Below are 72,089 nucleotides of genomic sequence, written 5' to 3'. Positions count from 1 at the left end.
CCCACAGCTCCAGCCACGATGAAAACTACCAACTTATTGAGCCTCGTATCAGCACACACGAGGGAGAGCAGGGGGGACATGTCACAGAAAAAATGATTGATGACATTAGGACCACAGAAAGGGAGACGGAATGCATTTGTTGTATGAGTCATGGTGTTCATGAACCCAATGACATAGGGACCCACCACCAGCTGTATGCAGAGTCTCTGGGACATGGCAACTGAGTACAATAACGGGTTACAGATGGCCACATAGCGGTCGTAGGCCATGGATGCCAAGAGAAAACACTCTGCTGCTACAAAGAACCCAAAAAACCACTGCTGCAAAGCACAGCCCAGGAAAGAGATGGCTTTCCTCTTCACAAAGAAGTCAGTGAGCATCTTGGGGCTCACAACTGAGGAGAAGCAAATATCCACAAATGACAGGTGACTGAGGAAGAAGTACATGGGTGTGTGAAGGCGGGAGTCAATCCGGATGAGAATAATCATGCCCAAGTTTCCAGTTAGATTGATGATGTAGAAACTCAGAAAGAGCAGGAAGAGGAAGACATGCAACTGGGGGTTGTAACTCAAGCCTGTGAAAATGAACTCCGTGACTCGTGTGTAGTTTTCATTGGCCATTGACTGGTTCTGGTTTCTACTAGAAGAAGAGCAAAGGATTCACAACAGATGTGGTAGACATGTCTTTAAAAACAAGACACAGCAAAAACATGCCAAGAATTGCATGAGAGTTAAGCATGATATGAGTTAGCTACACCACCCATCCAAGGAACCAAAAGTATGATGACACATCAAGGCAGAAGAGCAGACCTGAAGCTATGACATTTTAAGACACATGGAAATATGTCTGAATATGTCTGTACAGAGATGTGGAAATGGAAGTCTACAAGAGAGTAGCAGATTGTTCAAGGTCCCACAACTAGTTATTGGCAGAGCTGCTTCCAGAATAGATGCCTAGTAATTTCCACTTTAGAGAAGCTTACCTGAGTCCACCAGGTGATATGGGAGAGTGGGAGTGGGGCAAGCTGGAGTCGCTCATTTCTTGACCATATACTGTGCTCTTTATGATTATAACTTAAGGCTACAAGCATGTTCTCCCAATGCATTGAAATCCACCACCTCTGACCCTGGGAAAGTTACTTATCTCAATCTATTAAGTGATAATAATAATAATACCAGTAATACTCATCTTGCAAATGTTGTAAGGATTAAAGGAAATAATGCATTAAAAACAAACATAATAGTAGAAACTTGTTGAACGCCTAGCTAAGTGCTCAAAAATTATATCAATAATTTTATATCATATTTTATATCAATCTCTCTAGAAGACCTGAACACAAATTATTATTATTTATTTTTATATTAGAGGAACATTGACCTCAATTCACATTCATAAGACAAGTAACTGGCGGAGGTGGGCTTTTGAACAGGTGTATCAAATTTCAAACATTGTCTTCATCCAAAAGAATAGGTATACTCCTTCCTTTTCAGCACTGCTGAAGTGATTCCCTGAGTCTTCACAGTTCCTTTGATCTCAGAGAGATGTAAAAGAAAAGAAAAAAATCTGGTGACAAACTCAAATCCCATATCTTCAATCCTATATCCTATATCCTACTGTCACCTATGATAAATAAGAGTGGTCTTGGTCAGGTCAGCTAATCTCTCTGACTCTTACCGGCCTAATTCAGGGAAAAAACTTGTACTTTTCAATCTTGAGAATTGTCATTTACTTAAAATGAGAGGATCAAGTGTTTAGGAAACTCCCCATACTTGACCTTCAAACATTTTTATTAGCCGAAGAACATCGGAGTCCAACATAATACTTAGGCTGGGCACCTTTCCTTCATTTGTCTAACACGAGATTTATTACTTGACTTTAACATGGCCCCCTGTAAGGACAATAATGTACATTTTACATTTTCTCTTTTGTGTCAGAAATTAAAAATACAAATGGGATGAGCAGCATAAGTCTTCACCCATCACACTCACCTCCTGTTTAAACCTCTTCAAGAATCTATTCCAGAATCACTCTATTTCAGTCTTCCATTTGACAGTTGTCCAAGTCTCCTCATCACTTCCTTATCAATCTTGTTTCCACAAGTACTCAAGCCTCCTCTCCTTCTAGAAACATTTTGGTTTCTCAGTTGTTCTGCTTTTCATTTAGCCAGTACGTAGAACAGAATACAATGCACCATATAAATTAAATCACACAGAGTAGGAGACTCAGTTGGTGCTTGTGTTCAGAATACTAGGATACCAGCAACTAACTCATGATACCCTTCTCTTAGCACGGAAATCAGCCAGGCCATCCAGGCATGGATGTGAGCTACATGCAGGACTATCTTTTCCCTTAATTACGCCTTTTTTTATTTTTTCCCTTAATTATTAGTAAAGCATCTCTGTCCAAATCTATAATTACATGATTATAGTTTGATGCTGTTGTAGAACTTTGACTTATGTCCACAAAAATTAACTCTTCCTAGACCTTGCTGAATTATCCAGTCATGACATAAATGATGTTAATCATGGCATGGACAAAATACATAGTCTATTGTAATTCCACTTACTCTACCTTCTCTTGAACTTGTTAAAAAGCAGGTAGAATGAAAATAAGAAAACTATTTAAAATTTCTCAACTTACTTTCTGACAGGCTCCTTCTTCTTTAAAGATGACCAAAAAAAAAAAAAAAACAACTAAAGTAAAACTGAGCCAAGTATCTCCGACTTCATCCCTGCCTTTTCACATGGCTACCCTCATATGGAGAATAGGTCAGAATTTACTATAGTCATTTGATTTTATTCTTTATCTTCATCCAAAAAAATATGTGAAAGACTTCACTAGAAAACACAGTTGGGGTCTTTGACAATTAGACAGAAGTTCCCTAAACTACTTGCATCACTTTTTCTTCCTGTTATCGAAGACACTCTGTCCCCAAAGTGTAACGTATCTTGGGAATGAAGCTGTTAGGGAAAAGTGCAATTAAAGTTGTGTTTCATATCCTAAATAAATCCAATGAGATCTGTTTCTTGATGATTTTATGTTTTGTTTTTAACTGAGCAAGTTGGCTCCCTTCTCTCTAGTTCCAGGATAAACAAGGAAACTCCAAAGTATCTCTTGTGAATTGAAGTTCTGCAGGAGGGAACAAGCACTAGAGCAGCTTAGATAGAAATACTCTTTTTTGCATTAATACCTGAGGAACAAAAACAAAACATGTGGAAAACAAATTTTCCTTAGACATAGTATTTACAACATGTTGCTGAGGAAATTAATTTACCTGAGATGTAAAGAGTTTATAAGCAGGGCTGAATAAGAGCAATTGCTGATGTATTAACTGCTCATTAAACTTCAGCAGATTATATCCGAAATGTTAAAGTATGGTAAAGAAAACACATTTATTTTTACCAAGAAATGAATAAACACTAATTCAACAAAACACTTTAGGATTAAATTTTACATCCAAGACAATCAGAGAGTCAAAATCAAATCCTAAATTTTGTTTCTAGAAGACTGTAAGCCTTCAGCATACAATGCAGTGTCCTCACCCTAGAGGATTGTATTTACTTTGTTTTTAATTTCTTAATATGCTGTGATATTCTTTAAAGCACTTTTGTATTAGTTTTTAACTTTTGGTAATAACTCTATTGACTTTATACATGAAAACTCTTTTATTTCTCCCTTGAAAACCCTTCATGCCTTTTTCCCACTTTTTAATGGGGTTGTTTGATTTTTTTCTTCCTGCTTTGCTTGAGTTCTTTGTAGATTCTAGTTATCAGCCCTTTATTGGATATGTAGCATGCAAATATTTTCCCATTCCATAGGTTATCTATTTACTCTTTTGACTGTGTCCTTGGCTGTGCAGAAACTTTTTAATTTGATCATATCCCATTTGTTTATTTTAGTTGTTGCTGGGATTGCCCTTGGGATCTTCATAAATTCCTTCCCTAGGCTGATATCTGTAAGAGTTTTTCCAACATTTTCTTCTAGAATTATTATATTTTAAATCCTTAGGTTTGAGTCCTTTATCCATAATGTATTAAATTTTGTGGGTGGTAAGAGGTGCAGGTCCTGATTCAATCTTTGGCACGTGGCTACCCAGATTTCCTAGCACTATTTATTGCATAGGAATTATTTTCCCCATTGTATGTTTTTGTCTGCTCTATCAAGATCAAATGAGAGTATGAGAATGGTTTCATTTCTGATTTCTCAATTCTGATTGAGATCCATTGTTCTAGTCTCTGTTTTTGTGCCAGTACAATGCTGTTTTGTTTAGTATAGCCTTGTAGTATAGCTTGAAGTCTGGTAAAGTGATGCCTCCTGATTTATTTTTATTACATAAGGTTGCATTGACTATTCAAGGGCTTTTCTGGTTCTTCGTGACATAGAACTATTTTTTCTAGATCTGCAAAAAATTATACTTGAATTTAAATGGGTATTACACTGAATCTGTAACTCATTTTGAGCAATATAGCCATGTTAACAATGTTGAAAACTACAGAACAAGAAAGAATTTTAGAGACTTGATCATCCCTTCTGGCCTGATTATTTTGACTTATGCCAAAAATTCACATAATGTCTGTTGTTGAATCTCTATTCCATGTTATTCAAATAATTATTTTTCATTTCATATTTTAATGTTGCTTTCCTTTCCCTTTACATTTTACAGGACTTTTTCAAATCTCTACTCTCAAACATGAATCTGATCTTCTAAGTGTCAGTTCTCTTTTTTAAAGATTCCTATCTATGTGGCTTGTAATTCTTCTTTTGCATGATAGTTCTCTTAAAGTTCTGAAACACTCTTCATTTCATTTTTTAAATATGTTCTCTTCTCTTCTGCAAGATTCTGCCTCTTCTTCATGGAGACAGATACACCTGAGATCCTCCTGGAATCTGTCTGTTCCTATTTACTGTCTTCCTAATAGCTGGTTAAAGCTCTTTCCTTTGAAGAACAGACTAATGTTTGCTCCAGGAGCATATTTGTTTTTTCTAATTGTTTTAGAATTTTATTTACTGATTTAAATGGTAATATTTTAAATCTCTTTGTGCTGCTTATCTCATTATTTTTAATTTCTTCCTGTGTGTTTGTTTTGAATAATATTTCAAAGATATATTTCTAAGATTTGGTTCCTAAAATTCACTTTCTGAAGCCACAAAGACCTAATTTCTAGATAATACTTCTAGTCACAATGGGATAATTACTTGTGATTAAAGTTAGAATGTCAAAATCTTAGATAAATCCATTCATTGAATAAAAGAAAAACATTTATGTTTATCCACAATGTATAAGTATGTGCGCTTAGAAACTGTCTTCCTAATTTGTCCCAATGACTTGCTAGTTAAGGAAAAGGGAAAAGTTAGCAAAGGAAAGACAGAAGCACCTATGCCAGGCCTCCCACAAAACATTACTATAATGCTACCACAGATGTACACATTTTTTAGTCAGAAATAAGAAAAAAGTGTTATTTTATGACTTTTGTTGTGATAAAATACTTTTGTTGTTACTTTTATTTTCAGGATGTTTAATACTGAAAACTCTGTTTTGAATTCATGCAATTTTGAATTTTTCAATTCATACAATTAATAGCCATGAGGAATGGCAAAATTCCTCAGATAATTACAGATTTCATATTTTACCAACATTCAGTGTTGTATTTGAGAACAGGCAAAGTGAAACAAACAGAAAATAATATAAGTAGAAAAATGAACCTATATCTAGAAATATGGGGATAATTAAACATTATTGTGTCGAAATGCTTCCTTACAAGTTGAGGAATCAGTAGACATTAGCAACCATGAAGAATTAAGAGTCCTAGGTATTAATTATCTCCAAAGGTCATTACTTGAGAGAATAGCATATTCTGCACTTACGCCCAAAAACAAAGTAATAAGGATGTATTCTCCATAGTGGTGAATGAATATGTGATAAATGTTATCACACTTCACAAGCTGCCTATTACCTCTGTATCACAGCATTACAGAGTATTGCCTTTCTTCTCTCCCTTGGAGGTAGACATGGCCATATAGCTTGTTTTGACCATTTCAGTTTGCACAGAAGTGGCATGTGTCACTCCTAGAAGAAGCAAACAAGAGCCCTTTTTATTCTCTCTCTGCCCAGGTTAAGGAGCACAAGTTCTAGACAGTGGAGTTTCTTTTTTTTTTTTTTTTTTTTCTAAGAACCAAAAGTTTTAATGGACCAATATCATAATTCTAAAATAGATAAAATACAACAGCTAGAAATACAACAGGCAATTCCACAATCTTATTAAAAACCTCCAACATACCTTAATACATTTCTCCTAAAAATAGCCAAATCTAATAAATAAATGTGAAGTAAAACTACAGAGAACTTGAATGATAATTATCAAACAATATGCTACACAAGTAAAACTTAATACTCAACAAATGGAAAATGTATTCTTTTCAAACACCCATAAAACTGACCTTTTATTATGGCACAAGGAAAATGTCAATTGTTTCCAAAGTGAACAGAAAACATGCAATAAAACTAGAAAAATGTCAAGAAAAACTTAGTTCTTAAAATATCAACAAACAAAAAATACTCTTGGAAATTTTGAAAATTCTCTTATAAATAATCTGTGAATTAAAGAATAAATCAAAACTGGAATTTTAATTAGGAAAAATTTGAGAAAATTACGTATCAAAACTTCCAAGAATGAGCCAAATAGTGATGGTAGAAAATGGTTAGCCTTTGTGTTATGTGTCAGGAAATGAGGAAGATTTTTTTTTTAATTAGACAGTGGAGTTTCAACCATCTGAAGTCTTTCAGTATGGAATACACCAACAGGCAACAAGAATACATCTTGGCAAGAAATAAATGTATTTTTTTATTAGTTTCAGGTGCAAAGATTTGAGAGTTTCTGGTCATTATAGCATAACCTAGTTATTACAAAAATATTAAACACTTTGAAAATATTATGGAAACAGTATGTAAATCAGAAACATGTGATTCCATCTCAGGGTGGGCAAGGGACTTGAAGAGAAACTTCTCTAAAGAAGACCGACCCACAATCTACAAACACATGAAAAAAAGCTCATCATCCTTAATCATCAGAGAAATGCAAATCAAAACTACTTTGAGATATCACCTAACCCCAGTAAGAGTAGCCCACATAACAAAATCCCAAAACCAGAGATGTTGGCGTGGATGTGGAGAAAAGGGCACTCTTCTACACTGCTGGTGGGAATGCCCACTAATACGTTCCTTCTGGAAGGATGTTTGGAGAATACTTAGAGATCTAAAAATAGACCTGCCATTCAATCCTATATTTCCTTTACTAGGTTTAAACCCAGAAGACCAAAAATCACAATATAACCAAGACATCTGCACCCGAATGTTTATTGCAGCCCAATTCATAATTGCTAAGTCATGGAAGAAGCCCAAGTGCCCATTGACCCACGAATGGACTAGCAAATTGTGGTACATGTATACCATGGAATACTATGCAGCCTTAAAGAAAGATGGAGACTTTACCTCTTTCATGTTTACATGGATGGAGCTGGAACACGTTCCTCTTAGCAAAGTATCTCAGGAATGGAAGAAAAAGTATCCAATGTACTCAGCTCTACTATAAAGCTAAATTATAGCTTTCACATGAAGACTATAACCCAACTATAGCACAAGACTATGGGGAAAGGGCCAAGGAAAGGGAAGGGAGGGGGCAGATTGGGGTGAAGGGAGGGTAATGAGTGGGGCCACACCTGTGGTGCAAATGTAGACATTTGTATTCTGCTTTTAGTAAGTTTCGCCTATAGAAGAGAATGGGTACAGGCGAAACTTACTAAAGGCGGAATACAAATGTTTACATACAATAACTAAGAAAATGCCATGAAGGCTACACTGAACAGTTTGATGAGAATATTTCAGATTGTATATGAAAACAGCACATTGTACCCTTTGATTGCACTAATAAACACAGCTATGATTTAACAATAAAAAAAAGAAATGTTGTAAAACTACACAAGAGTTCATTCCAAAAATACAGAGATTAAAGAAATCTATTCTTCACATTATGTGAAAATTCTGGTATTTAAAATTTTGTCCATATTTGATAATAGATCTGAACAAAAGTGTAAAGATGATCTAAGATGCTGATTTTGAGAATTCCTCACAGAATGGTCCAGGAAATCACTCTACCATGAAACCCAAAACTTCACTCAAATACTCATTATGTTTTCCAAGTAGCCTTATGGTGTCCCAACATTAAATATGAACTCACAACCCAGAAGCACCATATATCTGGGAAAGCCTCATATAATGAATGACAAGGATAAAAAAACAAACAGTAAAGACAAATGAAGAAAATAATATAGACTATTCATGAACCAGGAAACTAAAAAATGGAAGGAAAAAACTCTTACTGTCATCATAGAGATTTTTTAAAATGTATTTATGAAACAAGAACCAACTGCTGTTCAAGAAAAAGAATTGTTTGAAAATCATCCAGAAAGTAAAATAAGAACAAGATGAAAATCAGAAAATAAAATATAAAAATATTAAATGTTCAATCCAGGTAACCAAACATTTGAATAATAGAAACTCTAGAAGAAAAGGACAGAAAAAATGCGTGGGAGAAAATTATCAACAAGATAATTAAAGAAAATATTCCCAAACTGAAAGAATGTGTCACTTTGCATTAAAATATATTAAAATCACATTAGCACACTGTGAGTTTTTACAAACAATGCAAAGATTTTACTAATCTTAAAAGAGAGGGAATAAGAGAGTCTTATCCAGGATCAAAGATTAGAATGCCTTTAAATGTATCAATAATAACACTGAACTATATAAAACAAGGATTAATCCCTTCACGATTAAAATGAGAAATGATTTAAAGCTCAGAATTCTATGCCCAGTTGGCATATTAATTAAAAATAAAGGTATTAATAGAATAAATATAATTTTACCTATGTAGTTTCTTAAACTCTTTTTAACTTTTTAAAATATTATCAAAACTTTATTTGCTTTCTGAGAGAAGTATTGGAGCATGAGGTCTAATGAAACAAGGGAATAACCAAAAAAGAGAAGGTGTAGGGCATAAGGAAATGAAATTGAACACAGAAAATGGAATCCAACACAATAAAAAGATAAAAGATTGTGTTGAAAGGAGAGCCCAGGATAATCACTTTGCACCAGTGTGGAGGTCAACCAATTTAGCTAGGAATGGGCCAGAGAACTCTGGGAGAAATTTCTTTAAGAAAATGAATTCCCGATTTGCACATCAAAATCACCCTGAGATACCACCTCACCCCAGCGAGAAAGGCCCACATCACAAAGATTCAAAGGTGCAAATGCAGGTGTGGTTGTGGAGAGAAGGGAACACTTTTTCACTGCTGGTGGGACTGCAAACTGATACAACCCTTTTGGAAGGAAGAATGGAGAATCCTCAAAGAACACAAAGTAGACCTCCCATTGGATCCTGCAATCCCATTACTGGACATCCACCCAGAAGGAAAAAAATATCTTTTATTTGCACTAGACCATTTACTGCAGTTCATTTTACAGCTGCCAAATTATGGAAACAACCTAAATGCCCACCAATGCAGGAATGGATTAATAAGCGATGGTATATGTATACCATGGAATACTATTCAGCCACTAAAAAGAACGGTGACTTTACATCTTTTTTATTAATTTGGATGGAGTTGAAATACATTATTCTTAGTTAAGCATCACAAGAATGGAGAAGCAAGAATCCAATGTACTCAGTCTGATATGAGGACAATTGATGCTAGTACGTGGTGGGGGAAGGGGGATGAGGGAGCAGAGAGAGAGGAGGGGGGAGAGGAATAGGGGGCCATAGTGTGTGACACACTTATTGGGGACAGAACACTATTATTAGAGGGACTTTACCCAGCAAATGCAAGCAATGTAACCTGGCTATTTGTACTCTCAATGATTCCCCAACAATGAAAGAAAAATTAATATCTCATCAAGTATAATGAGTATTTGAGTGAAGAAACCATAATTGGTAGAGAATTCAGGATAGAATGAGAAAGTAGTTCATAGGAAAGCAAACGAATTTTAAAAATGGGAGTATTATTAAAAGAAAAAAATTGGGAGGAGGAAGCCATTCATAATATATTACATACCTCAATTTTGAATAGCTTCTGAACAGTGGAAGAAAATGGCATAACTGAAAAATATTCATAATATATTGCACATATATTACCTCAATTAAAAATGGTTTTCACACAGTGAAAAACGATATTGTTGAATACTAAAATAATCTCGTGTTTTGGTGGATGTGGAGAAAGAGAAGGTGTGTTTGGTACATAAAATGAAATGAGATCATAAGGAAAGAAATAAATCTTTCAGTTTGGGTGTCAAGAGTAGATGATTTGGACTTGTGTCCTCGACCATACAGTCACTCAGTAACTGGAAACCTCCTGCGCAGTTTATGTTTCGGCTGTCATCTGTCACTCCTCAAGCTCCTCAGGATTGGGCTCCTCTCCTGGAAGCTTGTGAGATGATGAATCAACATTCACATTGCTCAAGGCTTCAAACCTCTGCAGAAGATACCAACACCTGCATGGCTGCCCTGATTTTCCTCACAGGACAGCCATTAACCTCTTGCTCATGAACACAGACAGTCTCCAAATGTTCAGGTGCTGCTGCAAAATAAACATCCTGGAGTAGCTCTCTCTGGAAGTATAAAGGAGCCCCTCAAAACGTTACCTGAAGCCCCAGACTTGACTTACTGATCCAGACACTCAACACATGTTAACACAGTTTCACCTGTGCGTCTGGTTATTTTCTCCTTGTGACTGTTACGTCAAGGATTTGTTTCTGGTGTAGCCAAAAGAAAATCAAGGAAACTTCAATGCAGGCTGTCAGAGTTTCCTATTGCTCCTGTAACATTAAATTACCACAAATGTGCTAGCTCAAAATAATAGAAATTCATTCTTTCACAGCTATGGAGACCAGAAGTCTGAAATCAATTTATTTATTTTTATTTTTTAATTAAATCATAACTGTGTACATTAATGCATTTATGAGGTACAATGTGCTGATTTTATATACAATTTGTTTCTTATTAAATCATAACTTTGTACGTTGATGCATTTATGGGGTTCAGGGTACTGCTTCGATACACAATGTGAAATGCTTACATTAAACTAAGTAACACATCCATCACAATTATACTCATTTCTTAATAGTTTTGAAATGTACCATTGCATCATGTACATTAGGTACTAATACCCTCCCTCCTCCCATAGCCCTCCTTCCCTGCTTTCTCTCTCCTCTTCTCTTCTACTTTCTGGACTATTACAATTTGGAATGCTTATATCAGACTGGTTAACATAACCTCACCTCACTTACTATTTGTTGTGTTAAGACATTTATACTCTACCCTTAATACCCTTGTATTGTGCACAAGAAATCAATTTATAAGCAGAATCACAGGCCCTTCAAGGACTCCAAGAGATCATTTTTTCCTTGCTTTTCCCAGATCCTGGGAAAGGAAAGCACCTCCCAACATATCTCAACTCCCTGACTCCAAATCTACAAACATACCTGTGTCCTTTCTCTCTGTCCCCTTTTCTGGGTTTCATCTGTCCGTCAGGGCTTGGAGCCCCCATTCTCTTGAGCTTGTTCAGGGCCTTCACACGCGTGATTGGTCATTATTATATTGCCAAATTATTCCTCTTTCTCCATTGATTTTTATAATGTAAACATGTTCAAATATTTCACATTTTAAAATCATTCCTTCACAACTCCCTTTAGTTCTGTGCCTCTCCAGACATTACATTACATAGTTCCTCTCCTTTCAGAATAAAGTGTCCTTAAAGAGTAAGCTCTCAGTGCATCCAAGCAGAGGGGTGAAGGGCATAGACTCGAGAGTCAAGAGCCAGACTTTGAATTTCTGCACTGAACAGCTCTTTCAACTTTGAGGAGATTTCTTATACTCTCCTAGTCCATCCTGCACCCAGAACCAGGTTTACCTGGGGAAAGAGATGGAGACATAAAACGTCTTTTGAGTAAAGAATATGTTCAGAGTTGATCTTCATTCCTTGCTCTTCAAGAGCTTACAAATCTTGACATAAATTACCTTTCTGACATTCCATCCCACCCTAGGCTTTGCCCACAGCAGTTCAACCTTTTGGGGCTACCCATTCCTCCACCCTCAGAATCTTATCTACATTATTACATCTGAGTGTGACCAGTCAAAATGCAACCTAGTCTTCAGAAGACCCTAAACATGACCACCTCTAATTAAGCCTTCTTTCTGGCATGTAGAGTCCAAAGCAATCTCTCTATCTAAATTTCAAAACATGAGATGAAATCACATATAGAACTTAGCAATGCAACATTTTATTATGGTGATTTTGTGCGAGACTTGCTGTTCCTTACAAGACTATGGCCATAAATGATGGAGACCATAACTTAGTTAATTCAACAGATATTTACAGTGTCCAGAGCAGCAGTGATACAGATGTATCAGCAGTTAAATATCAAAATACATCTATGCTTTTTAGAAAATACCTGCCTCTCTTAACCCTTCATGTGCCCATCACTCTCTGGACCCCCCAAGGCCCTCTACTCCATTATCAAACTGCCCTACAATCCAGCTACCAAAGAGATGATGAGGGGTACAACAGGAGGCTCCAGGACCCTGTTTAAGCCAGCATCCTTTCTGATGGGTCAATACCTTTGCCCTCCCTATCATATTTTTGTGTGTGTTTCTTGTTGTTGTTTTTAGACAGGGTCTCCCTCTGTTGTCCAGGCCACAGTGCAACATCACTGCATCATCATACCTCACTGCAACCTCAAACTCCTGGACTCCTCCTGCCTTGGCTTCTCAAGTATGTGGGACTGTAGGCACTGTCCCTGCTAATTTTTTCTACTTTTTGTAGAGACAAAGTCCCACTATGTTATTCAGGCTGGTCTCAAACTCCTGGCTTCAAGCAATCTTCCTGCCTCAGCCTCCCGAAGTGCTAGGATTACAGGCATGAGCCATTGCTTCTGGGCTACCAGTTATATCTTGAATATCATCTCTGATTAAGGCCCATTCTTTCCAAAACTTGTTACATAAAATGAAATATACAGATACGATCCAAAAATGGGAAGAACTTCTCTGATTATCGGAGTAATTCAGTTAATTTTCTGATGTTCTTATAATCTGAAGTACTTCAATGACAAAAAAAAAGTACATTAATTTTTTTTTCAGTAATATTGGGTAAGGAATTGTCAGGGAAAATAAATTACTAATTCAATTAAGTTACTCCAGATGATGGCTTTCCATAGAAATTTTTATTGAGAAATTAACAAATTTTTATAAGGATTAGATTTTTCAAAATTAAATTTTCATTGGAGAAAATACTCTAAATTTATATAAAATATTTCACCAGGAAATACATTTAAAAATACCAAAAGCAATAAGTAGGCATAAAAGACTAGATATGCTAAATAATAAACATTCTATGCAAATTAAGTATTAGCGGAAGGTGCTACTGGCACAAACACAGATGGCTGAAGAAAGTGGATATCATTAATCTATGCATTCCCTAATAAAAATATATATGATAAAGGGGGCAGTTTGATAAAGTAAGGGCAGCTTGAGAATCAAGCATAATTTAATTTGACTTTAGGAAATTTGCTCCACTTTTATAAACCTCTTGAATAAAGATAATTCCTAGTTTACAGAATTGTCTTAAAATAAATAATCTTTAAAGGACTTAACAATATCCCCTGTTCCTAAAGACCTTTCTAACATTACTGTTCTTTAGAGGGTTCCAATAGCTCAATATCATAGAGTTTTATAATTACCACGACTGTTAATATATAAAAATCCGGTAGGAGATTACTTTTTATATATTTTAAAAATTCTGAATAATTTAGAGTAAAATATAAATATGTAAAAACCATAAGAATAAAAAATAGATTTGCCAAAAATTCAAATCTATGATCAATTTTTAAAGCTTAATTAGTAATTTAAAAATAACCATATTTTACTCACTTTTATTTATTTTAAAAGTAGCCAAGGATGTACTAAGAGAAGTATTTGCAGCTAATGTTCCAAAGCTTTTTCATTTATTGCTAGGCTGACGTAAGGAATGTTTGACAGAGTCAAAAGCTCCGAATTCAGTGGTTGTAGAAAAGGTGTGCCGTCACTCTGCTACACGTCATAGGAAAGTCATTTCCTCCCTTTGTACTTTCATTTCATAATCCAACAGATATGTGTGTTACAGCAGATTGCTGATACTAAATTTCATGAACTTAAGAAAATCTCAAGAAAGCTCCAGTCCTTTCCTGTGGAACCAATGTGCATAGGCACAAACTAAATTTGTATATGATTTCATAGGCCTCGCCTAGAAAATTCATTCTTAGATTTTGAGCGCTTTTTCCCAAGCCTACCATCTTAGCAACGCTTTCAAATACCAAGAAAACATTAGCGGACAAATTTATTGTATTAGCTGATAAGGAGATGCTGCCATCTAGTGGCAATGTTTATCAACATCCTAAAACGATGTTACAAGTTAACTTTTGCTAGGAATGTTGTCTACCCTTTATTTGAACACATCCTATGTTCCCTGAGACTGTGTTAATAGGAGATGACTTAATAGTCAAAGAAAAGGAAAACAAAAAACATCCTTTAAAATAATATGAAATTTTACATGTCATGTGTACTGTAAAAACAAAGTTTGACCCTCATGTTGTAAAATATTAAAATTCAGGGTATAAGGTCATTTTGAGGGAAGATTTATTAACTGAAAAATTAGAGAAGGACTAATAAGCTAATCAATATTTAGTGTTAATTAAATACTCTGTGCAAGACACTGTACTAAACTCTGATGATACAGAAGCAGCATCTCTTTCCAACATATGGTAAAGGAAAATTTCTCTATTACTAAGATAATAAAATTGCATAAACTTTAATCACAAGAAGATGATGTCCTATGGCTTTCTAATATCCATAAAGATGACCAAACTCATGGAATTTTCACCAAACTAAAAAATATGAATAATAATAAAAATGGAAACATTAGCCCAGCATCTTCTGAGCTTAATTACAAATGTCAACACATTTGATTTCCACCCAAACCTGGGCAAGAAACATTTAGTTGCCCCCACTTTACAGAGCAAGCAATTGATGCTCTAAAGGTGAAAGGTGGGACCCAAAGTGCAGACCTGGCATTTCAGCAATACCACTCTCCCAGGAAGGAACCTTAGGTCTTGATCTAGTATTCTCATCCGATCTTGCATGCTCTTTGTGAAATAGAGAATCCATCAATGCCAAATGCACATTTAACATTGAAAGGACTATTGATAACAAAAATGCAATGAGCGCCCAAAGAAATCCTAGAGCTTCAAATAGAGTACAAATATGCTTACATACAAGGATTCTCAACCACTTGCAAATTATGCTCTCCTTCCTTCATAAGTAATGCCGAGGAAGAAGTCAAATCAAGCATCTTGATACTGCTGCCGGTTCCAGCAGAGGGACATTCCTGTCCCTCTTACCCTCTACAGCTCATGTTTAATGTTATGCTCATAATCCCATGTGATATTCCACACAAATAGCACCACACCTACAATGAGTGGCCCAACCTCTGTGCCACTCAGGGCACAATAATTCTATAATTGTGGACTATGGATAAGAATAAAGTTCTCTGGACTTGAAGATGGATTTAACTTGATCAGAACCTCTTTGCACATTCTACAAGATTCCACTTTACTTTTTGCTAGATTTTAATGAAATACTCTAAATAGTTATGATCTGACAATGGATATCCTTCTAGGTCACATTTTTAAATGCCAATCATTTCATTTTTCCATAAGTCTATTTAATTCATCTTAAACTTCTTGAAGAGTAAACCGAGAGACAGCAGTGAACTTAAAAATTGACCTAAACCTATGTTCTGATGAGTTCTTTTTCTCTTTGGAGGTGACAAAAGTAATTAAAATTAAAACAGAGTAAAAATTTTATTTCTTTCAATATAAATTCCATCCTTCATCCTCACCTGGGCCTCTGCACAAAAGAAGATGTCAAATTTTGTAGGAGTTACTTGGTATTATTTATTTTTAATTTCATTCCCAAGACTCGAGAAAGGTTCTACTTTTCACTTGCATTGAATATTTTCAGAAGCAGTTACATCACTTCTTTTGTCCTGGGAGAGCTGATACCTCGAAAGTATGCCATTCTTGAGGGATTTTATTGTCAAGAAAAAATAAATTAAAATGTTCTAGCTATCTTTAAACTCTGCAAAAAAAAAAAAAAATCCACTGGGATCAACTTACTTGTTTTATGCCCTTAAAGAATAAACCCCTTTTTTCCCCACTTCTTTCCTAGATAAATACATACTTAAAGAGTAAGATTTTGTACAATAATGTCACAACTGCTACATTTTCCTCACAAGAAATATCACAAAATTTCTGCAACTGCTCTGAAAAAGTATATTACAGCAATGGCTATGAGAATTCCTTTGAGCCCAGTTCCCTTAAAGCTCTGCTTCACAGAACTCTGAAACCAAAGGAAATGGTTGTAAATAGAGACATTCGCACAAGTTGTAACATAGTAATACCCAAGAAGAAGTCAAATCAAGCATCGCCATACTGCTGCTGTTTCCAGCCTTTACCTTCAAAATCCTTATCATTCAGTCCATGGCTGCTCAATCATCTGACTCTGTTCCAATACCAGTGTCCTTGGGAAGACGTTATGTCAATTGCCTGGGGGTCCTCCTCATAAAAAAATTCTCCCAGGCCAATTTCTTCACGTGTTTTCCCTGCACTCTCTTCTAGTATTTTTCTAGTTTCATGTCTTAAGTTTAAATCTTTTGTCCAGTGAGAATCAATTTTTGTTAATGGTGAAAGGTGAGGGTCCAGTTTCAGTCTTCTACAGGTCGCCAGCCGGTTCACCCAGCACCATTTGTTAAATAGGGAATCTTCCCCCCAGTGAATGCTGTTGATAGTCTTATCAAAGATCAAATGATAGTAAATGGCTGGTTATGTTAACAATTTTGATGTAAGCCTTCCACATTGTATATCCCATCAGCACATTGTACCCAATAAATGCATTAATGTACACAGTTATGACTTAATAAAAAAACAAGTTCCCTCAACTTAATCATCCTCACAAATACATGTACACTGTTAAGGACTACTGGATTTTCATCCATCCCCACCTCCTCTTTTGCTTCAGTGGAAAAAACAAATGAACACACACACACAAAAAAAAAAAAAAATTAGGGAATTGCGAATTAAAACCACACAGCTGTATCATCACCTCAGCCCTGTTAAAATGGCTACTACCAAAAACACAAAAGATAAGTGTGTTCTAGGATGTGGAAAAATGGAATTCTTGCACACTGTTGGTGAGGATGTAAATTAGCACAGCCTTAATGGAAAAGAGTTTGGGAGTTCCTCAAAAAATTAAAAATGGAATGAACTGGTGACCCAGCAGGCCCACTGCTGGATAGACGCCCAGAGAAAATGGAATCGGTAGGCAGGAAGAGAGCCACACTTCCGTGTTTACTGCAGCAGTATCCACAATAGCCAAGATGTGGAACAAAGTAAGTGTCCACCAACAAATGAAGGGATAAAGAAAACGTAGCAGGTATACAAAATAGAATACTTTTCAGCCATAAAAAAGAATAAAATCCCATCATTTGTGAAAACCGAAGATGAGCTTGAAGGGAGTTAAGTGAAATAATCCAGGCACAGAAAGAGAAATACCACATGATTTCACTCATCTGTGGAATCTAAAAAAGTTTATCTCAAAGAAATAGAGAGTAGAATGGTAGTTTCCAAGGGCCGGAATGTTGGGGGGTGGGGGGCTAGGGGGCGGGGGTTGAAAAACACTAAGAACATAGATGCGTTCTCACCACAAAAATAATAACTGTGTGGGGTCTTACATATGTTCACTAGACACATTTAAGCATTCTGCAATCTATATATACTTCAAACATCCTCCTGTACATGATACACACAGGCCATCATAAACGTCAAGTTAAAAAAAAAGAAATAAGGCTCGGCGCCTGTGGCTCAAGCAGCTAAGGCACCAGTCACATACACCTGAGCTGACAGGTTCGAATACAGCCCGGCCCACCAAACAACAATGACGGCTGCAACCAAAAAATAGCCATGCATTGTGGTGGGCGCCTGTCGTCCCAGCTGTTTCGGAGGTGAAGGCAGGAGAATCACTTGAGCCCAAGAGTTGGAGGTTGCTGTGAGCTATGATGCCACAGCACTCTAAAAGTCGACAGGGTGACAGCTTGAGTCTCTGTCTCTAAAAAATAAAAATAAAAAAGAAAGAAAGAAAGAAAGAAAGAAAATGCTTTGGAGGTTAAAAAAAAAAAATCAATGCCTTATCAGTGCAAGGCTAAATGCTAATTTTTCTGATTGGTCTGATTCTGGATATCCAGATGCATGAGTGATTCATGAAATATCATTCTGCCTTATGATGGACAATTAGTTGAATTGTTGTATTTAATGAAGGAAAGCTTGGGCTCAGTCAGTCAAACTTGCCATTACTCTTCAAGGCCATTGTGATAATTCAACTAATTTTTCTAAAACTGGCAGGAAAAAGACGGATGTGTTGAAATGTGTTGGACATGATAAATACATACCATCTCACCTGTCGTTCGTATGTGTGTGAATGTGTGAAGCACTTTCATTACATATGAACACATATTTTTTAATCTCTTCTATCAAAAGATGTTGAATTAGGGGCAGTGCCTGTGGCTCAAGGAGTAGGGCACCAGCCCCATATACCAGGGGTGGCAGGTTCAAGCCCGGCCCCAGCCAAAACTGCAAAAGAAAATAAAGATGTTGAATTAGGAAATGAAAAATTGATGCTACATGTTTAAGCTTTCATTGACTAAGAACACTTAGACAGAAAAGTGCACAATTCTTAAGTGTGCTGCTGGGAGAATTATTATAATACAAACACCCTTATCATAAGATAGCACGTCGCTGCCATCCAGACTTTGAGAATTTGATCCTTTATTGAGTAAATCATTAGTTCATAAATTTTTATTGCTGTTAGTATTTTTATGAATATCCTACAAATGATTTATCTATTGTTTTGTTGTTTGTTAGGAAATTTGGGTTGTTTCCAGTTTTCAACCTTTATAAATTTTTCTTCGGTAAGCATCCTTATTTATTTCTTTTGGTATATGTGAGTGTGCGTTTCTCTTAGGAATATACCTGGGAGTCAAATTTCTTCATTGAACTGTCCAACCAAAATTGCATCAGACAGAGGTGAAGAGTCAATTAAGACTTCATTCAAGACTCATTCTATAGAAAAGTGATGTTGAACCCAACTCTTCTGAAACAAAAGGCAGAAGAGTTTTTAAGCACCAGGGTGAGCTAGTCTTTGTGCCCTCATATCTGTTTGAAATTTAAAAAAAAAAAAAAAAGAAAAGAAACAAACCAAACAAAAACTGATGAGAACAAAAGTGCTGGAGGAGATTGGGGGAAGGTTAGTCCATGTGATAAGGCTATCTGTGTTTGCTAACTAACACGTATTACAGTTAGGCTCCTAAACTCCCAGAGAGACTGGGAGACGGGCCACATCTACATGTGCAAACAATGGCTCCCAAGTCCTTGAGAAAACTGTTTCTGGGTTATAAAACTGAAAAGAGAATGGAAAAGATTTATATCCTGCTTTGATATACTTTTTCACTGAGTTTGTTCTTATTTTTTAATTATAGAATTTATTCAGATATCCTAGATAACATTCAGCTATATGGATTGTAAACACATGTTCCTACTCTGTGGTTTAGGTCTTCATCGCCTTCATGGTGACTTTAGACGTACCAAGGTTGGTTTCGATGCAGTTTAGGGTATTAATGTTTTCCTTCAAGTTTAGTGTGTTTTTGTTCTGGCTTTTATAAAATATTTTCCTGCCAGAAACCACTACCACAAATTATAAAGATATCACCTGCATTGCACTTTACATGGTTTATGCTCTTTCACATCTTGATCTTCTGTCCCCTAGGAATCAAGGTCAGTGTGTCATAAGACAGAATAACATTTTACTGATTTCCATGCAGACCTCTAATGGATACAACATTATTTTAAAAACCTACCTCCTCCCACTACTTTTGTCCAAAAATAAAGTGCTCACATAGAGGATCTATTTATTATTTGACCGTAAGGCTATTAGATGCATTAGCTAATGCATCTGTACTTTCCCTTTATCCCATTAGACTAATTCAGCATTCCAGATACCGTCTCAATTCCTGTATGTTTGTTCAGTATACATCCACCTTGATTTTATTCTTCAAGATTAACTTGGATATTTGGACTCTGCAATTCCACATAAACTTTATAATCATGGCATTGCCCTAGAAAGATTTAGGTCTAGACTCACCTCAACTTTGCTTCTTTTATCCTGGACACATTTCCCTCCCACAATCAGAGCATGGCATGTGTCTGTCTGGCCTGGCTCATCACCATCCTTAACCTGACTGCACATAGCCCTTTTTCCTTACACCCCTCCTGACTTTCCCTGCACACTTACTGAAATACCAGAAGTCAAAATTTCATGTATAATGCAAGGTGTGTCCTAATGATAATCTCATCCAGAAACCCTTCCCTGATGTCATGCAGTCAAAACAATTACTCCTTTTGAACTTCAACTTTTTCCTTTCTCTTGTCTCAGAGAAATACCACCATGTAATATCATTCTTTTTGCTTTATTTACTTTTCCAGACAACACTTTATTAGGTTTTCTTTGAGATTTTTTGAGACAGAGTCTCCCTATGTGGCCCTCAGTAGAGTGCTGTAACATCACAGCTCACAGCAACCTCAAACTCTTGTGCTTAAGCAATTCTCTTGCCTCAGCCTCCCAAGTAGCTGGGACTACAGGTGTCTGCCACGATGCCCAGCTATTTTTTGTTGCAGTTGTCGTTGTTGTTTACCAGGCCCCAGTCATGTTTGAACCTGACCCCTCGGTATATGTACCCGGCAACCTAACCACTGAGCATGGGCACCAAGCCACAACACTTTAATAGGAAAAAAAAATGCATTGTAACTGATTCAGTAGGCATTTTCAAAGGCCCTGCTATGTAGAAGCCCCTATATTCTGAGTTGTTGAGTAAATGAAGATGACGATTACATAGGAATTACCTTGTGGTCAAAGCAATTCACTGGAAACATATCTGTATTTTAAAATTAAAATAAACGGAAATAATCAAAAAATGTTTATCACAACCAATTTGCAAAGACTGTCTTTATAAAGTGCACTGATTCAGCGGAATTGATTTCCTTTGATAACTTTACACAGAACTCTTTGTGATTGCATAGTTTTGCAAAATCATATCAGAATACATTATTCAATAGTGACTTTCTAAATAATTTTCTTGTAATTTTGCTTGGAAGAAGAGATTATATGAGAATCCAGAGAATTTATAAGGGAAAAAAATTGAATGAAAAATCCTATTCATACTGAATGGCCTTCTACAGTTACAAGGAAAGACCCTGGATTTGGAGGACTCAGACTGACATTAAATGTCACCTCTTTAATCTTTTTTTTTTTTGGATGTGCTTAGAGTTTATTTTGTACACCTATCAAGTTCTACAATAATTAGTTGACCAGAACCAGTTCACAGAGAGCCACCTGCACTCCATGTCTAGAGTGCTTTATTCAGTAGGGTACTTGCGGGTCTGAGGAGGGAGGACCACATGAGAAGGAGCTGAGACAGGCCCCCGCTGACAGTCCAGGAAGAACAAGAATCAGTCCTACCACTACAAAGAGCTAAATTTTGTCAGCTAACCAAATGAGCTTTGAAACAGATTTGACCCCACAGTGTCCAGGAATCTAGACCTCCCAGCATGTTAGGTCTTGTGAGACTCTGAGCAGAAAATCCCCACTAAGAGGTGCCTAGACTCCTAACCCTCAGAATCCGTGAGGCAGTAAATTAAAGTTGTTTCAAGCCGCCAGATTCATAACAATCTGTTGTGCAGCAATGGCTACACTCAGTATATCAGTCTTTAAAATGAAAATATCAATGTTTTATTTGTGGCTTTACTATAGATAGACATCAGCGCCATACACTGTGGAGAGTCAATTGATGATAATTATTAACACAACTATTCAACAAATAGAATGAGTTAACTGATTATCAAATAAAATAGTTTACGAATATTAATATTTAACTTAGAAATAATATTTAACTAGAAATAACATCAATATTAATTTATTTATTAATAAATATTAATCAATATTAATCAATATTAATAAAATAATGTTCATTAATATTAATAATATTTAACTAGAAATAAATAATATTTAATTAGAAATAAATTATACCTTATTCCTTGTCTCCTGAGGTATGCCAAATAATAATTTTCTAAGTTTAGAGTCTATTGAATAAATTATTCAAGAGAGTAAAAATGAGCATGGAATACTTTCCTGGACAAAGAAAAATTAGGCCACATGTTGGAGCTCTTCAGCTGCAAGCAACAGAAATAGGAAATTATTTACAAGTATACTGAGTAGCTCACAATATCCATAGAAAGGCAAAAGAAACAGATTAAAAACAGGGTAAAAATTAGGACATCACTGGATGTCCCTGAGGCAGAAATTGTCTAAGTAGTCTGGGGAACTCGGCTGAAATGAATGAACCCCAACCATTTTTCTGCTGTGTTGCTCTGCTTACACCTCAAAGTCCAGGGAAAAATAGTTTAAGCTTAGGCCATATGCTGATGCCGTGCTATGGAAAGGCAAGGTCGTCAGTCACAGCCTTGCATTCTGTAGGTTAGAGGTCATTCTCCAAAACTAAGTCAGAGTCTTATTGTAAACATGGATAGAGTAAATAAAAGTCTGTAAGCAAGAAACAAGTCTGAATTCAGAAAAAAAATCCAAAATAAGATGCATTACCAGAAAATTAAACAGAAATAATTATACTAGAACTTCTATGTAGTGATGAATGGAAAAAAATCAGAAAAAAGTAAATTCACTCTTTAAAAATGCATCTTAGAAGGGTACAGGTGAAATTTACTAAATGTAGAATATAAAAGTCTGAACACAATAATTAAGAAAATGCCATGAAGGCTATGTTAACCAGTTCAATGAAAATATTTTAAACTGTATATAAAACCAGCACATTGTACCTCATGATTGCATTATTGTACACAGCTATGATTTAATTTAAAAAAAATTTTAAAAATTAAAATTACCATTTTTTGGTTATCCATTGCATGCCAAACTCCATGTGAAGTCATAAATATACTTAAAGTGTCAGGGGGCACCTGTAGCTCAGCGGGTAGGACGCCAGCCCCATATACCGAGGGTGGCGGGTTCAAACCCGACCCAGGCCAAACTGCAACCAAAAAATAGCCGGGTGTTGTGACTGGCGCCTGTAGTCCCAGCTACTCGGGAGGCTGAGGCAAGAGAATTGCCTAAGCCCAGGAGCTGGAGATTGCTGCAAGCTGTGACACTATGGCACTCTACCGAGGGCAATAAAATGAGACTCGGTCTCTAAATAAATAAACTTAAAGTGTAAACGTATGTGTGTGTATATATATAAATATGCATATATATTTATATATATATGGAGAGAGAGATTCGATCTGATGCATTTTTCCCATTATGTGGTTAAATTATTCATGTAAGGAAACTTTGCCAAGGCTAATATCTATCAAACTTTAATGTCCATGCAATAAAGAACTTAGTATCGACCATCTATTTACTTTTCAACCAACAAATATGTATGTATGGCTCCTTATCACTCTCAGATGGCCGGGCCTGGGGACAAGGCAGTAAACATACAGCACCGCTGCTCTCATGAGCCAGATCTTCTGCTGGTGAGAGACAGACAATATGCAAACAAGGAAACAGGTGATATTTGCATAGTTTCAAGCACCTCAAAAATAATAAAGAAAAACGTCTAAATGTTTGGGATGTAACTGGAGCAAAAAGTTGTTTTAAGCAAAGAGATCCAGGGACCTCCTTGATGATAGGACACTTAAGCAAAGCCTTAGATGAGATCAGGAGTGACACAGAAGACTGCTGTAAGGTTGGTGAAATGGGAAGTGTAAAGGCCAGGAAAGCCCTTATCCCATAAGCACCATGTACCTCATTGCTATCACTGCAGTCACCTTCGAAGCACTCCCCTTGGAAAGCCAGGCACCGATGCCTACTCCACCCCTCGAGGTAATTTTTCTAGGATGAGTTCATAAACTTAATTGTCATACCTCACTCACATAATGACAGCTCTGATGGCATTCTAGCAAGAGTTCCAAAATTGCTTTGAAGGGTAGACTAGGTGTTGGCATCAGTGCAAAGCTTTCCAAAGGGAGTACTTCAAAGGTGGCCATAGGGATATTCAGCAATAAAGTATGTAGCACTTTCTCTAGGAAGAGTTCATGAACTTACTTGTCATACCTCATATAAAGACAGCTCTGATGGCCATTCTAACAAAGAGTTCCAACATTGCTTTGAAGGGTGGACTAGGGGTTGGCATCAGTGCATAGCTTCCCAAAGGAAGTACTTCGAAGGTGACCATAGTGATATTGAACAAGGATGTATGTAGCACTTTTTCTAGGGTGAGTTCACAAACTTAATTGTTAAGGCTATAGAGATAAACCCCCTATTTTTTGTTTGTTTGTTTTCATGGCCCATAGAGACTTAGAGTGACTTGGAAACAGACCACAATCAATCTAGCAAATGTGTGTGCCTTGGAAGATCTTATTAATTTAGGCAGAGTTAATAAAGAGTCACACAGGTGAAAAGGTCACAAATATTTTAATGTATTCTCAGAATTATTATTTTTTAAGAATTAGTATAGCTCGTAGTAAATCCCTTCTGTCAATAAGACATTACATCCTGCTTTCAGCCTTTTCATTCCAAAAACACCTGCATCATAAAATGGGATAAGGAAAAATCTCTTGAGGATCAGAATAAACTGGCTTGCTAACTTTCGCCCTTGTTCCTGGAAAATCTGGGTGTTCCTGTTGCTATTTTCTAGAGGGTCCTTTTTTCTCCCCTTGTATGATCCAAATAGTGATTTCCAGATTCCAGACCACAATATATAGGTTCTTCATCTTTACTAATACTTACCCTACTTAAAATGGGTTCTCCTTATCACTCTTTCTAAAATATACCCTTTACACTCTATCTCGGTTCCTTGATGTTTTGTTACAGAAATCACGTTGGATATGTAATCAAGTTTTAATCTTTTTAAATTTTTTTGTTTATTTATCTTTCTATCCTACTAGCCTGTAGCCTCCACAACAATTTACTACTCCTGATATTCATAATACCCAATGATGTGTCTAGCACATAGTAGGTACATATAAAAAATTGTTAAATTAGTTAAAAATTGCAACATTACCTGAAGCCCTCTTCCTCTTAACTGAATATTGCCTCCAAATCATTACACAACACAGACAGTGTTACTGGCAGACAATATGATGAAAAAGTCTGGGTTACTAGTGACTATTTACATGCTTAAAAGTCTATGGGCTAAATTAAATTCTTCTTAAAGAAGGTCTTCTAAAGAAGGCATTGTGTGTATCTGAGGGAGTCTTAACTCTGTACAAAGAACAGGTTTTATTCCCTCATTTCAAAGAATTTGTTATGTTCCAGAAAAGGAACACAGAAAACTGACTGAAATAATATTACATTAGGACCCACACACACAAAAAAAGAAAACATGGAATCTAATTATGAATCAAGAGAAATTCACTGAGTCTTCATGGCTGTGAGGCTCATCATCTGTAAAGTAAGAATGAATGCCCCATCTGACACATAAAAATCAGTAAATAACAATAGTAGTAATGACCACTTTACAAAAGAACTGCAGCGCCTTTTGCTCCTTACCTGCATAAATCAGACGCTTATGGTATTTTAAATTGAACATGAACTTTATGGTCACCTTGTATAGTGCATTAAAAGTTCTTTGTAAGATGTCTATTCAAAATGTGAAGATAATTTAGAAGTTTCAAAAGTTACAGTTTAAATTTTAAAAGACTCAGCCAAATTCTCATAAAGTTAAGAAGACTCAGTACTCCATAATCCAAAACCAAGGTACTGCTAACTTCACCGGCTAGGATTTCTTTGTATTTATTCACAATTTTAAAGAGAACCTCTTAGTTCCTTGTCACAAAACTTGAGAATATTTTCTAACCTTTTAACCATCTTGGTTTAATGTTTCAAAATGGTAGAATTGCTTCTGAAGATACCAGGTGATTTATCAATGACACAGAGTAATAAAGAGTGAATTGCAACTTCAGCGTAGGTCTCCAACTACCCAGTCTAGCATCTCTCCCTCTGTACATTGTCACTTATCCGTAGATAGTGCCATTGGTGTCCTAGGTCACCTACCTATCAGAAGCTTCTTCCTTTCAATCTTCCTTCTGAATGAATCTTTGACCTCCTTGTTTCTCAGACTATAGATAAGGGGGTTCAACATGGGGATCACTGCTGTGTAGAACAAGGAAACCACTTTGTTGATGTCCAGAGAGAAACTAGAGCTTGGACGTACGTAGATAAAGAAGAGAGTCCCATATAGGATGGAGACAGCCATCACATGGGAAGAGCAGGTAGAAAAGGCTTTGTGTCTCCCATCGGCAGAGCGGATCCTCAGGATGGCCACGACAATGTAGATGTAGGAGACCAAGATGATCACACCACTGAGTACTCCCAGGGCTCCAGCCAGGATAAACAGTAAAAACTTATTGACGTGGGTATCTGCACATGCCAGGGAGAGAACAGGAAGAAGGTCGCAGAAGAAGTGGTTGATGATATTTGGGCCACAGTAGGGCAGTTGAAAGGTGAAAGTCGTATGGGTCAAGGTGCTGATCAGGCCCAGAGCATAAGGCCCCCCCACCAGCTGCACGCAGACCTGCTGGGACATAACAAGTGTGTACAGCAAGGGCTTGCAGATGGCCACATACCGGTCATACGCCATGGCAGCCAGAAGGAAACATTCAGTTACTACAAAGTGACCAAAAATCCATAACTGGGCAGCACAACCAAAGAAAGAGATTACCTTCTTCTCCATGAAGATATCAGTCAACATCTTGGGCCCTATGACAGAAGAAGAGCAGACATCCACAAAGGACAAGTGGCAGAGGAAAAAGTACATGGGGGTGTGGAGTCGGGAATCCATCCAAATGAGTGTGATCATCCCCAAGTTCCCCAGAAGAGTGACAAGATAAACCAAGAGAAACACCAGGAAGAGCAGAACCTGGTGCTGGAAGCGGTTTGTTAATCCCACAAAAACAAACTCAGTAACCACAGTTTGATTTCTGTAAGCCATTTCTCTGGGTCTATCTGTTGTAAGAAAGACAAAGAATTTTCTATGCAACACGTTCATAATGAAAAGCTACTTAGTTTCACATCCGAATTTAATTCATGTTTTAAGTTATGTAACCAGGACTGACTGCCAAGGATCTTGCGGCCTGCACTCTCTAGTAACCACCTGTGTCACACTGAGTTGTCCACTGAACCTCACTGGCCTGGTCAGTTTCCTCCTCTGTCAAAAGAGGATTTTTGTACAGAATCAGAATTTTAGACCTAGACCTGAACTTTAAAGATCATCGAAAGCAAGCCTTCTAACTGTACAAGGTTACCTTTCTAAAAAGACACCTGTCTTAGAACCAAGGATGCTTTGAAAAATATTTCATGGAAAAGGGAATTACAGGGCAGTGCCTGTGATTCAAAGGGGTAGGGCACCAGCCCCATATGCCGGAGGTGGCGGATTCAAGCCCAGCTCCAGCCAAAAACTGCAAAGGAAAGGGGGGGAATTATATAAATTCAGTGAATTCAGGCTAATACTTATCCTCACTCTAGTTTAATAGTAAACAGATGTTAACGGTGTAATTTCCTCCCCCAATCTCTTTGATTCTGTAGCAACAGTTAGTCAAATTATGTAAAAGAGAGTAGGGGAGGCTGAAACAAAAGACCTTGGCTTTGGAAACAACTCAACAATATCTTGTTTGGGATGCTTTCTCAGATCTGCCTGCATTCCCTCCTTTCATTGCTATGTATACCCGCTAATCCATTCATTCTCCACTGAATGTTTAAGTCCGTCCAAGAAAGGAGTCGTTCTCAAATATTTAGTAGATTCTGTGCCCCACACAGTGTTATCAGGTGCTTAGGAAAGAAAGATAAATATTTTAAGAATGAAGAAGTTTACTCCTGGGCATTTATCCCAAAAAAATAAAATCTTAAGTCCACACGAAAACCTATATGAGAGGGCAGGCAAGAATCATTATTCATAATGATGCCACAGGCAGAATTAAATGGAAATATTCATGAGATGTGTGTGGCAGAAGTGTGGAAAAATGTTTCACAGCATTTTTCCTCTGGCCAAAAAGTTTTAAAAGGATTTGTTTACCTGAAAATTCATGAAGTGAAAAGCTGCTGGCCTCTTGTGGTTTCAGAGGCAAAGGATCTTGGCTCCCCTTAAGGGATGTAAGTTAAGATTAGTTAAAAAATAAAAAAAAAATTTAAAAAGAACTATTTCCTTAGTAATAAATGTTTCAAGAATTCTATATTTTTTAAACACAGAAATTCATCTCAGGCTATTTATTGTTCTATTTTAAATAACACAAAAAAGAGAAAAACAGTATTTCAAGTGTCAAAATAAATTTAAGTTATAAAAAAATTTAAAAGACTGACACTGGAAATATACAGAGTGATGACTTCAAATAAATGCTTCTATAGATATGCATTTCTAGCAAAATTCTATAGAAATGTTTTCAGAAATTAGTACTGAACCTGAAATCCTGTGTGAAACAATAAATGTTGGCTGTGGAAAGGCTATTAAGGTTTATATTTGGTCTTAAGCAAGCCAAAGATTGTACTAAAAAATAAAAATTAAGAGAGTAAAAAAAAATACAAGGTATGCATGTGACTTTGGGCACCAGCAGAATGAGAACTCAACTCAGCTCATTCAGAAGCTTGTGCTCTGTAACTATGTAAAGCAAAATAATTAAGACTCAGAAAGTCAACGCCTCTTAATTCTAACTCCCTATAAGCCCATAAAACTTTCTACTACATGTCACTATCTCTATGCCAAACATAAAATTCAACCCAAATACTTTTAAATTAGGCCACCGAGATCAAAAAACACAGATTAAATAGTCCATTTGCACCAAATTAGTGGCCTTCGCGATATTTTCCCAGGCCTCTAAATTCATCTTTGCCTACCTGGCCTCTGAGATGCAATTTAGGCAATCATTTAACTTATGCATCTGGAGAAACAAGCCCTAAACCCATTGTCTGCCTGTGCAAAGTGAATTACAAAACCCACAGTTTCTAATACGAAAATAAATTACCCTACACAATTTTCTTCTTCTCAGCTTCCTCAGGTGTCCGGAACAAGAATAATAGAATGATGTCATCTTGACTATATTCCACTAGCATTTTAAAAGACTTCATTGACTCACTTCTGCACTGTGCACAGGAGAGGTTTTTCTGAAGAGCTTATTAGTAAATGGGTGCCAACTCCCTCAAGGAACCATAAGCTCAGGAGATCGGGTCCACAGAGACAATATTAAAGCTGTTTTCTGAGAAAATAATTTTGGAGACTTTGTATCAACTGTAATTGCACAAATATAACCAAAGCACACACTCTCATCTCATCCCATCTTGCGTCGTTTCTTCTCTCTCTCAATCTGTCCCCCAAATAGAGACCATTTCTCTAGAATTTTGCTAGAAATGCATATTTGAGAACTCTAAAAGAGAGTCCCCAGTCCACTTTATTTTTATTCACCTCTTGGTCTCTTTTGAGCTTTAGCACCTTCATGAGATTATTTGCAAACCCTTCTGCTTAAGATGATCTCACCTACTTAGAACTCCTGCACCAACCACGAGGTTCCTAGTGCTGCTGCGCACCCACTCTCCCCTTCTAACTATAATTGCTCTGAAGTAGGACTCTCTTTTAGAGTCTCAGTGGCCTAGCTTAAAAGTATTTGAGTTAAATTTTGTGTTTGGCATACAGATAGTGACATGTGCTAGAGAGTTTTATGGTCTTATGGGTTAGAATTAAGAGGCCTTTCTGAGTCTTAATTACGTCACTTTACCTAGTAGAACACAAGCTTCTGAATCAGCTGAGTTGAGTTCTCATTCAGCTGGTGCCCAAAGTCACATGCATAGCTTGTGTTGAGTTGGTAGGTTTGAGAAATGGAGAACTACAGATGTTGCTGTCCTCAAAAAATTCATGGACCAGTGGAGAAAAGGTAAATAACAACAGGGGAAATAAAGTATGGCAGAAGCTGTAATCACAGCACGCCAGGGCACAGCAAGGACGCGGGAGCTGCAGTTCTATTGAGTGATCACTACAAGACAAAGTTATGCTTAAAGTGAATTTTGAAGGTTGAGCAAGCAGTTCCTTAGGAAGGCAGGATGGTATGGAACATTCCAGCAAAAGAAGCCACCCAAGCAAAGGCACAGTGGCATTCGTGTAACTCTGCACATGTTTTAGTTCCTGGCAAATGATACAAGCACAGGAATGCAAGCGGTCAGCAGATGGAAAACCACGGGTGAGCAAAGAGCACACCCTGGTCCTTCCTCGTGAATCATCCAAGAATTGTCTGGCACACAGTACATTCTCAGGAGAGGAACATAATTAAACCCTATGGTATCTGTAGACTTAATCTCTGGAAGGGAAAATTCAGAAGTACACTTTGTCTATGGTCAGGAGGAGAAGATTTATTGCCTAAAGATGATCCTATCACAGGGAAATCAGATACTGCTAGAAGACACTACAGATATCCCCTAATGTGATGTTATTTAACTTATTAAACATTTAATGAAACTCTTAATGACAGTGTAAATTCTCAAAGATAATTTGACAAAAGGTGGAAATAACGTTAAAAACAGTCAACCACTTTGACCCAGCATTGCCACCCAAAGCATTTCTCCTGCAAGTTAAAGGTTTCATGATTGCATTATTAATAGTGGAGGTTATTTTAGAATCACGTAACCCATGATAGGAGCATTTCTAAATAAAAGTTGATACATCCTTAGTGTAAAAATTAGATAGACACTTAAAATTGTGCTTTCTCAAGGACTATTTTGCATAGATAAAATGTTAAGAAAAATAGACGTTAGGCAGATAAATGCTGAATAAAAATAATAGTGTAATTTCATTATTTATTTAAAATATATGACTGTATGTGTATATGTGGGTCACTATGAAAGTTCTGATCCATTATTTCACTTCCAAGAAACAGTCCACAGCTTCCTTTCTTAGCTTACCGGTGTTGCTGGGGGGGCTTCGTTCATTTGTATCTGCAAAGCTTTTGTACTTCTTGACTTTCAAGTACCTCAAAACTTTCATAATGACCCACATACCTGTATGTATGTGTATATGGTTGTGTATGTGTGTGTCTAATGACCTACCTAAAAGGGAATGGGGCCATCAATGTGTGGTGGAACTACAGGTCATTTAGGAAAATGTTCTGCTTTATATTTTCTATAGAGTCACTGGAATATAAAAAGATGACTAATAAGTTTCTATCCTCAAAAAGAGTTAATAGCCTGGTGGAAGAGTTATAATCTACGTGTGATAAAATAAAAATATTAAACAGAATATGAGAACTAGCCACCTGTTGTCTCATTTTCTGTTCCTTCACATATTTTCCTCTGGGGGAAAAATCCTCTCCTGGATCAACAAAGATGCTTCCGCAGGGAGGGAACCTCATCAAGTGGACTTGCAACCCCTTGGGCTCAGACCACAAGTAGGGTCCATGATCCAAGCTAGCAGGGATCAAAGAGCGAGAGTTAATCTGATTTTCTTTATTTCATAATCAGGAAAATTGTGACACTTTGTATGTATTGAAAGCTCAAATGTCTATCTTTCACCAAGGAAATAATATTTCAGAGAATGAAGCCAGCATGAAGAAAAACTAAGTTAGGCCAGGCACGGTGGCTCACCCCTGTAATCCTAGCACTCTGTGAGGCCATGGTGGGTGGATTGCCTGAGCTCATAAGTTTGAGACCAGCCTGAGACAGAGTGAGACCTCCATCTCTAAAAAAAATAGCTGGGAGTTGTGGCAGGCACCTATAGTCCCAGCTACCAGGACGGCTGAGGCAGGAGAATCACTTTGAGCCCAAGAGCTTGAGGTTGCTGTGAGCTATGACACCATGAAACTCTACTCCAGGGTGATTGAATGAGATTCTGTATCAAAAAAAAAAGAAAGAAAGAAAGAAAGGGGGGGAGGGAGGGACGGAGGGAGGCAGGGAGGGAGGGGATTCTGATACAGAATGAGATTTGATACAAAATGAGATTCTGTAGAGAGAAAGAAAGAAAGAAAGAAAGAAAGAAAGAAAGAAAGAAAGAAAGAAAGAAAGAAAGAAAGAAAGAAAGAAAGAAAGAAAGAAAGAAAGAAAGAAAGAAAGAAAGAGAGAACTGAGTTGAAAACTGAAAAAGAAAAAGGGCAACATTCTGAAAACAATGACTTTTGACTTCTACTACAGCCAGCCAGCCTTAAAGACGTATAGTTCTCGAATTTTCTGTTTTGTGAGGCAATAAATTCTTTTTCACCTTCATTTTGTGAGACAGTAAATTCCATTTTCTTTGGGGTAAATTTGATTTGTTTTTGTCTTTTCAACTCACAGGGTTATCACTCATACATATGACAACTTTAAGAGTGTAGTACAAATTGTTGAATCAGAGGACGAAGAAGTCACTTCCACCATCGGATGACTGAGAAAAGATTCTCTAAGAGGAGGCATTCTGAGCTGTTCCTTAGAGGAACAAAAGAGAGGGAAAGAGTAAGCACAAGAAGAAAGCTGGGGTTTAGAAGTACCAATGTAAGATGCTTCATCAGATGCTTTTATTGATGTAGAAAGTTTGTGTTGGGAAGCAGCAAGTGAAGTAGGTTGGGCCAAAATTTTAATTAACAGGCTAACAAGTTTGGAAATTATCCTATAAGCAACGAAAGAGCCACTAAAAGTTTTTAATAATGGTGTGACCTGTTGAAAGTCATCCTTCAAAAACAATAATTTAGTGTGCGAGCCCTGTCTGATGAAAGTGTAAAGTTAACACCCCCCTCATCCTTGTTTTCCTCCTATGATCCCTCTTCCCAGGGAAATTCACTAGCTGATCTCCTGGCCTCCCATTTCCTGTACTGATGTATCCTCCACACATTTTAGATAGACCTTTATAAAATATGTTTAACTGTGGCATTTAAAGGAGGTTTCTTAACGGACATGCACCAAAATGGATGAATCTGAAAATAGTTACATTGAGTGAAAGAAACAAGATCAGAAAGAAAAAATACACAGTGGATGATGCCATTTATATAAAATTCTAGAAAAATAAGAGAAAGCAGATCAGCGGTGGCCTGGGGATGAGGACAGGGTTGAGGAGGAGGAGTGAGGTTGTTTCTAAAAGAGAAAAGGAGGGACTTTGGAGCCACTGGCATGTTCACTGTCTTCACTGTTTCACTGTGGCGGTGATGGCGTTGCAGGTGTGTCCATGTGTCAGATTATAGCCTTTAATATGTGGGGTTTGGTGTGTGTCAAATTGTTCCTACAGTTACACCTCAATATAAATTATACCTCAATAAATCAGCAGGGGGGAGGTTTAAAGAAAAATAAAACCAAAGTGAGTATGTCAGTATGACTAAAAATTACTGTTGAAAATAATTCAAGTTTTTGGGGGGAGTGGATTCTGAACTCTCTAAATCACCTTTATTCTTTGTTTATCTCACTTCTTGCAGATCCCTTCCACTATTTCCACACATTTGTGCTCTAAATTCACTGAAAAACTCACCTTCTACTGCCCGCCCAAGTAAGTACATTTATTACTTTGTCCAAATATTATTAAATCTAGTTCCAGATTCCAACTATTGGAAAAAATGTGCTAAATTAGGCATTTTTGTTCCTATCCCTTGCCCTATTATGGTTCAAGAACCTCAGGATACCCGGGGAAAGAAAGGATCGATGATGTCTCATCTTCATTCTGAGGTGGTCACCTTATGACTGTTGATCGTTCTGCTATACCAAACTATTTTTTAGTGGTTAGCATTCATTCCTTTTTTCATTGTCCCAGGCTTTGAAGTAAATGCATTTTCTTTCTCCTTATAAGAACCCCAATAAGAAAGGTAGAGAGAAGTAACCCCATTTTCTACTCCCTTGCTGTGTGACTTGGGGCTAGTCACCCACCTTCTCTGATTATCAGCTTTGAAATGGGAGGGAAAAGAGAGAAAACTCACTGATGTTGATCTACTTTTCTAGTAAAATGAAACCCAACCTTTCTTAAAAAAAAAAAAAAAGTTAAAAAATAATTTAAAAGCCCTTGGGAGAAATAACAGCTGTCAATAAAACATTTCCCAAGTCCACCAAGCATCCGTGTCATCCTGGAGATTTCGAAAGCTTTTGCTCACGTGTTCAACACACACATCTGAATATCTTCACTCAGAGGCGGGTTAGAGAGCCAGGGGAGGCAGCCCACCCCCACCCACTGCAGGAGAATCACAGAAGCCACCGCTTAGTCCCTCCTCCCCCAGGGCGGGACAGTTAGCCCAGGCTGTGACTGACCCCTGCTCTTCACTGAGGGACATTTAATGGTGAAGGAGGAGGCTGAAAACAGGAGGCCAGACCACAGGGAGAGGAGAAGTGAAGAGAGAAGGGTGTTCCCGCCTCCACCAGGGCAGAGAGGCTTCGGGACAGACAGAGCAGTGAGAGGCTGGGGAGGGGCTCACCAGCAGTTTGTGGAGAGACGACTTAGGCTAAAGAGAAGTTTCCAGGGTAGGGCTCATCCCGCAGTGGAGAGAAAAGCCATCGTTCTGTGGTCCAATTAGAGGCGAGGGTTAGAAACTTCAGGAGTCAGCCCAGAAATCCTAGGGCTTCAATGACAATGAAGCTTGAAGAAAAGTGTGGTGACACTGGGATCCCTGTGGGAAGGAGTCAGCCTCACCTGGGGGACAAGCACCAGGCAAATGGGAAAGCAGCATCAGCAAGTGGGGACGCTGAGGTCTGTGCAAAGCAGGAGGCCACTGGGAAGCGGGACGTGCCCCGGAGAAGCCTCAACACGTACAGCTGGCAGGAGGTGCAGAGACACAACCAGGAGGCCGACCAGTGGCTCGTCATCGATCGCAAGGTTTACAGTGTAACTGGCTGGGCAGACAGGCACCCCGGAGGCCGCCGGGTCCTCCAGCACTGTGCCGGGGAAGACGCCACGGTAAGAAACTCTCTCTTTGTCTCCCTAACCTGCTGAGTGACTGAGATCTTGGCTGTCTTCTCAAAAGCATCCGAGGACATGTTGAGGCCCCACAATCGCTCATCTCCTCCCAAACCAATTTTTCAGGATTCCTATGTAGCAAGAATTTGGAAGCAAATTCAGCCTGCAAGTCTGGCTGTTAGCTGCACCCAGTTTGGGATGAGCTCAGATATGAACAGTAAATGCCATGTGTATGTATTCTGGGTTTCGCCTTGTACTTGGTGTTTTGTTTTGTTTTGCTTTGTTTGGAAGTGGAGTCACTGTCTTATAAGAAAAAAAAATACAAAAAAGTGAGTAAAATCTGGGAGGAAATAAAAGGAAGAACATCTACACCCAAGTAGAAATATTAAGACTCTTATAACTGGAGTGAGTATCTAAAAGAAAGAAAGAAAACCATCCACTGGCCATCAAGATTACCTTTGAGAGCTCAGGAAGCTCTTTTGCATCCTGCAGCTTATTGAGTGTGATTGAGGTGATACCACACACTTGTATGGACACATTAAAATTCATTGCCCTGCTTAGACCTATGCATGAGGAAGGTGACTATCACTCTCAGATTACAACTGAGAAAATTATTGTTCAAAGAGGTAAACAATGTGTCACTGAGCCAGCAAGCAATGGTGCCACATTTTGAAATCAGGTTGCTTTGACCATAAAGCCCTCTATAGTCCTAAAAAAATAAAATTTTTACTGAAGATTTGATAAGAAGGTCTCCAAAAATCTTAAGTGCATTTAGAAATCTTTTCAAAAAATATTCCAAGGAAGGGTATTTTTTCTTCTTTTCTGAATACATCCAGCTGCACCCCTCCTGCTTCTCTCAGATCTGATTTTTTTTTTAAGAAAGTGCAAACTTTTATTAGGAAATGAGCATAAACTTGTAGTGAAGCATTTTGAAACACTGTGTAGAAACCAAAGAAAAAAGAGTACATGAAGCAAAGGGAAGAGCATTTCTGTGAGAGTAACGGTGCAAAAACGAACAAAAAGGAAATGAAGGGCGGCGCCTGTGGTTCAAAGGCGCCGCCCCATGTGCTGAAGGTGGTGGGTTCAAGCCCAGCCCCAGCCAAAAACTGCAAAAAAAAAAAAGAAGAAGAAAAGAAAATGAAAAACACAAAGGGCCCCTAGCTATCCCATCCCCTGACTCAGACCAAACATGGACCAAACTTGTCTAGGACAAGTCACAGAATCGGCTCAGAGGATGTGCTGGCAAGACACAAGGCTCCAGCTACCTTGGAGATTACTGATCGCCTCAATCGGTTCAAGGCAGCCCGGATGATAAATCTGTAATTTGCTGGGGATTTGTGTCTCAGGAATCAGGAAAATACCCTGATGTCATACGGAATTATAACTAACAAGGAGCATCAGATTTTAGGGAACAAATAATCATTCTCCCTTAGAATTCATATATGTCAAGAAGAAGAAAAATCCTGGCCAGGCACAGGAACTCACACCTGTCAGCCTGACGTTCTGGGAGACTAATGTGAGTGGATTTCTTGATCTGGCTGAGCAAAAACGAGATCTCATCTCTATTAAAAATAGAAAAATTATCAGGGTATCTTGGTGGGTGCCTATAGTCCCAGCTTCTCGGGAGGCTGAGGCAGGAGGATCACTTGAGCCCAAGAGTTTGAGGTTGTAGTGAGCTAGGCTGATGTTATGGCACTTTAGACGGGGCAACAAAGTGAGACTCCATCTCAAAAAAAAAAAAATTCTAAGCTTGCTCAGCTAGAATTTTAGGAAATTTCCTAGACTTTAGGAAAGTAAATCAAAAAGCGTTCAGAGAAAAAGATTCTCCAGAGGAAGATGGCATAAGAAGAATGGTAGGGTTCCAGAAACATCCACAATACTCCCTGGCTACTCAGAGTACCAGAGCCAGAGCATTGTGATGTGAACCTGGGAAAGTCATTGAAATGCTCGAGCCTCAGCTTCTGCAGAATGTGAATGACATGACCCATCTGACTGACTTAAGGTAAATGGAACTAATGAATATAACTCATAATTCTAGATGCTTGGTAAAACTTCATTTGATTATAGCAATTATTATTGGTAGCACCAGCCCCATAACCTCAGAAATGTAATGATGGCTTCCTGTTTTTTCACCACCAGCCTAGAAATCCTGGCTGTATTTGGGATTCATCTGATTGATTTTAAAAAAAGGGGGGGGGGCAAGGGGAGGGGATATGATGGAGAAGCATAATGCTCTCTAGTGAAGGAGGCCAGACCATGAAGTCAGACGACCAGGGTCAAATGCTCACTCTGTAACTCACGAGGCATTTGCAGGTTGAGCTCCTGTGTGCCAGCCCTGGACCCCAGGCTGCACCTGCCCAAAGGGGCGCGCCTTTTTCTTATTTACATAGTAGTTCCTTCAAGGCCTCCATCTTCCTCATTCAAGGTGGATAGTGATACCTGAGGAATCCATCACATGGGGTCACTATTTCATCCATTCATGCAGTGAGTTGTTTTAAAACTTGTGTTAGGCGCCCAGAATAATGGTACCAAAAAAGGTCTGCTTTGCATCTGGGCTCCATATTTACCAGGAGTATCTTGTTTCCATCTACTCATTTACCCTTTCCCTGATCCATCAGGCCTTTATGGGTCCCATGCCACTTTCCAGGCAGAGGGGCAGGCATAAGGTGTGTGGTGATCATTAATAATACCTAGACCCTGTCTGAAAAAAATGTACACGTGCACTCCAGAAGTTGCAAGTACATAAGATCATTACAATGTAATTTGGAAAACTCTGGGAACAAAGTGTCATGTGAGCCCAGGAGCAATCCTGAATAACTTTCCTGAGTAATTCATGGGAGGCAATATTTAATACAGGTTTTGAAGTGTGAAAGGGGTTTTATGAAGAGAAATTGGAATAAGGTAGTCAAGGCAAAGGAATAGCAGTTGTATAACTTCAGAACCACCAAAGGGTGTGGAATCCACATGGGCTAAGGAGGCCCTAGTAGAGAATGTGGTGCATGAAAGGAACAGAGAATGTGAATCTGGGGAGGGAGGTTGGAGCCAAAGGCAAAGAGCTTTATATGACTAGCACCTAAGGTGAGGAACACCATTACCATCTGCCAGGCAAGTACATATTAATTTCAGCATTGTCACAGAACAATCTGTCTTGCTCTTCCTTTCTTTGGAGGCCTTTTCAGAATAAGAATTATATATGTTAAGGTTGAAATGGATTTTTAGGGCTTTGTGGCTTTGGAGCTGCATAGCCGTGAGTTCAAATCCTGGCTCTGCTATTGTCTGTGGCAATTTGGGGCATAATTTTCCTCCTCTCTCAGACTCAGTGTCTTTATTTGTACAACAGAAGCGATGGAAGCTCACAGAACTGAGATGATGACTGTGAGTTGGGCCACGGAGCACCTGTACACAGGACACACTTTATACATACCAGCACTAGTCCCTCCCCCTTCCCTTTACCCTCTCGGCATCCTTCAGCAGGAGTATACTTATCTAAGAATGTTAGGAACAGGCTCATTATTGCAGGCCTTTCAAGAAGGAACCATCATAACTTAGTATCCAAATCTGTTAGAATATCTCTGGCTAAAATGCATGCTTATAACTTTGATCTGAAATGTACAAAAAAAGCTGTGTAACCAAGACATGTGTACCCTTGTACTAGTCTGACATTTTAAAAAAAATTCTTTGAACAGAATATTCTAAGAGTAGCTAACCTCCTTTGTTGCACTGCCACATTAATACAGGCAAAGGAGTTCCACGGGGCAGGCCCACGCCTCCCATTCTGGAAAACCGTAGCTCTGCCATGTCTGTGTCACAGTACTGACCTGTGGACTTTCCCAGGAATCAGAAGAGAAAATAAACCCATAAGATAATTATTGTCAGTACATTGTTCCAGAGCTCTAGGTAGCTTTACAGAGTATGATGAAATTGCAATAGATTAAACTATTCTTTTTTTTTTTTTTTGCATTTTTTGGCTGGGGCTGGGTTTCGACCCGCCACCTCTGGTATATGGGGCCGGCGCCCTACTCCCTGAGCCACAGGTGTCACCCCAATTAAGCTATTCTTGATCCATCAGAATAGTTTATTGATCTTCATCCATCTTAATCTGCTCCGGAACAGCAAACAGAAGGCTATTTTTCATTATGAATCACGGTGAGACACTTGATCACCTTTGGTGATTAAGATCACCCTCTTAATCACCAAATCACTCTCTTTCTGGTTGCAAGAACTAAGCTTTAGTATCATAGAATGTGAATCTTAAATAACATCTTGGAAATCATGTAGTCAGCATTTCCCAAGGGGGTGGAGGAAGTGTGCAGAAGCAGAATGGATGCTAGTGTCTGGGATAAAAGCCCATTTTATGGTTTTGCATCTAGAGACCCTTAGGTGATATGACTCTGAAGCATTGATACCCTCTAATTAACCTTATTCATTATATAAGTACCTTCTTACAAGGTTACATATAGTTCTTGGATGCATCTAATGTTGCCTCAGGATATGAAGATGTAGGATTTGTTATATTCCCGAACATAATTCAGAGCTCATTCCACATTAGACATCAAAGAATAGGGGGGAAATCTCTAAATAGTTGCAATGAAGAGAAGATAGTTAGTGACTTCATATCCCTAGAGGTGAACATGTAAGAAAGATAGCTGAAGTGTATCAAAAACTTAGATTATACCATTCAGCTTTTAATTAACTTAGTTAATCATTGTAATAACTTTATGAGTTGAGTGGCTATTATCATCAACCCATTTAAGGAAGAGAATATGGAAGTACCACAGACAAGTTAAGAGACTTGTCCACAATTACACAGCTAGTGAACGGCAAAGCCAGAATCTAGGTGTAGAAAGGTGGCTCCAGGGCCCATTTTCCTAATCAGTTCTATGCAGCGCCACCACCCAGAGTAATCCACGTGGCTTCCACATGTTCAACATCCAACTTTTGTTATATTTTAGCAATCTTTAATCATCCTCAAAACATAATAGCAGAAAGTTCAGAATCTCCCTTTTGACGAATCTTTCTTCCTTTCAAAAATAGTTAAAATAAATCCCTAGAAGGAAAGAGTCTCTTCCTTCCAAACATAAGCCACAGAGGAACAGTTCCAAATATAAGAACAACTGCTGCTCCCTGGACCCCATGTAATTGCTAGTTAACACACATCCAAGATTTAAAAAAATATAGTTAATCACCTTCATGTTATGTGTTGATGCTCCTTTGTCCCTGGGCAAATACCTACCCTGAAGTTTTATTAGGTGATAAGTTTAATATCATGGTGAGAATGATAACTTAGCCAAGGGTGTACTACTTCAGACGACCCAGGAGTCGAGACCTGTGCTCCCATGAGCTCTCATGTCTTTGCCTTAAGCCATCGTCAACTTTAACCTCTCCTTCTTTAGAAATAACTGAAAATAACATTCTCCTGGCCTGTGGCCAAGAACCCAGAGGGAGTCCTCAGTGGAAGATGACCTTGATTGCTGCATGCCTGAGATAGCATGAGCAACTTCCACACCCAGATGTATGTTGGACTTTAAAGACTTATCAAGGGCAATTATTTCTTCTGGTTCTCAGCAAACCAACAATGGTCTTGTAAGTGCTCTGGAATAGCCTGGCCGCATTAGTCATGTCTAAAGAAGCAGTGTGCACAGTAGGTGGTATCTCACATGAGACTTGGAGGTATCTCACATGCGAGTTCCATAAAGGGGCTCCAAGGGTAATTTTAATCAGTCAACTTGAAGCATCAACCTGGAGTTAGCAGCAAATCCTCTGGGATGGAATCTGTGCTGGTTGCCAGATTGGGCACAACATGAGACAGAAGGGGACCAGTCTATAGATAAGCACGTCTCTTCTAAGACTCTGACAGGTCTCTCTGATTCACAGGATGTCTTCAGGGCTGTGCACCCGGACGTTGACCTGGTGCAATTATACCTTAAACCACTGCTCATTGGAGAGCTTGCCGCAGGAGAGCCCAGCCAGGAGAGAAACAAAAACGTGAGTGAGGTACCAGGAGTCAGCATGTGGAACATAAGGCGTATTTCAAGGCCAATTTACTGTTTTTCTGTGAGAAACAAACCACAGTGCCTAGGTGGGGCCACAGCACTTTAAATAAATGGATTCCACATATTTCAAAATAATGGCTTTCTCTTTTTCCCTCAGAACTCTTAAGTTTTCTGTGAAACAAAACAAGGGCATTGTTGGCCTTGCATCGAAGAGTCATGTCACTTCTCTAAGCACCTACCTCCACCAGGCAACTTATACACATTTCCTTTCAGAAACGGCTTGTAAGCGTGTTTTATATCCATGTCCATGTTGCCGGCGTAGCCAAGCTTCATGACAGCCAAGAATCTGTCATCTTGCTTACTGCCGTGTTCTCAGGACCCACCTGTGCAGTATCAGACATGTGGTCGGAGCCCCACGAATAGCTGTTGAATGAAAGATGTAAATGTCTCCTCACTGCAGCCCATTTTACATTTGGAGAAATTATCATTCGGGGAGAATAAATTACCTTCAGAAAGTCCCACAGCTTGTATATCCAAGAGCTATGCCTCCAAATCACCTCTTTGTGGCCCCAATCCCTGAGTATTCCAAAAGATGAATGCCATTCTGTCTTCATTATCATGACTACACGTGAATTATTGTCATCTCAGACACAAGGTCTCTGAGACCAACTCACAGGGACAGACTTTCATAAAGCTGAAAGGGATTTTACTTAACATGAAACAACTCAATTCTTTGCAATTTATGTTTGTTACAGCTTACCTTTATCTTAATTCTTTTCAAATAATTTGCACAAAACACTGAATCAGAAGTGTTTTGAAACCTATACAGATTTTATTCTCTCTCTAAGAAATGAGGGGACAGACTCACAGAGATGGCTCCTCGGAGGACCAGGCTCCTCCTGGTTATGTGTAAATCTAGGACTGATGCTCAGGTTTGTTCTGCAGGCCCACGTGCATCCCGCAGCACAGTTCTGTAGAGAAGAGTGGGCTCTGAGGTTGGACGGCCTGAACTCACAACCCAATCCTGCCATTATCAAGTTGTGCAAGTGCCCAATCGCTGTGGGGCTCAGTTTCTTGCCCTATAAAATAGCTCCAGTAGAACCAACTTTATAATAGTTATTGTAAAAATGATGGAAAGAAGTCAAGCCATGTAAAGTGTTGATAGCAGTGTCTGAAATATAGCAAATTCTTGATCGAATATAAATGTTATCATTGTTATGAACCCAATGGTGGTACTAGTAATTAACAAATTTCCAGATACATCTCTATCGTTTGGGTTCAGTGAACTTAGGTTAAAAGAGGAAGATGATGCTATTGCTTTATCTAAAAGGTTCATTTAGAAAAAGAAAATTCAGGTGGCACCTGTGGCTCAAGGAGTAGGGCACCAGCCCCATATACCAGAGGTGGTGGGTTCAAACCCAGCCCTGGCCAGAAACTGTAACAACAACAAAAAAAAGAAGTAGAAAAATAAAACTCCCCTAATGGCTGAGAGATATAATATAGTCACTACATAAAGGATTCGTGGTCTCTAGGGCTAAAGAGCTACTATAACTTTTCTTTTGTACATCTGTGTGGATACTTAAATCACCATGTATAGAAAATTGGTGTTTGAGCAGGAAAGTGGGTGATAGGTATGGGTTTGGGTCCAACATCTGTCTCTGACTTTCTGGTGACTTCTAGGCACTATCCTTGGTTTCAGTGACCCTCACTCTAAAATGAATGGATTAGCTGAGATTCAGCCTAGATAATACCAATTAAAATTATCAAATTATTGAAATTATGTATGGCCACAAGAATTCCAAAGTTTATGGGGTCTTGGTACAGGAAATTACACAGGCAGCAGCTCCTTTAAAAGTTGCTTCATGGGCGGCGCCTGTGGCTCAGTCGGTAAGGCGCCGGCCCCATATACCGAGGGTGGCGGGTTCAAACCCGGCCCCGGCCGAACTGCAACCAAAAAATAGCCGGGCGTTGTGGCGGGCGCCTGTAGTCCCAGCTACTTGGGAGGCTGAGGCAAGAGAATCGCTTAAGCCCAGGAGTTGGAGGTTGCTGTGAGCTGTGTGAGGCCACGGCACTCTACCGAGGGCCATAAAGTGAGACTCTGTCTCTACAAAAAAAAAAAAAAAAAAAAAAAAGTTGCTTCATGCTGGGTGTGCTAGGGCATGCCTATAACCTCAGCAGTTAGGGAGGCCATGCAGGATGATCATTGGAGCCCAGGAGGTCAAGGCCGCAGTAAGCTAGGATCAGGACACTGCACTCCAGCAAAAGACCGTATCTTTTTAAAAATAAATTAAAATAAAAGTTTCATAAGTGAATTTTGAAATGACAGTTTTGACATCTAGAATTATTTTCATTGTTCTTTTATTTCGGACTTCTCTCCCCCTCTTAGATCTGGACAGCCCTGCTGTCTTTCTCATACCCTGCTCACCTTCTCAACTGCTTGGTTTCAAATCCAATATAATCAATATGCTAAGAGGTATTTCTTTCCAACCTTGCACACTCCTAGGGCACTGTGGCAGGCTTTATAGACCAGTGCCAACTCTGTGCACAAGCACACAGGGACATACACACAGCATACTTGTCCAGGACCATTCTGCCCAGCAGACGCTCACTAACCCGCCTGGAGACCCTGCCTTATTTCTAGAGATTTACTGAGCAGCTCTCAGAAGTCATCCTTAGAGCTAATCTGAATGAATTATATTCTACTATGTTTGCTGTCTTCTATGAAAGAGCCCTTTGTACACATTAAACAACTGGCTTGGAAGCACTTTGTAAACTATACCTGTAACTATGGTAACACAGATCCATCTAGAAGACCAAGTTCTCCAAAGCAAAACCAGAGCTTAGTCAACACCTAGAATAATACTGATGGCTTAAAAAGCAACCATTAATATTAGAGAAATGCAAATCAAAACAACCCTGAGATATCATCTAACCCCAGTGAGAATGGCCCACATCACAAAATCTCAAAACTGCAGATGCTGGCGTGGATGTGGAGAGAAGGGAACACTTTTACACTGCTGGTGGGACTGCAAACTAGTACAACCTTTCTGGAAAGAAGTATGGAGAAACCTCAAAGCACTCAAGCTAGACCTCCCATTTGATCCTGCAATCCCATTACTGGGCATCTACCCAGAAGGAAAAAAATCCTTTTATCATAAGGACACTTGTACTAGAGTGTTTATTGCAGCTCAATTTACAATCGCCAAAATGTGGAAACAGCCTAAATGCCCACTAACCCAGGAATGGATTAACAAGCTGTGGTATATGTATACCATGGAATACTATTCAGCCATTAAAAAAAATGGAGACTTTACATCCTTCGTATTAACCTGGATGGACGTGGAAGACATTATTCTTAGTAAAGCATCACAAGAACGGAGAAGCATGAATCCTATGTACTCAATTTTGATATGAGGACAATTAATGACAATTATGGTTATGGGGGGGAAACAGAAAGAGGGAAGGAGGGAGGGGGTTGGGGCCTTGGTGTATGTCACACTTTATGGGGGCAAGACATGATTGCAAGAGGGACTTTACCTAACAATTGCAATCAGTGTAACCTGGCTTATTGTACCCTCAATGAATCCCCAACAATAAAAAAAAAAAAACTATCAAAAAAAAAAAAAAAAAAGCAACCATTAGCCTCATGTAGCACTCTACCGAGGCATTCTCTGCTTCCTCCTCCTCTAGAAAAAACTAATTCCAAGTTCCATGGCAGTGTGGGGATAGTTTCCAAGTCACTAATCATGTTTCACCAGAAAAAAGAAATTGTCATCATTTTTATTTCAAAGATTTTGTTCACTGGTTCATTGTGCTTTTTTGTATTTAATTCTAGACAATTAAATTTATTAATATTAATGAAATTCTACTAACAAAATAAATTTATCACTAAACTAATAAAATAAAATAAGTTATTAATGATACTAACTTCTATTCCCTTTTCCCTAAATGAACTAATTTTTTTTTTTGAAACACTTATTCACAGCCCCAGTTGGTGAAAGATTTCCAAGAATTGAGGAAGACAGTAGAGGCTATGAAATTGTTCGATGCCAACCTGGGGTTCTTCTTCCTTCACATGGCCCAGATCCTCGCTTTGGAAGTCCTGGCTTGGCTAATCCTGTATCAGTTTGGCAGTGGCTGGTGTATTACAATACTCATTTCCTTTCTTCTCACAACTTCACAGGTAAGCAGATATTCTGAGCCCAAGCAGTGTCCTCACAGGATGTCTCAGTTTTTTCTTCCCTCTTTAGGTTGGTGTCAGCTGCCCTCTTGCTTCTCGACAAGCCACTCACCCACATTAGACACTCACAGCAAGGCAGCAAACTTCATGGGCACCAGTTCTCTCATCTGCAAAATGAAGATAATAATGAATGTAGAATTATTCTCAAGAGGACTAAGACTAATGTGTGAAATGCCCAGCACAGGCCAGGCTTATGGCAAATGTTTAATTAATGACAGTTTCCACTGTTTGCCCCGTAGCTGGAATTCTGTCATTAGCCACATAACACTCATCTTTATCTTTTCCTTCATTAACCAATCTACATTTATCGATGCAACAGACCATTAATTCTCTAAGGGCAGAGACTGTATCATATTATATGAGAATAAGCATGTATGAGTCCTCTGTAAAGAAAAAACAGAAACTGATGCTTAGCAGAGTATTTGATAAATTCAAGTGGAATTAAGTATGAATCTCCGAATGTGGCCTTCTATGAATGCAGCACTGTGCTGTGACTATGAAGAGAAATTTACACACTCCCTGCTCCCTAGAAAGGAGTCATCTAGTGGAAAGATAGTCATTCAAACAGCTCAACATTCTGCATGACAGAATGGTGTTAATGCCAACGAGAGGAACAAGCGTGTGCTCTTGGAGTAGAAAGGAGCATTTAATACTCATTGGAACAAGTAGGGAAGGTTTTGTAGAGAATTAACAGCAAAGCATTTCCAAGTTCCATAATTTTGCATATTAATTTTTTCCATGAACAGCCATCTTGCTTTATTTCTTATAAAAAGTGACTTCTGGAATTCAATGGTTTTTGGGTGCTCAGCATAAGCTGGGCACTTTATATGTACATGAGTTGCACAACAGCCCATGAGTCAGGTGTGAATGCCTCTGCTGAAGAACTGAAGGTCACAGCTACCAAGTAACCTGTCCAGAATCACGAGGTTCATAAGTGCTAAAGAACATTTCAGAATCCAAATCTGTCTGACTCCAAAGTTCATGCTCATTCCTCTCCATATTAGAAAATGTTGACAGAGGCAAGGAGAACATTCCAGGCTGAGAGACCCACCTGTGCCAAGGCATGGAGGTTGGGAAAACAGGAGAAAAGAGAAGCCTGGCATGAGGTCAGACCAGATCACTCCGTATTCTCAACAGGCCTCTTACATCTGCTGCAGGCTCATTGATTTCTTTCATCTTGAGTTCCCAACATCTTTAACAACCTCGTCTCTCCTAGGCTCAGTGTGCAATTTTGCAGCATGACTTAGGACACCTTTCCGTATTTAAGAAGTCTAAGTGGAACCATCTGTTGCAAAAAGTTGTGATGGGCCATCTCAAGGTACAGAACGTCAAAGAGTATGATGGGCTTCTTGAATGTCAATCTGTTAGGCAGGAGTTTCCACATTTGTTTGACTGTGTAATCGCATCAGTAAAAAAAAATGTTTATGGTAACCCACTAATAAGTAGATAATATTTTTACACTTATTAAAGCTAATATTTAAAAGGTACATATTAATAGTATAGATAATACTTACATAATAACATGTAATACAGTGTTATAAAATATGTGTTAAAATGAGAATTTTTAATTACCCTGATAGAAAATGTTTCCCAATCCCTGGCAGTCTATTACTCTAAGGAACCATTTGCAGAAGAAAGTTCACGGCTTTAAAAATGAAGATGTGCACTCTGAAATCATGATGGGAATATTTTTAGAGGAAGTTTGAACACTAATTACTGGGAAGTTAGGAGATTCCAACAGGCCTGATTAGTCCCAGGAGAGTGGGGCTATGAGGAAATAAAGCGAAAGGAGCAAGAGAACAGATAAAAGTGAAGAGCTACAGAAGGAGTAGCCAGGGAAAGGCAGATGGGTGCAAAGCCCCAACTGCTGGGAAAAGGAGATAAAGCAATGGCGGCTGGTCTTGGCCACCCGCTGCAAGCTAGGAAGTTCCAGAAAGCATACACTCTCTCCTGCGCACCTAGTAGAGTGCCTGGCACTTAGTAGGCCTTCAACAGGCATTGTTAAGTGGGTAATGAGCAAATAGGACTCCTATGAGCAGCTTCCAGCCCCAGCTCTGGCAACACTCACTGTGTGACCTCTAGTAAATCAAATTCTACCTCTGGGCCCTCTGTGTTCCCATCTGTAATGTTAGGAGTTAAACTAGATCTCTGCACTTCTAGAACTCTGGGACTTAGTGACTCTGTCATCTGGCCTTTCAGGGAAACCCAGAGCCTTCCACTAAAGCTATGAGTTCAGACAAGGCTCTCTTAACAAACTGAATAAAAGCACATTTGTTCTTCCTTAACAAAGAACATTTTTGCATGTACACCTTTCTGGCTGTCTGGCTCCCCAAAGTCTAATGACTTGAAAGTGCCCATTAATAAAAGGAGAAGAGAAAGCTGAGTCAGACCCACAGAGAGTCATGAGCGTAATTACTGCCAAGAAACAGTGAGCAAAGGTAAATGGGGCTCACATCAGATGACAGCCTGCCACCTGCCAGGTTCAGTCTAACCCTATTGAGCTGTTGTCTCATGTAAGCCTCACAAGGTGAGGATTATAGCACTCCTATTTTCATTTGAGACTGATGTCCAAAGGGGCTAACTACACCAGAACCTCTATAGTTGACCATGTCCCTACATTGGCCACCTCCTTAAGTTGACCTAATTTTCATAGACTGGACAAGCATTACATGTATATATCAGTACACTAGGCCTGGTTCCTTACGTTGACCACCTCTGTATGTTGGCCAGTTTGTTATAGTCCCTTGGGTGGTCAACTTACAGAGGTTCTACTGTATCTAGGCCATGAGCTGCTAAGTAGATGCCAGCATCGTTTTAAAATCTCCCCAAGGTGATACTAACCTGCAACCAGAATGACAACTGTTACTTTAACAGCAGACCTGCCTTCTGTGGGAGCTCAGCCACTCATTAGCTGGGTCACATCGAACAAGTTACTTAATATAACATGAATCTCAGTTTCTTTAACCATAAAATGAGAATAGGGACCTGGTGGGGATGTTGTCAGGATTTTATACAATACCCTGTGTCGTGGTTAACACAGTGCCTGGCATATGGGAAATGCCCAATAATGATTACCTGTTACTAAAAGTAGGAACAGTCTTCCATAATAAAAATGAGGGCCCAGAATCATTAAGACAAATATTTAATGGTGATAGTATCTGGGAAATAGGGAAATAGACCACAAGTCACAGCATCACTGAGAAGCAATGTGCTTGGAAGCACCTGTTCTGACCCACGCTCTCTCCCCCTGAGCACACAGAGGCTTCAGTAAATCACGTAGCACAGATTTGGATTTGGATCCATATTAGAGACATGTCTGTCCCTCAAAATGCTTAGAACGAATGATAAATTGTCATTTTATGTGGCAAGTTTCACTTAACCAGAAAATTCTTGTATGCACCCTGTTGGACCCTTTATCCACCAGTGTTAGATAGGAGAGGTATTTCTGGAAGCACTCAGAAATGCAGAGTAAAGGCAGGTGTTTGTATCATGTCCTCGAGCATTTTTAAATAATGAGCCTTCCCAATTTCCAAGACCTTTTCTGAGGAGTCAGATGAAAGGTGAAACTCCTAATGCCCGGGAGTAAGTGGAACCTGATTTGGTGCCAGTGTGTGGAATATTTCAGATCAGCCCCACCCCAGGGAGCATTTTTACAAATCAGTGCTATCCCATTGCCCCAAATTTATACACAGTTCTTTATACATAAATTTTCTTTCCAATAAAAATTTGCACTAGTTTTAATGAATATAAACTTCATGGGCTCACAAACAAAAATGAGAAAACAGAAAATATCTTTTAAAATCAAATCAAATATACTCTGACATTTTGCAGGCAAAACCAGGGATTCATGCAAAAAAAGAATATAAACTTAGACAATGTTCAGGAGACAATATTACTTATGGGAAAGATAAGTCAAAAAAAACTATAATATAAAGAGCAAAATCACCACTGTATACATGCATTGCAATTTTAAATTTCAAACTTAACTTCATATAAATTACTTCTTTTCTCTCTTTTTCCATAAAAGGAACAGATATTGAGATTTTGGGGGGTTTTCATTTGCTAGCTGCTTAAAAATACATATGTTCTGGTCTTTGCACAACAAAAGAACCCTTCTGAAAACAAACCATGAAACGTCTGTATACATTCTGTACTTTTGTGCAATACTAAAATTCAAATGCAGTCCCCATAGCCTATTTATTTATCCCCCAGTGTGTATATTTTTAAAAAAGTAAGAATCAAATCACATTACAGGGATAATGGGACAGAAAATTGAAATCATGATCCCTTGCAAATTCTGGCCTATACTCATTCCATGACTATGTGCTAAAACATTTCAATTTGGTAGGAGAAAAGATGTAAAACATGTTATTTCCTGTAATCCTCTCAGAAACCTCATCAATTTCAGAGATGAGGAAATTGCCCAAGTTCACACTTCGAAATAGATGTCAAGCAGGGATTTAAATTCAGGTTGGTTTTAGTCCAAAGCCTGGGTTCTTTCTACTGTACTAGGAAAAGATCCAACCTGGAAATGAACAATGACTTCAGGTGACTCCTTTTCAAAATTTGGGGCACCCTATTGGGCATGACCTTATAGTCCTCGTTTGCCCCTGAATTATTCTGTCCTTTGTCCTTGGCTTCCAGCTAAAGGAGTCAGGGGGGAGCTAACTACTTTATATCATACCCATAACTATACCAACCGCTGTCCTAAGCTTTATCTGTTATGATCTTCTGCCTAAACTATCCTGAGTCAAAACTTGTCTCTCATATCACCAGTTACTGTAGGTAGTTTATGATTGTTTCAAATATTCATTTAAGTGGGAAACCTGGGGCCACTTTTTTCTCCAGAACTAATTAAAGTCTTAGAGCTAAACTTTCTTATTTTTTTTTTTTTTTTGGTTTTTGGCCGGGGCTGGGTTTGAACCCGCCACCTCCGGCATATGGGACCGGCGCCCTACTCCTTGAGCCACAGGCGCCGCCCCAGAGCTAAAATTTTTTTATATGTAAAATAGGAATAATAATTTCTGCCCAACTATCTTCAAATTTGATTTTTTTTGTTTTTTTTTTTTTTTTGCCAAATGAGCAAATGAGAGAAGGATGAAAAACATCTTTTAACAGGCTTCTATGATTTTCATTGTCAGGAATTATGTTTCTGGATCACGGAATTATTTCTTCACAAGCTATGAGAGCCTCTTTTCAATGAGTCATTTCATGACCCAGCACTGGGGACAAGCTCAGGAAACTCAAATATCGTATTTTGACTTTCAGGATGAATGCAGAAAACTCTGACGGTGAAGGGTACTTCAGGAGAGCTTTCTTCCAGCTAATAAGCCCTCTCTTCTCCTCAGGCTCTGTCACAAAACTGGTGGAATTACACGCACTTCCAACATCATGTAAAGACAAACATCTACCCCAAAGACCCAGATATCAACTTGGACCCACTTTTTCTGCTTGGAGATTTGCAACCTGTCCAGGTATACTTAGACATGTGAGCACGCGAGTAGGGCTCCTGGAAAGGGTGACCTTTGGCCTTGCCTTAGAAAGATCAAGCTGGAAGTTCTGGTTTCACAATATGGGAGCATCTTTCCTCCTTTTAGGTCCTAAAAACAGACTTGAAATAACTGAACCTGAGAACCCATATCACTCTGAGCCATCCCAGTAATGGATACACCTCTCTTCAGTGCCTGTCATTACTTGACAAGACAAAATCCAAGGTTAGACAGTGGAACTACAGAACTGAGTTGGACAGGAATTGTCCAAAGGTGAACAAGGATATGAAGAAATGTTCACCAAGAGAAAGCAGGTCAGTACATTCTGTTAGCACTAGACCACTAGTAACTAAATGTCCAGTTATCTCAACTAACTCTAGCCCAGTTAGAAGAGAATGTCCAGTAGTATTTTGTTCATGTCCATACTGGTGCATTTATGCATGAACCACCGTCTAAAACTCTTATAACAGAATTAGAAATACCAGCTCTAATTTGAATTTCATAAACAACAGAAAATACAGGAGAAAAGTCACCTCCACAGTTTCTCAGCTAGTGATATTTTTATCTTCAACTTATACATAACATAAAGGATGATTTAAATTACCAAGTATTTTAGGAGGGAGTCTTCCTTTTAAAAAGTAGGTATAAGGATAAACAAAGCAATGTACCTCACCTCAAAGGGAAATGCTAGCTCCTGAAATCATGTACTTAAAAGGAGGTTGCTAAACATAGGAGATTTACAAAATAGGGGAGTGTGGCTGTCTGTTGTTCCTGGAGCCTGTCTGGCACATAAATTAAAGATCCCACAATTTGTTATTTTTTATTTTTTTATTAAATCATAAACACATAGATCATGCATACATTAATGCATTTATGAGGTACAATGTGCTGATTTCATATAGAATTAGGAACACTTACATCACACTGTTAATACATAACTCATCTATTTACTTAAAAATTATTGTGTTAAGACATTTAGACTCTATACTAATAGATCCGACATGTACCCTTCATTATGCACCATAGGTGTGATCCCAACATTCACTCTCCCTCAATCTGACCTCCCCTTATCCCTCCTATTCCCCCTCCTCCCTCCTTCATCTTGGGCCACAGTTGTGATCTATTCTTCATATGAAAGTGTGAGTGATTGTAAATTGGTTTCATAACATTACTGAGTACATTGGATGTTTTTTCTTCCATTCTTGAGATACTTTACTAAGTAGGATATGTTACAGCCCCATCTATGTAAACACAAAAGAGGTAAAGTCTCCATCTTTTTTAAGGCTGCATAATATTCCATGGTATACATATACCACAATTTATTCATCCATTCATGGGTCAATGGGCACTTGGGCTTCTTCCATGACTTGGCTAGTATGAATTGAGCTGCAATGAACACACCGGTGCAAATATCTTTGTTATAAAGTGATTTTTGGTCTTTTGGATATACCCCTAGTAGAGGAATTTCAGGATCAAATGGCAGGTCTACTTTTAGATCCCTGAGTATTCTCCATACTTCTTTCCAAAAGGGACATATTAGCTTGCACTCCCACCAGTAGTACAGAAGTGTTCCCTTTTCTCCACATCCACGCCAACATCTGTAGTTTTGGGATTTCGTTATGTGAGCCACTCCTATGGGAGTTAGATGATTTCTCAAAGTGGTTTTAATTTGCATTTCTCTGATGATTAAAAATGATGAACATTTGTTCATATGTCTGTAGGCCATGCGCCTATCTTCTTCAGAGAACCTTCTGTTCAAGTCCCTTGCCCCCAATGAAATAGGATTACTTATTCTTTTCTTATTAATAGGTGGATTCTAATTATCTCTGTGGATTCTAATTATCAAACCTTTGTCCAAAGCTTAACCTGCAAATATCCTCTCCCATTCTGAGGGCTGTCTTCCTGCTTTACTTACTATGTTCTTGGCTGTGCAGAAGCTTTTTAGTTTGATCTGATCCTAGTAATGTATTTTTGGTTTTGCTTCAACTGCCGGGGACGTCCTCCTCATAAAGTATTCTCCCAGGCCAATTTCTTCAAGTGTTTCTCCTGCACTCTCCCCAAGAATCTTCATAGTTTCACGTCTTAAGTTTAAATCTTTTATCCAATGAATGTCAATTTTTGTTCATGGTGAAAGGTGTGGGTCCAGTTTCAGTCTTCTACAAGTCACCAGCCAATTCTCCCAGCACCATTTGTTAAATAGGGAATCTTTTCCTCAATTTGTATTTTTGATAGGCTTATCAAAGATCAAATGATGATAAGTGTTTGGGTTCATCTCTTGGTTCTCAATTCTGTTCCATACATCTACCTCTCTATTTTTGTGCCAATACCATGCTGTTTTGATCACTATAGATTATAGTATAGTTTGAAGTCTGGTAGCGTTATTCCTATTAATTTGTTTTTATTTGTAAGTAATATCTTGGCTATTCAAGGTTTTTTCTGGTACCATATAAAACAAAGTGTTATTTTTTTCTAGATCTTTAAAGTATGACGGTGGTACTTTGATAAGGATTGCATTAAATTTGTAAATTTCTTTCGGTAACATAGACATTTTAACAATGTTGATTCTTCCTAGCCATGAGCATGGTATGTTTTTCCATTTGTTAACATCTTCAGCTATTTCTTTTCTCAGAGTTTCTTAATTCTCTTTATAGAGATCTTTCATGTCCTTTGTTAGGTAAATTCCCAAATATTTCATCTTCTTTGGCACAACTGTAAATGGAATAGAGTCCTTGACTGTTTTTTTGGCTTGACTATTATTGGTATATATAAAAGCTACTGATTTGTGAGTATTGATTTTGTATCCTGAGATGCTACTGTATTCCTTGATCACTTCTAAGAGTTTTGTGGTTGAGTCCTTGAGGTTTTCCAGGTATAAAATCATATCATCTGTGAAGAGTGAAAGTTTGATCTCCTCTGACCCTATTTGTATACCCTTGATTACCTTCTCTTGCTTGATTGTGATGGCTAAGATTTCCATTACAATGTTAAAAAGCATTGGAGACAATGGGCAACCTTGCCTGGTTCCTGACCTGAGTGGAAATGTTTTCAATTTTACTCCATTGAATATGATATTGGCTGTGGGTTTGCTGTAGATAGCCTCTATCAGTTTAAGGAATGTACCTTCTATACCTATTTTCTTAAGTGTTCTTATTATGAATGGATGCTGGATATTATCGAAATCTTTTTCTGCATCTATTGAGAGAATCATATGGTCTTTGTTTTTTAGTTTGTTTATGTGATGTATTATATTTATAGATTTACATATATTGAACCAACCTTGAGACCCTGGGATAAAACCCACTTGGTCATGGTGTTTAATTCATTTGATGTGTTGCTGGATTCTGTTTGCTAAGATCTCATTGAATATTTTTGCATCTATGTTCATTGAAGATATTGGTCTATAGTTTTCTTTTCTTATTGGATCTTTTCCTGGTTTGGGGATCAGGGTGATATTTGCTTCATAGAATGTGTTGGGAAGTATTCCTTCTTTTTTGATGTTTTGGGAAAGGTTAAGTAATATAGGTACTAGTTCCTCTTTAAAGATTTGGTAGAATTCTAATGTGAAGCCATCTGATCCCAGACTCTTCTTTTTTGGGAGATTTTGTATAGTTGATTCTATTTCAGTACTTGATATAGGTCTGTTCAGCATTTCCAATGCTTTCTGTAAGTCTAGGAAGTTGGCATGCTTCCAAGTATTGGTCAATTTCTTTCAGATTTTCATATTTCTGAGAATAAAGTTTTTTGTAGTATTCATTAAGGATTTTTTGAATTTCTGAAGTGTCTGTTGTTACTTCACCTTTGTCATTTCTGATTGATGATACTATGGACTTTAATTTTCTATTTTTGGTTAGGTTGGCCAAAGGTTTATCAATTTTGTTGAATTTTTCAAAAAACCAACTTTTTGATTCATTGATCTTTTGAATAATTCTTTTGTTTTTTATTTCATTTAATTCTGTTCTAATTTTCGTTACTTCTTTTCTTCTTCTGGGTTTGGGTTTGAAATGTTCTTCCTTTTCCAGTTGCTTAAGATGTCCCATTAAGTTATTGACTTCCTCTCTTTCCATTCTCTTGAGGAAGGCTTACAACACTATAAATTTCCCTCTTAGGACGGCCTTTGCAGTATCCCACAGGTTCTGATAATTCATGTCTTCATTATTGTTTTGTTCCAAAAATTTGGCAATTTCTCCCTTCTTTATCTCATCTATGACCTAGCTATCATTCAGCATAAGGTTATTTAGTTTCCATGTCTTTGTACGAGTATGCAGATACCTGTTATTAGTGAGTTCAACTTCTATTGCATGATGATCCGAGATAATATAGGGAATAATTTCTATACTTTTAAATTTGCTGAGGTTAGACTTGTGATCTAAGATGTTATCAATTTTGGAGGATTCCATGGGCTTATAAGAAGAATGTGTATTCAGTTTTGTTAGGATGAAATGTTCTGTAGATGTCTGTTAAATTCAATTGTTGTATGGTGAACTTTAAATCCAAATTTTTTGCTTTGTTTCTTATTGGAGCATCTATCCAACACTGCCAATGGGGTGTTAAAATCTCCAACTATTATGGTGCTGGAAGATATTAAATTGCTCATGTCTCTTAGGGTCTCCCTTATAAATTGAGGAGCATTCTAGTTGGGTGCATAAATGTTAATAATTGAACGTTTCCCTTAACAAATATGAAGTGACCATCTTTGTCTTTCTTTACTTTGTTGGTTTAAAGCTTAGTCTATCTGCAAATAAAATTGCGACCCCTGCTTTTTTCTGATTTCCATTTGCCTGTATTACAGATGCCCATCCCTTCACTCGGAGTCTATATTTATCCTTTAAGGTAAAATGAAATTCTTGTATGCAGCAGATATCTGGACTGAGTTTTTGTATCCAGTCAGCCAACCTGTGCCTCTTAAGAGGACAGTTTAAGCCATTCACATTAATTGAGAGTATTGACAAGCCTGGTCATATTTGGGTATCAAGTTTTTCAAAACTCCAGTGGACATTTTGAATCTTTTCACCACTGTGGAAATTGGGTTTTGGTCAAGAATTTCAAAATGAGTTTACTTTAGTGGTAGAGCATTGTGCTGGTCATTATGGAAGATAGGTCTGAGGATATCCTAAAGAGCTGGTTTAGTTATGGAAAATTTCTTCAATGTGTGTATGTCATTAAAGTATTTACCTTCTCTGGGTTGAGTTGTGCTGGGGTTCTGAAACTGTCTGCTATCTGAATTTCAGAATCACTTTCCATGTTTGAGAAGTTCTTGATGATTATCTCTTGAAGTAGAGCATCTGGGACTTTCAAAGCCACCTTGTCACCTTCAGGAATTCCTATAAGGCAAATATTTGTTTTCTTCAAATTGTTCCAGAGTTCTCTGAAAGAATGATCCATTTTTCTTCTCCACTTCTCTTCCTCTTTGAGTGTTTGGGAGCTTTGTCAAAAGCTTTGTCTTCAATGCCAGAAATCCTTTCCTCTGCCTGCTCCATTCTGTTACTGAGGGATTCTACTGTATTTCTCAGATCTTTGAGGTCTGCAAGTTTTTGCCTCAATGTGTCAAAATCTTTAGGAGGAGGGCAGGAGTCCCTGGCCATGGGCCACCAGTCTTAGGAGCAGGGCAGGGATCCAGAGAGTGGAGTCTCTGACCATGGGCCGCTTGGGTTGCAGGGACCAGGTGTGAGTTGCCTCAGCAGCCTGTCGCAGGCACTCAGAGGGGAGCCAAGCTGGGGAGCTGGTGGGCTGCAGTCTCCAGTGGTTGGTAGCGCAGACCTGCGCTATGCTCTTTCCAACACGGAGCAAGTCTCTCTCCCCTTGTGACTCCCCACCTCTATTAAAGTTATAGTTGCAGTGCAACTGTCCCACAGCTCATGAGGTGCCCCACCCTAGCAAAAATCTGCCAAACGCTCCAGATTTTGCAGGGCTTAGTCTTCCAAACCACCAGGAGGGGGTGGGGGGTGGATTGGGAGTTCAGGAAGGTAGGGAGAATATTAGACCAACTTTTGGCCCAGGCAAGAGACTGCCTGGGCTTGCAGTGGTATCTCTCCATGGAGGGAGTCCCAGCCCTCAGTCTGTTCTCTCCCCTTGGGTGAAATAAAAGGTCCTCTGTTCTCTACTTGCCTCAAGCTGCTCTCCTGGAGGGGAGGGAGGGAAAGGATTCCCATCCTCTTTGGGATGGATTTTATACTTGAAATTTGTTTCCTTGGAGTCTCAGCTTGTTGCAGCAGGAGTGATGAGAACCTATTGATCCTCTCTCTCAGCTCAGCTCCTGATCTTCCACTTTACTGGGTTATTTTGGGACATTATTTCTCCCTCTGGACAGGACCCTCTGCCAAAAGCTGGCTTCAGCCGGCCGTCTTGCCTCCCTCCTATACCACAACTTTTCGAAAATGTTTTCTCACTTTGGGGAGACTCATCCCCTTCCTCAGCTGACATGGGAAATAAAGTCTCTTGCTTCCATATTAAAAAAAAAAAAAAGGAAAGGAAAAATTGTTGGCTGTGATCACAAACCATTTGCTTTTGACAATGGCTCCCCAAACAAGTTGGAACTCTCTGATGTTTGTGGACTTCCAGGCTTTTCTTTAGAATTGGAACATATTGGTTTCTCTAGTTGTTCCCCCGCCCACTGCCAGAGCAAGGGAGTCTGTCTCACAGAAGTTCGTGAAACAGCCTGGCTGTCTCCCTCCTGCCTCCCCTACACCCGTGTTCAGTGTACCTGCTGCCTCTTCACAAAGCAGGGAGGTCCCTCCCCAGGTTCTGCAGCTGCCCCTGAGACACATCCCTAGAACCTTAGAGTTCTATGGAATAGTTCCAAAGCCATTGTATGGGACAGTATTTATTTAAATTCTAAAATTATTTAGATCCTAAAATTCAGCAGTTTCTCATAAAAAGCATTCCTGGTGAGCTCTGAGATTTTCTTTCCTTCCTTCTTTGCTGCCAGTTTTCCTACTACTTTCTTCATACATTAATTTCTTCAACAAGTATTTGTTGAATCTTCTATATCCTGTGTTCATGTCCTGAAACACTTGGGATCCTCCTTAGAGGTGACACACAAATCAGTCCACTTTGCTTTGTCACCTTCCAAGTATTTTCCACCTCGTCCCATGACTGAAATATTTGGATATTTGGTAGTAACTGCAAACAGCTATTATTACTTCATCACCATGATAATTTTGTTACTTTGTGACAATAAGTAAAGGAGGAACCACCCAATGCCATCCAAATAAAACAAGAAATGTGTCTATATGAGAGACAATACCAAAGGAAAGAGGGAAGAAAGAGTCAAACGCTGTTTATAGTGCTGTGACTGAGTGAACATAAGGGAAAATATAGAGTGGGTTTGAATTAGTAATCATTCCTTAATTCCTTCCATAAACATTTATTGAATCTCTTTCCAGTACTGGAGATATAGACATTACTTCTATCCTTTTTGCAAAAGATTTTCTGCTGCCTTTGTGCTCTGGGGCATCCCTTATAGTGGCCCTAAAACATAGTCCAAATTAACAAAGAAGACCCCTAGAAAATAAAGAATCAAATTCTCAATAATGAGTGCAATAAACTAATTTTATTATTACATGTAATAAATTTATATAATATGTAATAAATATTATATATATTGGCATCATGCTTTAAAATAGTAAATCATAGTGTAATATCCATGATGAGAACATGAAAAGGAAAGACAGGAAGAGGCCAAGCCTGTATCTTCCATCATGTGACTGTTCAGTGTCTGCTGGATGAATGGATGAAGATGGGGTCTCAGGTACAGGCAGAATTCTAAATTCCACAGATGAAGAAAAGCTAGAAAAACTCATTAGAAATGTTCTTTCTCAGCCACATTCAAATTCACATGAGGAGAAAAAAAATTCAAAATGATTTCTGTGGGATTAAAAAAAATGATAGCAGTTCCCATAATCTATTCACATAAGAATTGTCCACATGTGCCACAATATTTCCTCCCAACCAGTTTTGATTCTTCTACTTCCTTAGGTTTGACAGCTAACAAAAAACTAATGAGATGGCTCTTTCCATGCAGATTTTAGACATTCACACATGCACACATGCATGTCCTGGAGTGTGATGATGATAAATGCTTTCTCTTACTTTAGTTTTCTATTCTCTCTCCATTCAGTATGGCAAGAAGAAAATCAAATACATCAACTATGAAAATCAGCACCTGTACTTTTATATAGGTGAGTTTCTCAGGGCTACATCCCTTATCACCCCACTCCCTTGAAGCAAGCTCCTATCAAGCCAAAAGGCAAAGCTGGAATGCTGTCACAGGAACCAGCCAGGGTGTACTGTTACTGAGAAAAGAGGCATGTCCTGCTTCAGATGCACTAAGGTAGAAATTTGCACAAGGAAATGGAAGAGCTAATAGGCCTTTTAACCAGCATCTCCTGACTCTGGATGCTGAGCAGGGGAGGAGGGAGAGGCTTCACAAGGGAGGGAACCCGGCTACCATCAAGGGTACTGCATCCAGGACTCTCGTCCTGGAAAGACTGAACCCCTGTAAAGGGAAAAGGGTAGTGGTGTTTGGGGAGGGAAGAAAGAGAGATGGGGAAATAATCTGAGACATTTACAGTGTGACACCAGAAGAAGGAGGCATTCAGGAATAAAAGGCATCTGCCAGGATCCTGAGTGGAAAAAAAGGGGCTGGAAGGCAGAAGACACATACGTCTCAGTGTGAGCACACAGGCCAGGCCTGAATAGAAATGGGCTGATAATTCTGATACCAATAGAATAACGTCATAAGTGAAAAGCCAAAATCAAGCTCATGGCAGCTCACAAAGAGAGTTTGCAAGGAACCCCAAATGGCCTGTCTGAAACACACTGACACACTGGGAAATAGACCAAGATCAGGGAAGGAACCAGACACTTTCTATAAACCAGTGGTTCCCAATCAGGGGCAATTGTGATGCCAGGGGATATTTGACAGTGTCCAGAGATAGTTTTTGGTCTTCACAACTGAAGTGTGGAATGGTACTGATATCCAGTGGGTAGAAGCCAGGGATGCATCGCAACATTCTACAGTGCAGAGGACAGCCCCTCATCACAGGTAATTATGTGGCCCAAAATGCCCATGGTGCTAAGGCTGAGAAACACTGTTGCAGGTGATCTGATTGCCCAACTATAGGCCACTTGAGGCCACCTGTTACATGCCTGAGGAGGATGGCATTGGGTGTCCTTTTTGAAAGGCGGGGTGACCATCCCTGCAGGCTCCTCCATAACTCAATCCAGACTTCCCTTCCTGCACTCATCACCTGCCCCTTCTCTTAGAGAAGTGATGGCACTGGTGCCCACTTTGAAAGCTAGCTTATCAACCTAACTAGATGTATTTTTGCAAAATAAAAGCTATTGTATTTTCTTTTCTAAACTTTCCTGAGAAATGTGTGTTTACCTGCCTGCAGTGGTATAACATACTCACAGCTAATGAGCAATGCATGAGTGGTGTGAATTCACAAACCACTGCCCACCATGAACAGTTTCACTGATGCCTTTTCCTGCCTGCAAATGCCAGTTTAGTATCTCGGGTACCAATGAGTCCCATTTACACGCCAAAGAGAAGGAGAACCAGAAATTTGTTAAAAGCAGTAAGATGTTCCGACATTTATATTCTGCATTTAATAAGTTTCACCTGTACCCTTCTAAGATGCACCATAGGTGTGGTCCCACCAATTACCCTCCCTCTGCCCATCCTTCCCTCTCCCCTCCCTTACCCCTTTCCCCATATTCTTGTGCTATACTAGGGTTATGGCTTTCATATGAAAGCTATAAATTAGTTTCATAGTAGGGCTGAGTACATTGGATACTTTTTCTTACATTCTTGAGATACTTCGCTAAGAAGAATATTTTCCAGCTCCATCCATGTAAACATGAAAGAGGTAAAGTCTCCATCTTTCTTTAAGGCTGCATAATATTCCATGGTGTACATATACCACAATTTATTGATCCATTCGTGGATTGATGGGCACTTGGGCTTCTATTTCAAATTGTATATAAAACCAGCACATTGTACCCCATGATTGCATTAATGTACATAGCTGTGATTTAATAAATAAAAAAGCAATAAGATGATTTTCTTTAGGCTACTGCAGTAGGGGAAAGAGAATTCAGCTGAGCTTCATTCTGCTGAAACAAAAGCTAGGATAGAGGCTTTTTAAATGTAGAGTGTGCTAAAGGAAAAGTACCGAAAGACATTGATGAGTTGAGTAGGTGTGTGGGAGTTGGTCAATCTGATTAGTCCAGGCCAGCCTGTGTGCTGACTGGCATTTACCTAAGTTGGGCTCCTGTTCTCCACAGAGTCCAGAATTCAGAGCCCATGACTTTATTGATGACTACGTCTCAGGACGAGGGCCTCCAGTGCCTTGCGGAAGCATTTATGGGTCATAGAAGATATATCTCAGAGGAAGAGAGGAAGGATTTACAATTGTGAGTTTGCTAAGTAAATATTCTAAAAGACAGGGTCAGGTGCCTATAATCAGGCTTGGGCTGGAATAAGCAATAAATTGTTTTGGCAGAATTGAGTTCTCTCAGAAACTTAAAGGGAACTGGGGTCCTCCTAGAGATAGGACATTGAACTTTCAGAAACTACACTAGTGTTTGTTCAAGTTTCTTAGTGTGGAGTGGATCAATCATTTGTGCCTAGAGTTTACAGTTCTCATAGACCACAGTTGAGAGCTGGTTGAGGAGAAGAGGGCTCAGAGGATCCTGAATAGAGTTCGACCCAGGAAACAGTCTTTCCTGAAAGTCAAGGGTGTCCATAAGACTCCTGCATGATGTGGGCAGCCTCGACTGTGCTGGGCAGAAGCAGCTAAGTACGTAATAGGTTGACCAGGAAACGAGCACACTGTCTTTACTTCTGCCACCCTGACACATTGTGAGAGGGTACAAATCTCCAGAGTTTTGGGAAACTGAAGGACTTCAAGAACCTAGGAAAAACTTGTCAGCTCAGAGCAAAAGCTCTTCAGAGAAACCTGCATCAAAATTGTCTCCAACGTTTCCTAGCCTCCGAGATGGAGCTAGAACCTGGAGATGCTGCCCAAAGTTTTAGTTCAGCTTCTTGGACTTGGAAAGGATGTGGCCCTGCATCCCCTCTCAGGGCAGCATTGTGGGAGTGGCAAGGAGTAGACAGGACTCTGCCAACCTGCACGGGGGTCACTTTCTACTCATTTCTTCCCAAACTTTATTTGTTCCTTTCCAGTTTTGTTACCCTTCCTCATGCCTGCATTTATGAACCTGAAATCCATACGACTGATGTACATTAAAAGAGACTGGCAGGTGAGTAACTTGGCTCCTTCTTGGAACCAAGATCAGATAGAAGCGGGAAATGAAAATGCTGGGTCATCTTCAAACACAGATTTCTTGAATAACAAGTATAAAGTTTAGTCAGTACACGAAAGGAGCCCAGGCAGATGAAGAGGAAGTGAAATTGTGTTCTGGATATCTAACTTTCGAGTGCTTTCCTCTGCAGGACATCGCCTGGGTTAGCAGCTTTTACATCCGACATTTCATTATGTTTCGCCCTTTCTATGGAGTCTTCGGAACCCTGTTGCTCATATATTTGGTCAAGTAAGAATATTTTCTTATTACCACAACCCAGATGGTCCTCTTACCTTCCTTCTGAGAGCCATCTGTCTTTAGCAGAAGATCATGTCACCCCACCCCATTTCCTGGAACTGAGGTGTTTTCAAAGCAAATGCTGAAAAAAAAAAAAATAGTTGAACAAGACAAGTTCCTTACAAAAAGAATTTGGTTGAACTCCATTTTTCCCACTATATGTACCCCCAATTGAAACACGTCAGCTATTACTCAAGTCCTTTAAAACTGTCATCTATTTAGACATCATGATCTCTGCCAACGATAATCCCAAAACATGAATATTTTAAAGTCCTCTTATGACTGGAGATTTTCCCCAAACTGAAATGACTTTGGATTATTATTTTTGCCTGAACAATTCTCCGGAACTTTCCAGTGTATTCCTCTCTCACTGTTTTGCATTATTTTTCTAGATTCTAAGTAAACATAAGGATAATGGCAGCTACCATGTTCAGGCACTTTGTTAGGCTTCACATTCCTTATCTTATTTGATGTAATCCTCACACACCCTACAATGTTAGATTGTATCATCTACATTCATGCTACAGGAACTGAGGTTCAAGGAGATTAAGTCAGTTGCCCGAGGTTATGTTGGAGCAAGTTAGGGCTAAGGCCAGTGCCAATGCAGAACTTGAACCCAGCTCTGAGGACAAAGCCCAGGCTGTCAACCAATTTGCACATGCCCTTGAGCTCCTCTGTGTTTCTGTTCTTTGCACCAGAGCCACAGAAAACTTCAGAAGCCCTGCTCTATATGTTGGCACCAGGGCAAGTCATGTAGCTAAATGCTTAGTGTGTCATCTCTAGCTTTTAAGGGCATAAGGGGCTTTCAAAGAGATGAAAGAATCAGCCAACTCTTCCAGGGGTTATGCAAGCCCAGTGATGTGGTTGCTACTGAAAAAACCCAAAGATTCATCACTTCCTCCTTCTACTCCCCCACAAGGTTTCTTGAAAGTCCCTGGATCGCATATATTGCCCATATGAATCACATACCCATGACAATGAGCACAGAGGAGAACCGGGACTGGCTCAGCACTCAGGTAATGGTGGAGGGAGGGTCCTTCAGACTACGCTGATTTAGAAACTGTTCACCACAACTGATAATACTGCACCTTAAAGAGTAGGTGCCGGGGGCCGGGCACCGTCAAGTGCTTCACATTTACCTTTATGATGCATTGTTTAATCTTAAAAACACATGATTGTTCTTATAAATGATAAAATTGGGGCACAAAGAAGTTGAATAACTAAGATAAGGTCACACTGCTAGGTCATTGAAGCAGGTCTTAAACCTAGGCAGTTTGATTATAGCGCCTTTGCTTGAAACCAAGGGTCAGTCAACTACACTGTAGAGGCCAAATCCAGGCCACTGCTTGTTTTTATAATAAAGTGTCATTGGAGCACAGCCATGATCATTCACTCACATGCTATTTGTGACTGCCTTCATGCTGCCACAGCTGAGATGAGTAGTTGTGACAAAATTCAAATATTTACTAATTGACACTTTATGGAAAAAGTTTGCTGACATGAAAGTAATGCCTGTTGACATCAGAGTGATGATGCCATTCTATGTTTAGTAGCCTCTGGAAAATTCCACTATACAAGCATGAGAAAATGAGACTAAAAAGAGTAAACAATGTCTTAGAAGTGTTATGGAAATAGTTTCAAACTTGCAGATTTCATGAAGGTGTCCTGGGGACCCTCAAGATTCTCTGAACTACACTGTGGGAAATACTAACATGAAGCCACAATGGATTCAGCATTGAAAATGGCAGCAACTCCAATGGGAATAAAACTTTTACAAATTATTGAATGAAATTATATTCAAAAGCATTCTTAATCTTGGCACCATAAAGAAGCTCTGAACTCCTCCTCAGGATAATGTTTGCTTAATGCATAAAACGCAACACATAGTATTTACAAAGGAAACCACTTAAACTGGAATGCATTCCCATGCACAGAATCCTGCAACAGAACCTTTGAATGCCTTACACCTTATTTAGAAATCTTGCAGGTCAACTCTGTGAAAGTGGTATCATATCCCTTCCACTCCTACCAAAATCCTATAATGCTTCTTCCATTTCCCCACATCCTCATTCTTAAGACCTCAGTCTTCCACATCTCAGAGTCTATAGAGACTTTTTCTCCTCAAATGTTGCTTAATTTCTTATATAGATTGCTTTGTACATATTTTGTAGCAAAAATATGTAATTTCCTTTTTAAATTATAAACTGGACATGGTGTGTCTTCAAATTATAAACTGGACATTATAAATTGAGACCGGACATGGGGTGTCTTTGTTGTCCCTCATGGTTTCTTACATAAAATAGGAACTCAATAAGCACTCCTCGAATGATCGACTAAATAGAAGAAAAAACAAACATTTTCTCTGTTTGACACTTGGGCTCATTTATATCTAATGTAAGCTTTTTCTTTGCAGGTCTTGGCCACCTGTAATGTTGAACAGTCCTTTTTCAATGACTGGTTCTCTGGACACGCAACCTTCCACATCGAGCACCAGTGAGAGATAGAAATCATCCATGATAAGGGGGAGGGCAGTAGCTTGCAACAAAGAAAGATAAAATGATGACAGATGGGGAGCCAATCTCTTTAGAATATTTATGGAGAAGCTTTTTATCTAAGCCATAAGCAGAATAGTCAGAGAAGAGAAGAGATCTTTCACCGGCTCACAGGATTTTCTCATCTTTCCTTTCATGTTAGTCCTCCAAAACTGCAGCAAAACAAGAAAGGATTATTATTCATAGTTTATCACAGAGGAAGTTTAAAATCCAAGAAGGTCACTGGGTGACTAGTGGAAACTTTTGAATAAGAAGTGATTACTGCCTCACTTCATATTTCCATTCTCGGACATTTCCACGATGAGAACTTACTGAATAGATATCTATTTGCAGAACAGGAGTTAGGAAAAGAGAGACAGATGGAAACAGAGATGGAAGAGGGGATATCTTCAACTCTCCTAGATAATTCAAAATGATAGATAACCCATAACTTAATTTGGCACGGCCAAACATAAACATATTCTATGGAGCAATACTTCCTACATTATTACACAATGCACAAGGCTTGCAGAGGTACTAAGAGATAAGATTAGAGTATTTTAGCAAGAGTTTTGAACTCCCCATAACAGAATTGCTGTTCAAGGTCAAAGTTGGGTCTCTACTGCTATTATATTAATAATTTTATTTGGTAATTCAACTTCTTTGGGCTTCTCTTGAAGTTTAAGTTTTACATTTCCTGTCGGTTTCCCTAGTCTGTTCCCCACAATGCCGCGTCATAATTACCACAAAGTGGCACCTCTGGTGAGATCACTGTGTGCCAAGCACGGACTGCAGTACATGAATAAGCCCATGCTGAAGGCGTTTGGAGACATTCCCCGGTAAGAACACAATTTCTCTCGGCCCACTGCTCTCATTTTTCTTCACTACCAGTCCCCAGACTATTCACTGGCTTGTGAATCATTCACCCAAAACCACTTATTTAGGGACACCGGTATGCCCAGTCTGGACACAACACTCTAGAGAGAGCAACCTCAACAATTATATTAATACAAAAATAATATTTATCATTTACTGTTGCCTTCTAGAAACTTAGTGAAAATTTCTTACTCCCCTACTAAATTTCAAGTTTCACAAAGCCAAGGTTGTGTGCTATTTGCTTTTCTGTCCCCGTCAGAGCTTTGTACATGCTTTAGAACTTGCATGGTAGGAGGGACTGCCAAATGCTCTGGGCCAGTGCTGCAAACATAGATATCTTCAGGGCCCAGTGGGACATAAACATGAGGATCATACTGGTATGACTGAGTAAGTGAAGTCCTAGGAACCGAATCTATACTCATCCTTCAGTGTTCACATACAATTTCTTAGATAACATTGATTGTGATAGTCAAATTAACAGCTAGTGGTCTGTCTGGGCATGGTGGCTTATGCCCATAATCCTAGCACTCTGGGAGGCCAAGGCAGTTGGATTACTTGAACTCAGGAGTTTGAGCCTAGCCTGAGCAAGAATGAGACCCCATCTGTACTAAAAATTAGCCAGGCATAGGGGCACACACTTGTAGGCTAAGGCAAGAGGACTCAAGCCCAAGAATTTGAGGTTTCTGTGAGTCTGTGAGCTATGTTGATGCCATGGCACTCTACCCAGGGCAACAGAGCAAGACTATCTCAAAAAAAGAAAGGAAGGAAGGAAGGAAGGAAGGAAGGAAGGAAACAGCTAGAGAACAGAAAGTTCTCTGAGGAAGACAGATGAATGCAAACAAACATGAAAAAATGTTCATCATCCCTAATAATCAAAGAAATGCAAACCAAAACCACCCTGAGATATCACCTAACCCCAGTGAGAATAGCTCACATCACAAAATCTCAAAGTTGCAGATGCTGTGGCAAGTGTAGAGAGAGGACACTTTTACACTGTTGGTGGGACTACAAACTAATATAGCCTTTCTGGAAAGAAGTATGGAGAATCTTTAAAGAACTCAAATTAGACCTCCTATTTGATCCCACAATCCCATTACTAAGCATCTACCCAGAAGGAAAAAAAAATCATTTTGTCATAAGGACAGTTGCACTAGATTCTTTATCACAGCTCAATTTACAATCGCCAAAATGTGAAACAATCTAAATGCCCACCAACCCAGGAATGGATTAACAAACTATGCTATAGGTATACCACGGAATAATATTTAGTCATTAAAAAAGATGGAGATTTTACACCTTTTGTGTTAACCTGGATGGAGTAGAAGCACATTCTTTTTTAGTACAGTATCACAAGAATGGAAAAGCAAATACCCAATACACTCAATACTCATATGAAGCCAGTAGAAAATCTAATACACACCAATCCCCCTCCCCTCTTGCCTCTATCCCCACCCTCATTATGCTTTCCCCCAGTTTGAATTGAATCACAGTTCAGTTCAAACCACAACTCTTGGGTGCAGGACACAACTGCAAGAGGGACTCTACTGAACAAAAGGAAACATTGTACCCTGGTTCTTTGTATCCTCACCTTAACCTGAAATAAAAATAAAAATTTATACCCTGGGAAACAATTGCAAAATAAGAGACAGCTAGTGATTTAGACTTCATAACTTTCTCTTTCTTCTTGGAGTAGAAGCAAAACCTATCTTGAATGAGGTTGGCAGGGCAGGCCTGATCTGGGCTGAAGATTCCTGACCAGGGCTCCAGATTCAGACTCTTTACCTCCACCCGGTCCGGTCAACCTGCCTGAATCTACCACAAAACTCCCAGCCCCCTGCCATCCCATTCATGCCTTTGCCACCTTTTTCCTCCTCCCCCGCCCATCACCTTGTCGATTCCCATCCACTCTCCAAGCCTCCTACCAAATGTCTTTTCCACGTGTCAGGCTTCTCTGACCCCCAGGACTAAAACCGCCATGTGCTCTTATAGCACCTGCTTCTCTACCACTGTGGCCTTTATCATAATCACTTTCAAATAACATACTGGGTAACAAATTATTTAATATGTGTCTCTCAAGCTAGATGAGAAGGACAGAATATGGACGGAATGCACATCTCTTCTAGTCATTGCTGTATCCCTAGAGCCCAGAAAAAGATCTTCCACCTTATAAAATAGGGTAGGTAGCTGAGTACAGGATGGGACGGTGTACAGGTGTATGGGTACAGATGAGAACAAAATTGGTAAAATTTTCAATCTCCTCCACAAAGAAAAGGCGAAATCACCTGCTAAAAGCAATTCAGTGTATTTGACCTCCCCCCGCCCACTGGTGAACAGAGAGGGACATTTGCTGGCTGTATCTGGGAATGATAACTGCCCCAAACCAGACAGAGGAGCAAATTCCAGGGAGCAGCCCCTTTTACATTACAGTCTCCCCTCCTGATGATTTTATTTACTGGTTCTACAGGGCTTTGAAGAAATCCGCAGCCCTCTGGAAGGAGGCTTACTATGAAACATGATGTTCACAAGCGGATGCATCTCTGAAGGGGGCACGTGTATGTACAAGGACTCTTCCCTGCTCATCTGGGAATTAATTAGCCCCACAGGCATCCCTGAGTGTGCTGGGAATGTGACTATCAAGGACACCTAATGACTCCTTCTCTGAAGGTCTTCTCTGCAAATAAGAAGCGGGGGAAATACAAGATGACATTGGCCAGACTGATACAAAGGACATGGAAGTCCAGTGTTTTTATTTCTTCACTTGAGAGCTTTTAACCAATGTATTGGTTGTTTAAAGATTCATACTCATGTAGAAATGCTATTAAGATTACCAAGAGAATAGTAAACAAAAAACTGACGGATGGATGGATGAATGGATGCCAAGTCTAAGGGGTGACAACTTTAAAAGTCCTCCTTGGCCTCTCATGGAAGCCCATCCTGTGTAATGACTCACCAGGAAGAGACTCACCATGCAAGAAAAAAGGGTGCTGAGTAAGAAGGAAAATTTATTAATAGATAATTATTTATCCATAATAATTTATTATTAAAATTTTAATTGGCTTAGTGGGTTGCTTGTCAATAAAAATCATCATTTTCCTGACTTCACCATCTCACCTGGTATTTGCACTTGCTGAGGCACTCTCTGTATTTCTCTTGCTCCCTCAACACGCTTCCCAGAGGAGGGAAACCAAGGCCTGCTGACTCACAGTGCCCCAGACGCTGGGCACTGAGTTGGAATGTAGATGCCCTCTCCCACAGATCATCTTATCTCTGCTCTTCCCACCGTGGGCTCAGCTCTGTGAATGAAGGTGGCTTAGCCAGCCAGGCCCCTGCCCCTTTACACTAACTGACTCCAGGAGCTATGTGACAGCCCTGCCCACACTCCCCAGTGGATTCCCATCCTCTTGGAATAAAGTCCAAACCCGAGACTGCCCCGCCTCCTCCTGCTCTAGCCCTCAACCCCCCTGCTGCAGCCCACGGGCTCTCTTCAGGCCTCCACACTCGTCTGCCACAGGGTCCTTGCTCCTGATCCCAGTGTCTGATCCACTTTGTCACCCTCCTCACTCTGTCTCATCTAGTCGCTCCTCCACTCCCCTTCAGGTCTCAGCACCATATCACGTCTCGGCATAGCTTTACCCACCATCCCAGGGATGCTTCTCTGCTAAGTTGGGCCTATTGTGATATGCTCTGTAGCAATCACCAAGGGTGTAGTTGTACATTCATTGGTGTGATTTCTTAATTTGTCTTCCCTTATAGCCTGCAACGTCTACCACAGCAGGACCTGCCCAATGTATAGTAGAAGCACTCAGAGAGGAAGCACTCAGCGAAGGCAGGGGGGATGATGGATGGACAATGGATGGATGGGTGGATGGATGGATAGATGGACGGACAGACGGATGGATGGATGGATGGATGGATGGATGGATGGATGGATGGATGGATGGACAGATGGACGGATGGATGGATGAATGGATGCCAAGTCTAAGGGGTGACAACTTTAAAAGTCCTCCTTGGCCTCTCATGGAAGCCCATCCTGTGTAATGACTCACCAGGAAGTTTCTCCTAATAACTAGAAAACCATTTAAAGTTTTTTATCATGAGAATTTTCTGATTTCAAAAATGTGTTAATGTGATTCCTTCCAGTTAGATAGAAAGTTAAATTATATCAGATATAGGAGAAGCACTTCTATGAATTATTATATTATATTATATTACAAAATTATTATATTTTGTATTTTATTGTGGTTAGAACACATCATGAGAGCTACCCTTTTAATGCACTTTTAAATGTATAAGGCAATATTGGTTTCCCTAGGCACAATGTTGTAAAGCAAATCTTTAAAACTTTTTTGTCTTATATAACTGAAAGTTTATTCTTGCTGATGAGCAACTCTTATTTTTTTCTTCCCCCAGCCCCTGGCAACTACCATCCTATTCTTTGCTTCTGTAAATTTAGAGATTTCATATAAGTAGAATCACGCAGTATTTATTCTTCTGTGACTTGTTTATTCATTTTGCATAATGTCTTCCAGGTTAATTCATGTTATTGAATATTGCAGAATTTCCTTCTTAATGGATGAATAATATTTCATTGTATGTACATACCACATTTTTAAAATCCATCTATCCACTAGTGGACATTTAGGCTATTTTCAAATCTTCGCTATTGTATGTAGTGCTTCTGTGAACATGGAAGTGTTACTTCTTTGAGATTCTGGTTTCAATTTTTTTAAATAAATTCCCAGAACTCAGATTGCTAAATAAAATTCTTACCAACACTTATAAACATGTACTGTCACTAAGTCATAGGCATTATTCCATTTAATACTCATAACAGGCTCACGGGGCAGGTGCTAAAATGAAGCTCATTTTATGGATGAAAACCTTTGAAGTTGGGGGGCTGACCAATGTTCCTAAAGTCACAGATAGGAGGTTGGAGTAGAGTCTCAGACCCAGGAATGTCTGACTTCACAGTCAGAGCTCTTTAATTCTCCTGTCAGGAAATCCAAAGCAAAGGAGAATTAAGTGGCCGGAAATCAACCCCGGTGCGATACATCTCGTCTGTGTCTAGCTTCATATGGTTTTCCCTGATTCACTGTTTCTTCTAAAGCTTTACTCTTGTCAAAATTAGGTGATGAGAATTTGCCTGCATTTTCACCTGGGCCTCAGTAATGGTGACTGCATTAAAAGTCAAGAACCGAAATTCTAATTTCAGTTCATTAATTTAGTGCCCTGCAATGAACACGTCATACCTCAATCCCCACGTTTGTGTAGGTGTGTTATATAATATATTACCTGGTCTGTGTGCATCTGTGCATGGTATGACAATGAAATGAAGTAAGCAAAGGGAATAATTTTATAAGCAAGAAAAGCCCATTCAGAATTTAATGATCATTATTATTATTATAATGAGAGTTATTCCCCTCCTAGAGCCACCAAAAACAAAAAAGTCCACAAACCACACAGACTCATAGAATGGGTACCTTTCCTAAGATGATGGCTTTATGAGTCATAAATTTAAAAATTACTTCTCCTCTTACAAGTATTACCCATGAATCACATTTCCCTTCTGACTCTACTCAATCCCCTGGGACCAGTATCCAAATCCCAGGCTGGGGGTGGAGGGTAGAAAGCCAGGCTTCTAGTTATCCAAAATCCTGGTTAACCGTTGAGTGTACAGTTTTTACTGATGGAAATCTTACTAATTCACACAAACCAAGTATGCCCTTTGTTGCCTAATCAGTGTATAATAAAGCAATCTCACAACTGTTTCCTTCCTAGTCACTGATCCTCCTGGTACAATCTTAAAAGTGCAGAAAGTGTAAGAAATTGAACTTAAACTCTGTTGAAAGCAGAGATACATTCAAGTACTTTTTCTTTCACAGCGCTCTTTATCAAACAGATAGTTAAAGAATTTTGCAGTGAACATCCATATACCCATCCCTGGAGTTCAACATCAACATTTTAGTAGTGCAATCCCCAACCCCCAGGCCATGGGCAGGTACCAGTCTGTGGCCTGTTAGGAACTGGATCACATGGCAGGAAGTGACCAGTGGGCAAGGAAGCAAAGCTGCATCTGTATTTACAGCTGCTCCCTATCACTTGCATCACTGCCTGAGTTCTGCCTCCTGTCAGATCAGCAGCGGCATTAGACTCTCATGGCACGTGAACCCTGCTGTAAACTGTGCATGTGAGGGATCCAGGTTGCAGGCTCCTTGTGAGAATCTAATTCCTGATGATCTGAGATGGAACT

General features: G+C 39.1%; 3 protein-coding genes across 3 annotated transcripts in view; 1 reads left to right on the top strand and 2 right to left on the bottom strand.

The window, feature by feature from the left end:
- LOC128564309 (olfactory receptor 1009) overlaps positions 1-620 on the bottom strand; it is a 942-nt gene extending 322 nt beyond the window's left edge. Inside the window, exon 1 of the mRNA XM_053559802.1 lies at positions 1-620. This exon is cut by the window's left edge and continues 322 nt beyond it. Within this exon, the coding sequence (XP_053415777.1) occupies positions 1-620 (620 nt within the window).
- A 25,663-nt stretch (positions 621-26,283) lies between these two features.
- LOC128565789 (olfactory receptor 1002-like) lies at positions 26,284-27,228 on the bottom strand. The gene has a single exon (XM_053562508.1). The coding sequence runs from the start codon at positions 27,226-27,228 to the stop codon at positions 26,284-26,286; it is 945 nt and encodes a 314-aa protein (XP_053418483.1).
- Positions 27,229-34,507: 7,279 nt separating this feature from the next.
- LOC128564308 (fatty acid desaturase 2-like protein FADS2B) lies at positions 34,508-68,355 on the top strand. Its single transcript, XM_053559801.1, has 12 exons — positions 34,508-35,106; positions 40,981-41,091; positions 45,085-45,282; positions 46,556-46,657; positions 50,688-50,813; positions 58,945-59,005; positions 62,017-62,093; positions 62,287-62,384; positions 63,352-63,448; positions 64,846-64,925; positions 65,677-65,802; positions 68,304-68,355. Exons 1-12 carry the CDS (start codon positions 34,777-34,779, stop codon positions 68,353-68,355), a joined length of 1,458 nt encoding a protein of 485 aa, XP_053415776.1. The 5' UTR covers positions 34,508-34,776.
- Positions 68,356-72,089: the final 3,734 nt, after the last annotated feature.

The sequence above is a fragment of the Nycticebus coucang genome, chromosome 14 (genome assembly GCF_027406575.1).
Source record: "Nycticebus coucang isolate mNycCou1 chromosome 14, mNycCou1.pri, whole genome shotgun sequence".
Lineage (NCBI taxonomy): Eukaryota > Metazoa > Chordata > Mammalia > Primates > Lorisidae > Nycticebus > Nycticebus coucang.
Note: the sequence above shows the minus strand (reverse complement) of the source record. Positions and strands in the feature narration are given on the sequence as shown.

Excerpts from the sequence above, each read along its gene's own strand:
- LOC128564308 (XM_053559801.1), top strand. The coding sequence starts at position 34,777 with ATGACAATGAAGCTTGAAGAAAAGTGTGGTGACACTGGGATCCCTGTG. Across the intron at positions 46,658-50,687 it reads TTGTGATGGGCCATCTCAAG|GCTCTGTCACAAAACTGGTG; the intron begins GTACAGAACGTC and ends TCTTCTCCTCAG. Across the intron at positions 62,094-62,286 it reads ACATTAAAAGAGACTGGCAG|GACATCGCCTGGGTTAGCAG; the intron begins GTGAGTAACTTG and ends TTTCCTCTGCAG.
- LOC128565789 (XM_053562508.1), bottom strand. The coding sequence starts at position 27,228 with ATGGCTTACAGAAATCAAACTGTGGTTACTGAGTTTGTTTTTGTGGGA.